The sequence below is a fragment of the Pelobates fuscus genome, chromosome 7 (assembly GCF_036172605.1).
Source record: "Pelobates fuscus isolate aPelFus1 chromosome 7, aPelFus1.pri, whole genome shotgun sequence".
Lineage (NCBI taxonomy): Eukaryota > Metazoa > Chordata > Amphibia > Anura > Pelobatidae > Pelobates > Pelobates fuscus.
Window position 1 is genome coordinate 107,218,583 of NC_086323.1, and position 72,089 is coordinate 107,290,671.

The window sequence follows — 72,089 nt, forward strand, 5'->3', positions numbered from 1 at the left end:
GTTTATAGATAATTCCTGTAAGTACAACCATAAATTGCAGAAATGCTGGACTATAAGAGTCTACAGACATTGTAAACAAGCACTAGACATGAGATAACAGTGTTATGAAATCTTTAGCTCACCCTTTCCCCCCTTACAGAACCTTGTTTTCAATATAGAATATAGCAGTGTCATAAAAATGGCAGTTATAAATAATGAAAAATACTTGGACACAGATTTTATTTTCTTCACTTTCTGATGTTTTTAAATGCAGATTCTCGCCAGATTTATCTCAACATACAATAAGTGGCTACATACAGTACATTTGTGTACATGTTTTATGTTATATCCTCCTCCAGCAGATGTACAGAGTGTGTGAGTTTTGTCCATGAAAGAAAGGCATGCTGTTTGGTGTTTTTGTGAAACCGTTCATATTTATGTGTTATGTAACAAGTACTCAAGGTACGCTCAGTCTGCTTTCGGTGTATTGTGATTGATAGGCAAATTAAATAATATAGAAAATATGACAGTTTTTGTTTGCAAAAGCTCAGAGAGAACACAAACCTGGGTTCTATTTATTCATTTTGAATGTTTTCTTAATGGAATAAAGTAAGGATTACAAACACAAAGGAGAACTGGTAGGAAAGGATGTTTGAAGTCAAACATCCTTATTTAGTTCAGTACATCCTCATGGTAGGGCTAGCAAGGAGTGCATTGTGGCAACTGCCTCTCCAGGCCACTATATCAGAATACAGTATGGTGCATGAGTGCCCTGGCACCCCTCATTGTAAGTAGTGAACCTGTTTTAAAATGGTTTGATTTTTTTTTACCTCCACTACATCAGACAAAGAGCTGAGAGCTCCTGCTAAGGAGCTTCTGCTAGCTCTCCACAGTTAAACCCTGCAGTGCTTCAAGGAATTTTAGATATTGATTCTGATTTCCACTTACAGATCCCCTTACAGCCTGTTGTACAGTGCTGTTTGCGTGGTGCTTTTAGGTGTGGAGAGCTTTGTGTACCAAATGAAGAGCAGGAGCACAGGAACTGGACTGCAAGACATCAGAAGACATTGGAACCTATTATATATATTTTTAAGATGCCATAGTTTTTTTCTTGGGTGTCACTGGTGCCCTCATCAGAGTGGTGACAACTACCGCCCCGTGCCCTTGCCTTGAGGAATTAGGTCGGACAAGAGGGAATGTAAAGATCACAATAGTGCCATATTTATTAAAAAAAAACTAATCTTGCACTGAACTGAGCTGTGTGGAGGGATGAGATATTGGTATCCACCAGCAACTACTAGTGCCCATCTGCCTCCATAAGTGCTAATTTCTGCTTGTGCATGTTAGCTTGAATAAGGTCAATCAGCATGCGTGAGTAATTCCTGTCTGATATTATATGCCTTTGCAACCCTAGACGCAAATAGACCATTTTTTTCAGGAGTTTTTTGGCTGTGGTGGTATTAATGTTGCTTACCTACATTGAGGGAGTGTCCAAGTTGTTCTCTGCATTGTTTTATAAGTCTTAGCTTGCATCTGAATAGAATTGTGGGATGCCACCACATTCCTTGTGGCCTGCACATGCAGCTGCCTGTGGATTATATAATTTGGTCTTGTTGGCCAGAAGTTTAGATGGAATATTATTCGCTTTAATAAAGTATCATGTAATTTTCTTTTTTTATGGCTGATGTATTTAAAAAAAAAAACCATGGAAACATTCCAATATAAAGTAGATTCATTTTGAAGTTGTCATTTTGTGTATGCATATATTTCATGCGAAAGCAAGCATTGATATGATTTATAATAGGGCAAGGCCCTCGTCACCTACTGTTCTAGTATGTCAGTCATGTTTTGTTAGAATTTAATTAAAGACACGGAGGCTCCTATTATGCTTCTCTTTCTTTAATTTTCCCTCAGCAGTGAAGAGAGAAATGAGTAAAAGAGAAATAGCATATCATTAATATATATACATATTCAACAGTGCTACATAAGGGAACCTCCCCCTTTCAGTATATAAGGTGTAGCACTCTCTTCCTCTTCCTCTTTCTTCGCTGCTTCCTCAGACCAGCTAAGCACCTTCATTACCTACTTGCCTATTATCTGTCATTTGTATTTTCATTGGCTATCCCTGTATCTTCAGGGCTTGTTTATGTTTTCTTTCTACCTGATATTCATTCCTACTATACTCTATTCCCTTACTGGGGTGGGTTTGGGACCTTCTCTTTCCCTTTGGGCTGACTGGCCCCTGTCCTTTATTTGACCGGGTCCCTGGGTCCTCCGGGTCCACCCCGCGTTCCCCCCACACCCCCCGGCCGTTTTTCGGCACCCATAGACCCCCGCCGGCGGCATACCCCGGCGGGTACTTCCAACTTCGGTTCCGCCGCGCGCACGCTCTGCGCATGCGCGGAACACGCGCGGCGGCCATTTTGTTGGTTTCTTGTCGCCGATCGTGCCGGCGGCCATTTTAAATCACCTTACTCAACGGTTTTTCGTTGCTCCGTGGAGGCTGCATGCTCCCTGCTCCCGCCATCCACACTATACCTGGGTATTTCTCTCTCCTGCTCTGTTCTGTGCTTGGGTTAAGCAATCCAGCACCTACCTCTCTGCTCTATACTTTTATATAGTTTTTCTCTGCCGTCATGCAGTCTGCCAGTGGTGATTTAGCTGACCACCCAATTCCCCCTAGGGGCACCACAGGCTCTGATTCCCAGGCTGACACCACTATGTCCAACTCCATTAGCAAGGCCATCTCCTCTGCCATGGGAGCTATGTCCTCCAGTATTTCTCAGTCCATCTCCCAGGCCCTTAGGCAGGCCCTCCCTGCCCAATCAATCTAATAGCCCGCTGTCTAGCGCACCTCCGACGCTTTAAGAGCTCGTTGGTCCTGATAACCCCATGCTGGAGATCCCAACCTTGGTTCCCACACCTATTGGAGATGGCGATAGACCACCCAAGGCTACTCCCGGACCACCCATCTCTGCTGACCAACCCGGACGAGGAGAGCCACTCCCTAGGTTTCGAGCACAACTATGCAACTCCTGGCAAACGCATGGGCACCTGGTACACGGCACGCATACACTGCGGAATGGAGACAGTGGGTCAATTGGTGCTTGGAACGATCGTTGGATCCGGTATCAGCCCCTGTGAAGTCGGTGTTGAACTTCCTAACGCACCTGTTCAAGTCAGGCAAAGCCTTCCGCACGGTCAACATATTCCGCTCAGCCATATCAGCTGGACATGACCAGGTGGACGGGCTCCCACGGGGACAGAGCCCTCTAATCTGTCGCCTGCTCAAGGGAGTCCGCTTCTCACGTCCCCCTACATCCAGATATGGATCCTTTGGGACGTCAACTGTGTGTTCAGACTCGTAGATGGCTGGCCCGCTAACATAGAGCTGTCCCTTAAACAAATATCGGCAAAACTACTTATGCTGCTCTGCCTATTATCCTGTAAATGGGTATCGGACGTAAGAGCCTTGGACTGGCGGGCCCGCACGTTCACTCCAGAGGGAGTGTCGTTCGATATCTCACGGAGAACTAAATCGGCTACTAAACAGGTTTTCTATCCAAGAATCACAAGTTTGCCAAACTTATGCCCAATAGCATGCCTGAAGGAGTACGAGTCTCGCACCTCTACGCTACGTCCGTCCAATGACGGACCCCTGTTCATCTCCCTGAAGAAACCTCATCTACCCGTATCTACCCCGACACTAGCGCGATGGATCAAATGGCTGCTAGCTACGGCCGGGATCGATGTCTCAGTTTTCTCATCCCACTCTGTTAGAGGCGCCATGACCTCAAAAGCATCGGCCGCGGGATGTCGCTTGGAAGACATTTTGAAGGCTGCGGATTGGTCTACGGAATCCACTTTCCGGAATTTTTACTTTAGACCTATACAACATTTTTCTGATAAGATTATAGCTCAGCTTTAAAATAGCATAATAGGAGCCTCCCTGTCTTTAATAAAATTCCTAGATTTTACTATTAAAATGACGTAAAGTCATGATTTTATTAATGACACAGAGGCGAGTATTATTCCCTACCTCCCTCCCTGGGTTGGAAGTGGTGGGATTTTCGCAGCCATTTAGGTCTAGACCGAGTCAGGACTTACCCTCATACTTTCAGGACGGGTCTTCCTGGCCCCATTTTTCTTACTATACGCCTAGCCTAGTTGACGTTTTCTGTAGGGCGTTGTGACACTGTATTTCTTTCAGATGTAGTTGACATTCGTTTGAATTATGGTTCTACCTGTTGCCTATCGAGTTTTATGTCAGAATGCTATGACGTTTATATTTTCTTTCAGACGTGGAGGATACTAGATATGCTGGAATATGTTACAACCAGTTATCAGTAGAGATTTTACCATATTTCTTCTCTTTTTTAGCCTGATTCCACACGCCAAAGAGACTAACAGGAGCTTCAAGGTTGACTCTGCATTTCCCTAGGAAGAGATGTTCAACTTCCCAAGATTACAGTTTCCAGTTCAGAGTTCTTGTTCGGTTTTGAATGGTCTTCGGATCGCTACGGAAAGAGGAAGAGGTAGAGAGTGCTACACCTTATATACTGAAAGGGGGAGGTTCTCTTATGTAGCACTGTTAAATATATATATATATGTTAATGATATGCTATTTCTCTTTTACTCATTTCTCTCTTCACTGCTGAGGGAAAATTAAAGAAAGAGAAAGCATAATACTCGCCTCCGTGTCATTAATAAAATCATGACTTTACGTCATTTTAATAGTAAAATCTAGGAATTTTGTATTTGTCTTGTTTACCTATTGTACAGTGCAGTGGAATATGTTAGATCTATATAAATAATTGTAATTGTAATAACAGCGATGTCTTGAGTTGTAGGTTTAATGGTGCAAAATAATTATCTTTAGAGAGCGAGATAGGAATTTAGAACATTTTAAAAAGCACCTTAAATATTTTATAGTTTCAACTGTAATATACATGTATCTAAATATAATTTTATTTTATTTTTTTACATTTTTTAGTGGTTCTGTAGATAAAGCTATACGATCCATGCTACTTTTTAATTTGTAATAACATTTATCACCATGAGTTATGTATGTATTTTCATGAGTGTTTAAAGTTTGTTGACGCACATGTTGTGAACATTACATTTATACATAAATTGAGAAAGAAAATTTGGGTCTGATTAATAAACGGGACCTTGTCCATGCGGTGTCCATGTGTATGAGTATACAGAATGATGTCAGCTTTGGAGAGCCTCTGACAGAGGAAGGGGGAGTGAGGAGGAGTTGGAAAGAGTTCACAAGATTGTCCACATTTCCAATGTGGAAAGCAGAGAATTTAAAGTCATGTGAAGGGCAGCACGACAGATATACTGCTGCTAACCAACAGGGGCAGATCTTCTCCTGGGGCAGCTCATTCTGGACCAAGGTAAACAACCTGTGAAAGATGCTTTCACAGATTTTTTTCCAACTGAGATTGCACTTAAATTATTAAATAACATATTGGTTGTAGTAGGTTTTTAGTATTGTGCATTAATGATTGTGGTGCAATTTAGTTATTAGTGTCAGAAGTAACCTACACTGGTTTACTACTACATATGAAAGGGTGGACTTGAGTGATGTTCATAAACTAAAGATAGAAGCATTTTGATCATATATGTAGATATTAAGCAAGGTGCATGACTTCTAATGTGCCCACAGTTAATAATTGTAGCACAAAGGTATCCAACCTCTTGGATAATGTGTCTGAATATCTTGCTCGATGCTAAAATACTAAACATAGGATACGCGTTGTGTATTAGATTTGTAGAAGATGTTGCAATGCAATCAATCTGTAAAAGAGAGAAGTCTTAAGAGAGTTAAAGGACGTAGTATTTGGATCTGTTCCTGGCAGACATGTTATATGGATTGGAATACATTGCAAACTCAAATATTATTTTAATAAGATCACTGTTCAATTAACCATAAACATTCTTGAGTTTGCACATTGAGGAGCAGAACAATTTTGACACTATGGCTTCCTCATATATTCTGTAATAAAGAGAATATAATAGGTTAAGTGAAGACTGCTAATTACTCTAAGAATATAAGAATCAGAATGCTATGGGAATTGTAGGGGTGCCAAGAAAAAAGAAAGAATTAAGACTATAAAATAATGTAAAATGTGACAATTTAAAATATGGATAAACTTCAACAATACATTTAGATGTAATTTCTGTTCCTAATAAAATATTGAACTATGTAACTCCTAATATGGTGGAATAGGTTACATTCTTCAAAAGACTTTAGTCATTTCAAATGATTCATTCTTATATAGATAATGAAAAAAAAAGCACACAAACAGCTTGCTCGGGGCTGTTGACTTGCAATTTATAGTATTCTTAGCCAGCATCGTAGATAAAAAAATAAAAGTAAAAATTATTAAAAGTATAATTTATACAGAATTATATATCTAGCTAGTACACCTCTAGTTTTAATCATAATTCACTTTAGTAAAGCAAAGGGTTGACACTGTGAAAGTGTCAGTCTCACAGACCTGACAATTTCATGCAAGATTATATTTACTTCACTAAATACTTATGTTAGAAATACAGTCAAATGAATATGATGTAAGTATGAAAAAATTAATGAGGGAACGTAGCTTGTGACTTAGTGAAATGACTGCTCAGTTCAGGAGCTCTCTTACGAACTGTCTTTATAATAGCATTTAGGAGCTGGACAAGTGAGTATTTTAACAATTTACTTTGATGGCACACAAGAGGTAAAAAAAGAATGACAAGCTCGGAGCTAAACCAAAACTTAAAGAAACTCTTTAAGCACCCAAACAACATTAGCTTAATGAAGTAGTTTTGGTGTATATATCATGCCCCTGCTGTCTAACTTCCCTGTGCGTACGGTCACTTCTTGAAAAGAGTTCAAGTTTTTTAGATTTGTTTATTGCACAGTAATGCATTTTATTTTGTTTATTTTGTATCTCCTGCTTTATGTTTTTTTTTAGTTCTTTATTTTTAGTTGTGCATAAAGGTAAAATAGATTAATCTGCATTGCTCCACCAACATAAACAGGCATTAGTTAATACATATGATAACTGTTGGTCAGCATTACGAGAGTTGACCACATTTTTATAGAAGGTATGATATTTAAACTAAGCATGCATATCAAATTGATTTACTAAGGTTAAACTTTTGAACGAAAGACTTACTAGACATGAAAAGTTGCATTAGAACATCCTAGAGGCTCCCAGTTATCTAACCTCAGGCACAGGAAACTGAGCCTTTCTTAATGATTGTGTTAGGCTAGGTACAGAGATTTATGTAAAAGAAAAAATATAATTGTGTTAGTTGGTTGCTTCAGAGATTGGTAACTATTTTAGGCAGTGTAAGTGAAGCCGGACCAGTCATTTTCCATTCAGCCTATGCCTATAGCAGGTAGGACAGAGTCACCCAAGAGGTTGCGGATCTGCCAGGCTTGGCTCTGAACTGCTGTCAACGTGGTGGTAATAAACACCTCTGATTCCTCATGTGGATTCCCAACCACATCCACTCGCCTGCAGGTCCTGGAGCTTGGCACAGCCCAGTAGACAACCCAAGGTATTGCAAATGGGGTATGTCAAGTCTTTTTAGTAGCCACTTGGTCACAAACACTGGCCAAAGTTAGTGTTAATATTTGTTTGTGTGAAAAATGCAAAAAACTAATTTGAACGCCAATTTTGGCCAGTGTTTGTGACTAAGTGGCTACTAAAAAAGACTGGACATACCCCATTTGCAATACCTTTGGTTGTCTACTATTGCAAATGGTGTGCCATCATGAGGGTAATTCTCATTCCTGGGCTACCATACGGTCTCAAAGGCAATGTAACCAATCATGCGAATTTCAATGTGAAAAAACTGAAACCCAAGCCTTATATTTGACTCTGTAACCTTTGAAAACACCATAAACCCTGTACATGGGGGGTACTGTTATACTCAGGAGACTTCGCTGAAAACAAATATTAGTGTTTCAAAACAGTAAAACGTATCACAACAATTATATAGCCCGTGTAAGTGCCATTTGTGTGTGAAAAATGCAAAAAATTGCACTTTCACTGATGATATCATCGTTGTAATACATTTTACTATTTTGAAACACTAATATTTGTGTTCAGTAAAGTCTTCCAGGTAAAACAGTACCCCCCATGTACAGGCTTTATTGTGTCTTGGGGGTTAAATATAGTGCTAGCAAATTAAATTTCCTGGACTTTCGGCCTGGGTTGTCAGGCAGGCCCCACAATTGTAATTCATAGATTGAGCTAATTATGTATAATTATTACATAAATATAGACATAGAATTATATATATATATATATACACATATATATATATAAATACATGTGTGTGCGTGTGCGTGTGTGTGTGTGTATATATATATTTGTGTATATTTATATGTTTATAATTTTTTTAAATTTTTTTATTTATGTATAGGTATATATATATATATATATATATATATATATATATATATACTGAGATATATGTATATACTTATGTATATAGATATATATATATTATTTTGTTCTACGTGTATTTTGATATCAATATATTTATATTAATTTTAAAATACAGTTAGAACAAAATTACTCATATATATATATATATATTTTTACGTATTTACATATATTTATTTTATATTATAAGGTATCCCTTATGCTCTTTCCCCTTTTGGCAGCAAATATGGGTGTGTTTTTTAAATATGTGTCCGGGTTGCTTATCACCCTGTAAAATATGCGAATTAGATCGAATCACATTCTGTATTTTAATGGTCAGTGGGGAGTAGATACTTAAAAATGGAACATGTAGACTGCTACTTTGAGAACTGATAGTTGGCTCTGGGTTCTCTATGTGATGATGTGTAGAGCGATATTTTAATATATACATTCCAAAAGGCATTACAGATCCAGTCTTGCTGTCCGTTCCACTAAAAACGAAAAAAAGCAGACCAGTATATTATAGAGTAAACAAATGCCATTACAATAACCACATCTCCATCTGTATGTAATGCGTCTTAACATAATGGTTTTTTTTGTGTATATAAGTGATCTAACTTTGCTGTTAACGCCTATGTTATTTTGTGGAAAAACAACATTTTGACTTACATCTGGGCTTAACTCAACATAACTTTCCAAAGTTGAAGTGCTTTTAAGATTTTAGTTAATCTCCTCCATTATGTCGTGATTATTTTACATTTCATAAGCTTTAGAAAATGATGATTTCCTCTAAAAGTAAAACAGATTGTCCATAAATAAATTGCATCTTCTTGATGATTATTAGTAACAGATCATCAACAGATCTATAGCATATTTAGCAGCAGATTAGTAACAGATCATCTATATCTTTGTTTGAAGAAAATACATTTGCAGTGATTTTCATATAGTGCACCCAATGAAAATATTAGTACAATTTTTCTTGTGAGCATTTGATAGCATGTATTGCAATAGAACACATATGTGAAATGTGCACCATTTTGAAGTTAAAACAATAAAATATACCATAACACAAGATATATAAGAATATGAAATTATGATAAATATATAAAATTACAAATTGCTTGTCTTTATGAATACTTTAGTACACCCTGATATGACAACCACAAACATGTCTAACATTTTTGGTATATGTAGAGAACTTTCTGTCTTTTATCCCAAGCATAGTCTCTTTTCATGAATAGACATTTCTATAATTATACTTTAGAGAGAGTTCAGAGAAGGGCTGCTAAACTGGTTCATGGATTGCAGGATAAAACTTACCAGGAAAGGTTAAAGGATCTTAACATGTATAGCTTGGAGGAAAGACGAGACAGGGGGGATATGATAGAAACATTTAAACATAAAGGGAATCAACACAGTAAAGGAGGAGACTATATTTAAAAGAAGAAAAACTACCACAACAAGAGGACATAGTCTTAAATTAGAGGGACAAATGTTTCAAAATAATATCAGGAAGTATTACTTTACTGAGAGGGTAGTGGATGCATGGAATAGCCTTCCAGCTGAAATTGTAGAGATTAACACAGTAAAGGAGTTTAAGCATGCGTGGAATAGGCATACGGCTATCCTAACTAAAAGATAAGGCCAGGGACTATTTAAAAGTATTTCGCAAATTGGGCAGACTAGATGGACCGAATGGTTCTTATCTGCCGTCTCATTCTATGTTTCCTTGTTTCATACTGGGCCCTCTATAGCATTTTTACAGCTCTGACGTCAGTTAATGAGTGAAACATTTGAGTTTATAGGAATAGTTTCCTTAAAGAACTAAATATTACGATGGAGTATAACGTCACTGCTCCTTTGGAGTTAAATCACTTTATAGTATGTACCTGGCTGTGCTGAAGATATTCCCAGTAATTACAGAAATAACTAAAAAGGTAAATTACAAGATGAAATCTTTGCACATGAAAACTGTAAAAGTTTAGTATCATATAAAAAGATAGTTAGACCTTTCTTGTATACAAACACCATGCAGAACAGTTTCCTGACCATATGGAGTAGAAGACTCGTTGAACCATGGGGGTGGGGGTGGTCGTTATTTATTTATAAAATATTTTACCAGGAAAGATCTATGGCGATTTCTCTCGTTTTCAAGTATGTCCTGGGTTAGCTGTTGTAAATCTTAGAAGACATTACTGGAAAACACCATACATTATTTGACACAATTTCGCTCAGTATTATTACATGCAGTGAGATGGAGTGTACTGGAGATGACCAATTCCTGATGGTTCCATGAATCCTCCACCGTCTGCCCTTTGGGTGGGAGAGATTGGAGTGTTGTGGCATTATTAGGAAAAAAGCAAGAGGTTCTATGATAATCCAGCAGTATTTTGCATATTTAATAATGATGTGTATAATTCTACAGTACTCACAGAGAGAGGGATGCCTCAAGCTGGTACATTAAGCCAGTGACCGCTGGTAAAGGTTTAAGATGGGATCTCCAGCCATCTCTGAGTCTCTAGCTCTTCTTTATCTGGTCTCATCTTCAGTAGTGCTAGTGCTATGAAATGGCTGACAACTTTGGTTTTCTAGTAAACATTGCTGCTGCTGCAATGAAACATGTCAGTACTATTGGGTCAATATTACCACTGCAGATTGATTGTATTGACTGCTACAGGGGCAAAATTGAGTCTTTTTTTCTTTTAAAAGACAGCGCTGAACAGCCTGCAGGGACATGCTGTAGACACCAGATCCACTACAATAATCTGTAGTTGTTCTGATGACTATAGTGTCCCTTTAAATAACTGCCTTTTGATCATAGAACGGTATAAGGATATTTGGAAACTGTAACACTTTTTAGTGGCAGGCAGCACCTGAAAACATACCTTTAAATTGGTTTCCATTATCAAGTCATGGGCAAGAAATTAATATTCAAGGGTTTTGTTAATATCACTGAGCAATCTGATCAGTTCATTATTTTATTTTACAGATATAGTTAGAGGTTAGTAAAGCATCCTTTATAATTAGTCATTATAAGAGGAAAGGTATGGGCATTTAAATGAGCTTACACTGGTCGATTAATTAATTTAGGGACAAAAATAAAGAATGTAAAAAAATAAAATAAATTTTAGCTGGGTATATTGAACTTAAACATTAAACACCCTGCCCATCCCTGAGAAGATGGCAGACAGATGCACTAAGGATTAAGGGGATAAGGTATTACAATAACAGACTGACACAGTGGTGGGACACAGTGACACAGGGCTAGTGGGACAGGGGATTAGGGGGAAACAGTGACACAACAAGGCTATAGAGATATGGGATTAGGCAGACAGAGCCAAACAAGAGGTCAGAGAGAAATGAGATTAAGCACACAGAGTGAACCAGGGCTAGGGGGACCAAGTGAAACAAGGCTTGTGGGACATTGTGGCAAAGGGTGAGAGGGACAGCAGGGCAAAGGGACAACATGCTAAGGATGCTTAGGGTAACAAAGTGACAAAGGACTGACATGGTGCCATGTTTAGGGGGACAGAGTGACAAGGGGTTGGAACCTCTAACCCCTTGTCACTTTACCCCCTTAATGTCCTGACAGCCAGGCACAGAGCTAGGGGGACAAAAGGTTTGAGGGTGTATTTAAATATTTTAAAACTTACCTGCTGCCAGGTGGCTGAGGAGGGTCTGCAGGGCAGTGGAGAGGCTTTCCAAAATGTAGGGATACTCTCCAAGTGACTGTCCAGCTCTCCAAAGCGTTGAGCGCAGAAAACTACATGTGTGGTCAGTGGCTAGCTTGATCCAATTCTGCAGAGGTGTCCACAGGACCCAATGAGTGTAGGGATGGGGCTGGTAGAAGTCATGCCCTCTGTTCATTTCAGAGAGTAGGAGGCTGATTCCACCGCCATGCTGGAGTCTACTGGAAATCTATGCCGGAGCTAGAGGAGGAGAAGAGTGGCAGAAGAAGGACTCTCCTGTAGCTTCTTCTAGAGTGGCCACGGACTCCGCTGCCATGCTAGAGCCTGGAAGCCGAGACAGAACCTCTGGGGAAAGACTGGTGGAAATCATGCCCCTATGACATTATCAGAACAGGTCAGCCGACTCCACCACCATTCTGGTGTGCACAGGCTGCTTCAGTGAAGCAGGGAGAGTGAGGTAGGCTGCCTGCCAGTATTTGAAAACTTAGAGGTCCCTGACCTAGTTCACCCATATATAATATAAATATTTTTTTAAGTAGAGATAGAGCTTTCTTTTGATACCCTATATGGGTGACTAGACAGACATTTAAATGTACTGGAGTCAGGAGGGGGATAAAAGAAAAAAATGGATCTGGTCATGACAGTGCCGCTTTAACAGTAGTCACAGAATCCAAAACTACATCCCGCAGGTTATGTAAGTAAGAGCATTTTGACACTTTTCTTTTAATCGTTTTATCACAAACCTAGATCAAATTAGTTAAATGTTTGTGTTTTTTCCCCCACACGTTATTTTGGGGAAATTCACCGAGTACAATGATACCCTACATGTATACCTTTTCCCCTTAATCCTGCTCCTAATCTATCCCTTAATGCAATTTTTAATCCATACCCATAATCCAACCCATGATCTAACCCCTTTTCTTATTCTAATCCTAAACACAATCCGACCCTAATCCTAAATATAATCTGACAGTAATCCAAACCATAATCTAACCCATAATCCTACCTATAATCCCAGTCCTAATCTTTCCTCTCAATGGATTCCCTCTGCTGATGTGAGTACTGACATCTATAAATAATATATATATATATATATATATATATATATATTATTATATATATATATATGTATATATATTTTTGTTTATATTCTATGTGCATATTTATGTAATATTTTTACATAATTAAGTAATTTTATTGATTTGCAATTTGAGGGACCTGCCTGACAACCCAGGCAAAATGTCCAGAGAATTTAATTCACTAGCACTTTATTTAACCCTGTAACTTTCCAAGACATCATAAAACCTGTATATAGGGGGTACTGTTTTGATCAGAAGACTTTGCTGAACACAAATATTAGTGTTTCAAAATAGTAAAACTTACCACAACTATGATATTGTTAGTGAAAGTGAAGTTTTTTGCATTTTTCACACAAAACGACACTTTTTTACTGATGATATCATTGTTGTGATACGTTGTACTGTTTTAAAACACTAATATTTGTGTTCAGCAAAGTATCCTGAGTAAAACAGTACCCCCCCCCCCCCCCCCATGTACAGGTTTTATAGTGTCTTGGAAAGTTACAGGGTCCAATATAAGGCTTGCCCATTTCATTTTTTTTATTTATTTAAATTTGCCAGATTGGTTATGTTGCATTTGAGACCACATGGTATCTCAGGAATGAGAATTACTCCCATGCTGGCATACCATTTGCAAATGTAGACAACCCAAGGTATTGCAAATGGGATATGTACAGTCATTGTTTAGTAGCCACTTAGTCACAAACACTGGCCAAAGTTAGCGTTTATATTTGTTTTTTTGCATTTTTCACACACAGACAAATATAAATGCTAACTTTGGTCAGTGTTTGTGACTAAGTGGTTACTTTAAAATACTGGTCATACCCCATATTGAATTCCCTGAATAATACATTAGATAGGCTATATAAATAAGATACAGTGTTTTTGTTCTAATTGCATTTTAGTTGTATCAATTATTAGTGAGTCCCCTAACATTTCTCAGAACAGCAACATCCCTATCCACACCCCCAATGATGCTCCAAGAATTAAAATGTCTTTGTCCATTTGAAATATTGGAAGGCATGAGTATGTATTGATGCTGCTCAGACAAATAAGCATGTTGCACTAAGACCAATAGTAAGAAATATTTAATCTGCTTACTTTTTATACACAATGGGAGAGGTTTACCTCTAGAATGTAAGCTCATTTGCACAGGACCCTCAACCCCATCTATTCCTGTATGTCCAACTCATCTGGCTACAAATACATGTCTGCTAATCCATCCATTGTAGAGTGCTGAAGAATTTGTTGGCGCTGTATAAATATTAATAAATGCAAAATTTGTACTTTGATAAGTAACACCACTTTGCTCATTGAGAAATCTCCCATGTACCTATCACTATTGTCTGTAAAAACTGTCCATGATATTGGGGTAAATATAATAAGTGTGTTTGCATGGCATTTATTATTCTTTTCCTTTCGTTTTTCATGTTGCAAAACAACTCTGGGAAAAAAACAGTCTGACCCTCTGGATCTCTGTGAGCTGCAGAGTGACCCAGTGCTAAACACTTTGAAAGCAGATGTTTTCAAAAGCAGATGAATGCAGATGAATAATAAATGTTGCTGGTTAGTTTTTTCTTCTGTAATAACAAAACTGCATTTTTAAGTCTGATAATTTGAGATGGAATGTAGCGTTAGTCATGTAAACAGGATTACTTCTGCAGGAAATCTTTAATAGCTCCAGTCGAGCAACAGTTCTGATCCATCTGCAGCAAAACAATTTAACAGCTTTATTCTCCCAAAGAATGCAAGGACCAGAGTGCATGAGTTGGCTACATTAAACATCAACCCCACTCATAGATTGTAAAGCTGGCATTTAAGATGTTAAGTAAAGCCCCATTGCATGTTTAATAATTTAACCCAGTTCTATACTATTCGATGATCCCTTAAATGGCTCTTCTAGTGGAGGTAACTCACTTTTCTTGTGTGCATCCATAATAACAAGAGTTAATGTTTGATAATATTGAATGACATTGTGACAGAACCTTATACCTTATATTTTTCATTAACACACTGGTACGCACCTCCTATTCCAATAATTGTGTTACCATGATGCAGTAAGTAGTAAGTAGGTAGGGTCCGTAGGGAAGCTGGGTGGACCCCAGGGGCGGCCCAAGACAGTGTGCTTCCTGGGTCCAATGATATAATGCTGCCCCCCACCACCACCACCACAAAACCACACCCACCAAAACAAACCCACATCCATTATGTTATGCAGTGTGTGTAGTGAGTGCAGCATCTCTGTAGTGGATGCAGTGTGTGTGTAGTGAATGCATTGTGTATGTGTGTGTGTGTATATGTGTGTATATAGTGGATGTAGCGTGTGTATTTGTGTAGTGGATGTCATGTGTGCAATGTGTATAATGTCTGTGTGTGTGTGTGTAGTGAATGCATTGCATATGTGTGTTTAGTGGATGCAGAGTGTGCATGTGTAGTGGATGCACTGTGTATACAGGGGATGCAGTGTGTGTATAGTGGATACAGTGTGTGTGTGTGTTTGTGTGTGTTTATAGTGGCTACAGTGTGTGTCTATAGTAGATGCAGTGTGTGTGTGTGTGTGTATAGTGGATGCCGTGTGTTTGCTTTTATAGTGGATGTTTGTATAAACTAGTGAATGGTGTGTGTGGGTATAGTGGATGCATAGTGTGTGTATGTGTGTGTATAGTGGATGCAGTTTGTGTGTGTATAGCGGATGCAGTGTGTGTGTCTGTGTGTGTATAGTGGACGCAGAGTGTGTGTGTATAGTGGATGCAGAGAAAGTGTGTATAGTGGATGCAGAGTGTGTGTTTGTGTGTGTATAGTGGATGCAGTTTGCCTGTGTATAGTGGATGCAGAGAGAGTGTGTATAGTGGATGCAGTTTGTGTGTGTAAAGTGGATGCAGTGTGCGTGTCTGTGTGTGTATAGTGGATGCAGAGTGTGTGTGCATAGTGGATGCAGAGAGAGTGTGTATAGTGGATGCAGAGTGTGTGTTTGTGTGTGTATAGTGGATGCAGTTTGTGTGAGTATAGTGGATGCAGAGAGTGTGTATAGTGGATGCATGGTGTGTGTTGTGTATGCAGTGTCTTTGGTAATGTAGTTTGTTTGTTTCTAGTGTTAAGTTTAATGTGAAGGTGAATTTTTAACTATGTTTATTCCCACCTCTCTGCCTTTTACCTACAGGCTGGGAAGGGGCATACAAGATTTCCTGGTGGTCTAGTGGAGCTAGAGGATAAATAAGAGGAGGCCCAGGAGTGTAATCTTACACCTCCAGCAGCAGCAGGTCTTCTCTTACGTAAGCCGTAAAAGCATTGCTGTGGATTACCTTGGCAAAGCTCTTGGCAATCCGTGGCAACACTCTTGCGAGTGTTGAGGACCTGCTGGATGTGTAAGATTACACTCCCTGGCCCCCATTTCACTGTACTCACCAGCAGGGGCCCGGAACTACCCATATATATATATATATATATATATATGTGTGTGCAAATAGGGCCCCGCACTCCAGATTTATTAAAGGTACAGGGACGGCCTGCCACAGTGCCACCTGGAGTCATGGCCACACTGGGGCTTGGGTGGACCTCTTGTGTCTATGATTGTGTGTGTATGTCTGTGATTATGTGTGAATGTATGTATGTGTGCGTGTGTTTTTATGTAGGTCTGTGGTTATGTGTGTCTGGGACTGTGTAAATGTCTGTGATTGTATGTAGGTCTGTGGTTATATGTGTCTGTGTGTGTATATCTGTGATTATGTGTGTGCATATAAATGTATGTGTTTAGTAGATAGCTCCCAAAAGCAGGGTTTTTCTTCATGTGATCTTTCAGCTGTTTTCAACAGTTTAGTAGATAACTCCCTAAACTGGTACCTTTTTGTGGGATTTGCATATTTAAGGATATCAAATTAGGGCACTCTCTAGCAGGTAGTTCCCTTATTTGGTGTGCTTAAATATGGCAATCACACATACATATAGCAGATACGGAAGGTATCTACTAAACAGTTGAAAGATCAAAATTAAGAGGTATTATTAGCCAGCCCAGAACAAGAATTCCAGTTGGCTAACAGAATTCAGTGCAAATGTGGTGCCACACAGTCAATGGTGGTACGTTACCTCAACCCCTAGTGGAAATTATTAGTGCCCCCATTTTTTGACTGTTTTACCTTATGTACCCTCCTCCCCCACCATCACCCACATATTTTTTGCTGGAGATGCAACTAGCATGTAGTGTCTCATTAAACTACTTATTGTTGCAACAATGTATTTATTTAACTGGTGCCCTTTGTACAAACCTATGGGAATAGCAATGAGCATGTGCATAATTATTATTTTATTATTTACAGTCAGGTCCATAAATATTGGGACATCGACACAATTCTATTTTTTTTGCTCTATACACCACCACAATGGATTTGAAATGAAATGAACAAGATGTGCTTTAACTGCAGACTTTCAGCTTTAATTTGAGGGTATTTACATCCAAATCAGGTGAACGGTGTAGGAATTACAACAGTTTGTATGTGTGCCTCCCACTATTCAAGGGACCAAAAGTAATGCGACAATTGGCTGCTCAGCTGTTCCATGGCCAGGTGTGTGTTATTCCCTCATTATCATATTTACAAGGAGCAGATAAAAGGTCCAGAGTTCATTTCAAGTGTGCTATTTGCATTTGGAATCTGTTGCTGTCAACTCTCAATATGAGATCCAAAGAGCTGTCACTATCAGTGAAGCAAGCCATCATTAGGCTGAAAAAACAAAACAAACCCATCAGAGAGATAGCAAAAACATTAGGTGTGGCCAAATCAACTGTTTGGAACATCCTTAAAAAGAAAGAACGCACCGGTGAGCTAAGCAACACCAAAAGACCCGGAAGACCACGGAAAACAACTGTGGTGGATGACCGAAGAATTCTTTCCCTGGTGAAGAAAACACCCTTCACAACAGTTGGCCAGATCAAGAACACTCTCCAGGAGGTAGGTGTCTGTGTGTCAAAGTCAACAATCAAGAGAAGACTTGATGTAAACCATTGGTGAGCCTCAAAAACAGGAAGGCCAGATTAGAGTTTGCCAAACAACTAAAAGAGCCTTCACAGTTCTGGAACAACATCCTATGGACAAATGAGACCAAGATCAACTTGTACCAGAGTGATGGGAAGAGAAGAGTATGGAGAAGGAAAGGAACTGCTCATGATCCAAAGCATACCACCTCATCAGTGAAGCATGGTGGTGGTAGTGTCATGGCGTGGGCATGTATGGCTGCCAATGGAACTGGTTCTCTTGTATTTATTAATGATGTGACTGCTGACAAAAGCAGCAGGATGAATTCTGAAGTGTTTCGGGCAATATTATCTGCTCATATTCAGCCAAATGCTTCAGAACTCATTGGACGGCGCTTCACAGTGCAGATGGACAATGACCTGAAGCATACTGCAAAAGCAACCAAAGAGTTTTTTTAAGGGAAAGAAGTGGAATGCTATGCAATGGCCAAGTCAATCACCTGACCTGAATCCGATTGAGCATGCATTTCACTTGATGAAGACAAAACTGAAGGGAAAATGCCCCAATAACAAGCAGGAACTGAAGACAGTTGCAGTAGAGGCCTGGCAGAGCATCACCAGGGATGAAACCCAGCGTCTGGTGATGTCTATGCATTCCAGACTTCAGGCTGTAATTGACTGCAAAGGATTTGCAACCATGTATTAAAAAGTGAAAGTTTGATTTACGACTGTTAATCTGTTCCATTACTTTTGGTCCCTTAAAACGTGGGAGGCACATATACAAACTTGTAATTCCTTGTAATTCCTACACCTTTCACCTGATTTGGATGTAAATAACCTCAAATTAAAGCTGAAAGTCTGCAGTTAAAGCACATGTTGTTTGTTTCATTTCAAACCCATTGTGTTGGTGTATAGAGCCAAAAAGATTAGAATTGTGTAAATTTCCCAATATTTATGGACCTGACTGTATAAAGCGCCATCAGATTCCGTAGCGCATGTGACACTTATACTGTTTATTAAACACAGCTTGTAAGATTATTTAGACAAGAATTCTACCGCTGCAACAATGTTTTTCCTGTCACTAAATTAAAATATAGATAGTTACAAAATATTTATTTGCACAAACTATTATTATTATCATTCCCAAATGTGTCAACTGTTCACTTTTTTTTTCTAATTATTTATTTTTAAGCACGTGCTCTTAACATGTTTTCCAGAATAGTTACATACAGTGTTGTTTTTCACATATGCATATTCTCTGTATTGGGTATGGTAAAGTAAAAAAAAAAACTAAACTGAAAGCTTAGTTAGTATTTCTTGAGCGATGCTTGTATAAAACAGATTTCTTGTGAACTGAGAGGTTGATTCTGCCAGAGCTAGTAATATTTTATTTCTCATATTACTTTTTGAAGTATCAAGCCAGTATATCTTGCAACCTTTGTATATTTCAAAATTGGAATACCTTTGTAAATTGAATATACAAAATGGAAATACAAATATGCTCAGCAGCAAAATAGCTGCCAATCTGACAACATTTAGTACTAACTATACTGTAACTTGTTTCCCTGTAACTGAGTAAACTTTCTTGTATTAATCTAAAACTGAAAATAAAGATTGTTAAAAAATGTATCCTTAGTTGACATTACATAGTCAGACACATTCTGATTAACGCTTGATGGGAAAAAATCCTCGAGATTTCCATTTTCAAAAACAACTATGCTATTCTAATAAATCACAAAGGGTTGTGCACTTGGTACTTAATGGTTTTAATTTTGTTGGAAATTGTAAGGTCAGAAAACAGATGATTATGGCAGAGAAATAGAAATTAAGACAGATTGTGGGAAAATTAAAGTCAAACACAGAAAATAAATGTAAACTACAAAAGCAGATAATTAGATTAAAAAAAACTTTATGGGGCGGAGCCTGACCACCGAGCCGTGCAGACGCATCTGACAAGAGCTCTGGCTCGACGGGTGGAAACAGGACCAAAAGCAGCGGCTATCATGCCCGAAATTGCTCGAGAGTGCGCCACCCATGTCGGGCGTGCCCCGATGAGCACAAAACCACTCCGGTGCATGCGAAAGCCGGGATCACAGAGATCCAAATGCAGCCTGCTGGGGCTGAAGCGGGGGGGAGACGGCCGCTTCCCTCGGCGCACGAGCCCACAAGCGATCTCATCACTGCCTACCTTCCCCCCCCCCTTGACCGGTGGGGGATATCCCGGTCCCCTCTGGTCACACAGACCAGCAAGGAAACGAGCAGCACAGCCACAAGACATGGCGGGGCAGCAGATCCACAAGGTACAACCAAGATGGCCGCCCAGCCTAGATCTATAAAGCGGAGCACCCGCTCTAAAGCACACATGTCCCCTATGGCAGTGTTTGACCAGCTATGCGAAGGCCTCAGGAAAGCCCTGCTAAGCCGAGGGGAAACCCACCGACAAGCTGACCTAAAGGTGGCCTCGTGGATAAGACTAGCGGCGAGACGCAAATATTATAAGCAGGTACCAGAGGGCCTTGAGAAATACACTCTCCCACCCGCACACAAGCAACAAAGGGACCTTAACGCAAGCGACTCATACTACTAGAGCGTCTGACCTCGAATCCAGCTACCGACGCAGCACAGAGCACCTCTTCCCGACCAACGCTGCAACAAGAGCGGCTGCGAGGCTACACCTCATGAAGAGGCTTTCCGGAGCTGACTCCTGCCACAGAAACACCAAGCCCTGCGGCCCTCATGGGTCCGCAACACTTCGCAGGCGAGCTACAACAACCGGCCCAGGGAGGTCCAGCGAGAGAGAGTTCTGGCAGAAAGATATCACCGAAGGCCTGCATGATGGCCACCACGCCAGCAATGCCCTCCACGCTTCAGGCGTTGGATGAACAATCAGGACTTACCTACAGTAATCGTGAGTTCCATGTTGCGCAGTGGATGGAACCATGAGATGCTATGCTTCACGCATGTCATAGCAGTTAAACCCTTACTGTTTGAATACACCCACTGGCTCATTTTTAATTTTGCCTTTACTTTTAATTTGGCCTCTACGTTACCCTGTTATAAATGCTGCCGTAATGACAGAAGGTGCACAGGGGCATCCACATCTTGTCCTCTAACGATGTATTATAACATAGGCAACCAACCATATGAAAGTCACGCTCACTAAGCTTTATGGCGTGGCCATTTTAGGTTCTGGTACGACACAAGCACGCTCGCATTGCAGCCAGTCTTGTCTACTAATTGATTGCTTGTAACCACAACCCTTGCTGTTGCAACTAGCATGTAGTTATATCTTGACCTAATCAGCATGCATACATTCATTTTGTTTTATTTAATTTCTATACCCCACCAGTTACTTAGCCTGACCAAATCTTAGGATTAATACTCCTGGTGAATACCATATCATTACTTGTATATAATGTTGTCACTAGACTGAACGTAATTGTAATAAGCTCATCTAAATACTCGTTTGACGCATGCCAATTCACCAAGTCATGTATAAATATAAAAACAGTGCACTCTTTCCTGTTATTGTATGTCACACCACTGCTTTATCTTGATGTATCCTTCACAATGTTTACTTAAAATTGTGTACATAATCCTGCACTGCAAAAATAAAGAATAAAAAAAAAAAACTTTATGGTGGAAAATATGTTTGATTAAATCAAGATAAAAACTCTAAGACAATAAGAAAAAAGTAATTTGAACCTTGTTAAAAAAAAGAATCCATGCTATTAAAAGGTCTTACTTGAGCAGTGTAAACAGGAAAAAGCTGGCATCCTTGTGTTTACACTTCCAAGAAGAGATCTTACACCACTGGACAGTATGCAATAGAATAAAGAGTTCTCTCTCCCATTGGGCTCAAACTTTACTCTGTCTTTGTGAAGTACTAAATAAACCACTTAAAACTTTAATTTCTCTGAAAATTACAACATTGTGTAAAATAATAAAAGTCACCTTTAACTTGTGTTAACCTTTTGCCATATGATACTTTAAAATCTGTATTAAAGGGACACTACAGTCACCAAAACAACTTTAGCTTAATGAAACCGTTTTAGTGTATAGATCATACCTCTAAAGTCTCACTGCTCAATTCTCTGCCATTTAAGAGTTTAAACACTTTGTTTATACAGTCCTAGTCACACCTCCCCGCATGTGACTTACACTTACAATGTAGGGGTGTACCTAAGTTGTTTTTTTTTTTTGTAAATCAATGTTTATTGAATTTTACATTTGTTTTTTTTGCGAGAAAATAAAACCAGAAGGAGAGTCCCACATTTTTTGGGTGTTCTGGCAGACGAAGTATAGAAGATAATGCTCAGTGGACATTATCCATCTGTACTGGATCCTCTGCAAGGCCAGGGCTCCGGTAAGCGGCTTAAGGGCTCTGCAAAATCTCAGTGTAGAAGGAGATAGGTCTGGGTATATGTGTAAGTTATGATGGTCACATACACCTTCTCTTGCATCTCTCACCACTCGTAAGATCTCCTCTTTGAGGCTATAACTTGCTATGCAGCAGGTTATATCTCTAGGTGAACTCTCAAGTGAGTCAGCTGTAGACAGATGCTCTGGTGCAGCTGGGTAGTTTGGCATTTCAGGGTATCAGAGGTTACCGCTTGGGGAGCTACAAGGATATCATGATTGGTCTCTATCTGGGACACATCTGACCGTACCTGGAGGTCGATGCACAGCAGCTGTCAGTCAAAACGTATGGATGTTTGGAGGGTGACATTTGGCTTCTTCAGGTCTTCTTCAGGTCTTCTTTTCGTAGACAGTACTTGAATTAGTGTTACCTAATCTGGCATTGGTAAGGAGTGCTCCCTGTTCTGACCCAGTGAAGGTGGTGCAGATCCAGAGGCCAGAGGTAGGCCTGAAATGGCGGCTGGGTGGCCAGGTCCACTGGGGTTTAGAGGAACCTATAAAATTATACAATTGTGGGTCGGTACCAACATACATATACCCACCCTGGGTGCATTCTCCACTGCAAAGTTGTTAGGGGAGCTATAAATAGAGTGCACTGTGAATGGCACATAGTCTGGATATGATGTTACTCTGCATGCAGCTTGGAGCTTCCTAACAGATTAGGAACTCATTGTAACTATCAACTAGCGACCGATCAGTCACTGTTGCCCAGTCGCTCCAAAAGTCCATCCCATGGGTATTGGGCTTGTAAATTAACAGGGGTAATCTGGAACACATACCATTGGCACCCTAGTCCCACCTCCCTGCATGTGACTTACTCAGCATTCTTACGCACTTCCTGTAAAGAGTTATCTAATGTTTATACTTCCTTTATTGTAAATTATGTTAAATGTAGAATTTCTTGCTTTTCCTGCTTTCATTATAGCTTGTTAAACCCTGCACAAGCCTGCTTTGTGTGATTAAAGCTCACGATTCAGAGCAGGAAATACAAACTAAAGTCAGTTACATCTGGTTGAAAGGGACGTCAATTTTTTCCTTGAGGTTGAGTCAATACCAGCCAGGGGAGGTGTGGCTAGGGCTGCATAAACAGAAACAAAGTCATTTAACTCCTACATGGCAGTGAATTGAGCATTGAAACTTCAGAGGCATGATCTATAAACTAAAACTGCTTCATTAAGCTAAAGTTGTTTTGGTGACTGTAGTGCCCCCTTAATTCTTATTCTACTTAAAGAAAATAAAACAAATAGTAGTACACCCATGGGGATACAGATTGACAGCACAACTTCGTTTGTCTCAAGCATTTTTAACTATATTTCCTTAACCATAGATTGCACCAACAGCTAAAGCAGGACTGTCACTACTGAGATTTTGTACAATCCAAGTAAATACAAGTGAATATTTTTAATTTTACTAAAATTCTTATTTTATTTACATGGCATAGGAATATATTTCAAGTCAGTTTTCAACTCAGTGAATAGTAATGAAGGCTAATGCTCCAGGGATAACACTCCAGACATAACTATGAATGGGTATATGTCCAAATAACCCCCCCAAAAACTGTGACACATATACGCGTATAACAGGTTCTGCCACTGTGATATTTCTGGTGGAACCGTCTCATGACCATGTTCCCTCAGGGTTCCACTTGTGTTTCATCCACACCTATTGGTGACGTTTACTCTTCTTAATCCTTTTTCAAGTAAAATTAAGGCTATAACCTGGTACGGTCTTAGACAGGGGGTGTGGTAAGAGGCAGGGCTCTTTTGAGTGACTTGCTAATATCTATTTATACAACTAAAATGTCATTTAAAACAAGAACAATGTAAGTTATTTACACAGACTGATTTCTAAACACATTCATTGTAGTTTAAAGACACCTTACTGTGAGTATCATTGCCGTGGAGCTCTGTTATACACTCAGACACATTAACAATATAGAGCTCTTAGAAAAGAGCTATAAAAGACCCAAACACCTACTGTCCCTCATAAATAGAGACCCATGGGAGGTATTCTTATTTCAGCCATTGTCCTTCATTTGTAACACTGCAGTAAAATCTATCGTATATTACCACATAATGGTCACAGATTTTATGCCTAATTCCTTTTCTTTAAAATGGGGGTGCGACCATTACGCGGTGTGCTACCGTTATGCAAAGCTTTATTTTTTTGCCATAATATATGTGACCATTATACAAAGCTTTTTTTTTAAAACAGATTTTTAACAGTTGCTGATAACATTATAGTTGCTGATAACATTACAGTTGCTGATAACATTACAGTTGTTGATAACATAACATAGCATACTTTATAATGCATTACGTAAACTCTGATCCTGATTCTTGTCCTCCTGTCATTTCTTAATGCATTACATAGATAAAATGTACTAAAACACATCAAACGGATAGGTAAAAAACCCTACTTGCAGTATAAGATCAGTAGGATGTTGGCCATCAGTTTTCAAGAATAAGAACGTCTCGCAACAAAAACAACAATGGTCAATTATGCGACTATTACGTGATGAATTGAATTTGAACCAATTTTTGGACTGAAAAAAACAGGGTGTTGCTATTATCTGTACAGACACTCCTCACTTACCGACTGGGTTCCTTTCTTTCGAACCGGTCGTAAAAATAATTGGTCGGTAAGGGAGGATGCACTAGCAAGCATGCGCAAGACAGCAGGTCTACGTTCGGGGGAAATTCCCCGAACATAGACCAGTTCACTAGCGCAGGGAATCCCACGAATATATGTTCGGGAAAAATTCCCCGAGCATAGATTAGCTCAATAGCGCACGGAATCGCTGAAACCTATACTGAAATATAGTGTGCATGTTTTTGTGTGTGTGTGTGTGTGTTTTTAGCTTTGTAACTGTTATCATTTCTGGTTCATTGTTTTTATATCCACAGAGATGACAACAATGAAGGTTAGTCCTGAAGCACTGCTTTCAATGATGATCTTCTTTACACTTGCGTCTTCTCCACACGGCAAAAGAGATTTAATTGACCACCTTGAGAAGTGGAATTATAGAGAAGATGGTAAATGTGTTCAATATTGTATGTTTGTCAGCGCTAATAGTGACTGAAAAAGAAGTAAAGATCTTTATACCACTGCAACATCATATACTAGAACATGGCTTGTCTGAGAGTTCCAAAATATACAAGGTTTTTCACTAAAATCAAATTGGCCCTGTACTGAATGGGGCTAGATCATTTCTGCATGGGGCAATTCTGATAGCAAAATCCAGACATTGTTCACACTATTTAACAATGTCTGGATATAGCAGCGTAGGTTCGGAACAAGTCTGAATTTGGTCCAGATTTCAGCTGGATCAGCTGGATCGAAATCTGCCAGAAGGCTGAAATCCAGATCAGGATGCTTTAAAATGGAAAAAATAAAAAATAAAGCCTGTGGGGTTAATATTACCCTCATATTAATAAAAGGTATGTTTTAAATGTCACTTATGCCTCCACTGCCTGGGCATGGGTGGGGGGCATATATATTAAACAGTGGGAAGCCAGTGACTGCTTATTGTAACTGTAAATTAGCAACTGGATAGTCATTGTTGCCCAGTCGCAACAAAGGCTGCAATTTCATGGGGACTGAGCTTAAAATATACAAGCGGGGTGGAAATATCATTATCCACTCCCACAAAAAAATGTTGTCCATTATCAGACATGTTATACCAGAAAATATGAGCCCTACACCATTGTCCACAAACCATTTCTCTGGGCTGGCTATGTGTTCCCTAGCTAACTCTCTAATAAAAAATCCTGCCTGCCCTGCTCACTCAATAATAGTGAGGGGGAGGCAAAAAAATCTGATACCTTAAAAAAAAATTATATTTACTATCAGGCACCTCCTTCTTTCTTACAACATCTTTTATTCAGACCCACAACAGTCCAAAACACCCCTATTAATTCTAGATGTTACTATAAAAAAATGAAAAAAATGAAAACATTAAATTGCGCGGCAACAAAAATAATCCATGTGAACCCACCAATGGCTCAGCGCATGTGTTTTCAAGCCAGGAAAAGCTCCTATAAAGGCTTTTCCACACTTTGTAAGCTCAGAAAAGATTTCTAATTGGTTGGCTTACAAAAGAGCTCTGATACACATGGGTGGGGCTGCAGCAGATATAGGCTACTAATAAACTATAGAAGGGTGGGGATATTAAATTTATAGCCCCACCTGCAGCCTATGGGTGGGGCCAAGTGGAGGCAAAAAAAGTTTGTCTTGTCTCAGACAAAACTAGGTTAAGCTCAGGCCACAGTTGTTTCACTTAAATTTTAATATTTTTTATGATTTCGTTATGAGTATGTTTTTAAATTTGCACATATAGTGTGGGTTTCTTTCAATGAATCTTTTATTTTTCAGCAAACAAAGTAAATATCTTGGGAATTCGCAGTGTTACAGGAACACTTGAAAAATGGGGGAACGAAATCTTCAGTGAGGTCAAAGACATCCTCATGTACAAGCCCCAAATCCTGCTTCCGGAATATACTGGGTATGCATGTACTTTTACTGTAATTCGATTTTTTCACCATTTAAAGGAGCACTATAGTCAACATATAAAAGCAAGAAAGACAGGTCCCCTAGCCTTCATTTTTGCTTTTATATTAGTTTGCCAATAAAAAAAAACCATATATCTCTCTTTTAAGTTCTTTTTATCATAAAAACTTACCTCTGTTCCAGCGCCGAGCTCCTTGGCAGGCCACGCCCCCTTTTTTTGGTCAAAATTACTAAATAGAATTGCTCAATCAGATGCTTCTCTTTGAGAAGTGTCATCGCTCTCTGGTGCTCATGCGCGGCTTCGCGCTGCACCAATAGCGTTTTTTAATGAACTGAGCGCTCTACCACGCATGTGCGCGGTATGCGCATTCGAGAGCTGAGCTGACTGACAGCTAAGCTCGCTGTTTATGCCTGCCCCCCTCCTCAGCCTAAAGTTTGTGTGTTTTCATAGAAACACTACATATAGAAATATCTCTCTCTATATAGTGTTTGTATAAAAATACACACACACACTCTACCTACCCATCTATATCTATATCTCTCATTTTTAAAATAAGTTTACTTACGGTTTGAAGTCAGTAGATCCTCCTGTTCGGTCTCCTGCCTTCTGTCTATCCTTATCTCCCACACTGTCGGCTCTGATTGCTGACAGGCTCCGGTTACTACAGGACAAAGGAGTCGCGTTCGCAGTGCCACCTGTGTCCTGATGGCACGTTTGATGTCTTCAGCTAAGCATGAAGATGTCAAACTGCGCATCAGTCAGGACTTGACTCGGAAGTCCCTCTGGTGGCCGTCTGAATGACTGCCACTGGAGGTGTTCCTAGGTTCTAATGTAAACACTATATTTTCTCTGAAAATACTGTATTTACATGAAAAAGCCTGCAGGGAGCTATTGTACTCACCTGAACAACCCGATTAAGCTGAAGTTGTTCAGGTGACTATAGTGTCCCTTTTAAGTTGCATATGAATTCTGTACGTTATCTTTAGACAGGTTGTAGAGAAAGCAAATCCATATTTTCCATTTCAAAAATATTTTAGTTTTAATAAGTTTAATCAACTTTGGTCATTTCAAATTCACAAAGTATGCCCAAATGTTGTTGTTTTTTTTTTTTATGAAGCCATCACTCAAATATTTCTCATGAACAAGGGTGCAGAGTTCGAGGTCCCTGTCTCAGACCCACTTGTCAATGCAGGAAAATATAATAATGAACTTTGGAATGCAGAGACTTTAACATGACTTGTGTTTATTTATTATCTTTTTCTTTAATGGCTTCTTCTACCAAATATTAAGCAGTCATGTTTTAGTGACCACCATCTTGCCAAAGAGGAGTTATTAACACCTTAATTTCACCATCTTTCATTTAGCGATATCTACAAAAAACAGGGCCTTTCTGACAATTAACCAATAACCCAATATATTTCAGAGTCCTCGAACAGAAGAAAGAGTGCAAACATCTCCCTTAACTTGATTGTGTTCACAAGCAAAGTTAACTAATATCTCTAAATTATGTTTTACCCACAGGTACTCCAAAATCTCAAAAAATATATAGTGGATTAAACTCTCAGAAATCTGTTTGTTGTCAGAGCTGGATTAAGATTGTTCAGAGCCCTAGACATGCCAGATTGAGACCCTGTCCTAGCGCACTGTTTCTGTAACTGTTTTGTGTGTCTGGTGTTATATATGTGGGGGAGATTAAGTGTTGTGTGTGTAGTGTTGTGATTGTGTGGGAGACTGAGTGTTCCTGTGTGTGCTGGTTGATTCTAGTGTGTGTTCTGGCGGAATTCTGTAGATTGTGGAGTCTGCATGTTGTGTTTGTATGTGTAGGGGAGTCTGAGTGTGACTGAGTGTTGTGTGTTTTAATTTGATTACCTTTTAGCAGGAGGGTGTGCCGTCTCTAGTGGTTCAGTAGAGCTGTAGAGGCATGCTGAGGAGCTGGATCCCTAGTGGTCTGAGGGGGGAAAATTGTGGATTGCAGATAACTTTAAGAGCTCCCTGAAGGTTATGGACCACAAAGGAGCACTTACAATGATCTGCACCTGATAAAAAGATAGACAATGCTCCCTCAAGCAGGTTAGGGGGCAGATGGCAGGGCAGGGTGATATTTTGTTCTACCTGCCAGCTGAGGGATGGACCCATCACACCCAGAGCTACAAGCCTAAACAGGGTAGACACCTAATTAGTAGTTTAGCTGTTTATTTTGGCAACTTTTTAGACATTCTTTGGGCAAAATCCTACAAAACACATTACTAGGTCTTGTTATTTATTTATCGGTTTATGATTTCTGTCTTAAATAATATGTAATAACTTACAGTATTGTTTAGAAAACCACAATAGAATTGCAACTTAAGTGTTTGTAATATGGGGAATTGATTTAAAATATTTACAGGATACGAGCTTTCTCTGAAGCTATTGATGACCTTGTAAAGGATGTGAATGGCCTAAAGAAACGTCTGGGAGAATTAAACGATCGTCTTGATGGAATCAATAGGGCATTTATCAGAAAGAGGTTACGCATTGCTCATCACAACCCTGCTCTTTCGCCAAGACGCATCAGCAGTTACAGACATGTGAAAGAGAAAATCACCCAGCCACCTCACCGTCCATATCCTGTGAAGAGAAGAGTGTACATTAGAAGACGAAAAGTTAAACAATAGGTCTATTTCCAATGCCTTTTATCTGGCTCATCTCATGAAAAACATTTCAAAGGAAGCACAACCAGATTGATATTTAGCCCATAGTCACTGTTTTGTTTTTGTATTTTTAAAGTGACCTATCTAGTCGTCAACATTTTTTTAAAGCAAATATATATATATATACATATATATATATACAGTCATAATAATTAGTTCTTTTTTCTATTCTAAGCTTTTAGTATATTCTTGTTTTTTTGTTTGGTATATGATTTGTATAGAAAGACTATAACCATCAAACCTGCTTTAAAATCATATTTTTGCAAAAAGTGTCATTTGATCCTTATTTCTCAATCCTCCTGGACTTCTATCACTACCAGGTCTATTACAAAATTGCATTAGTTCACAGACACAGAATGGTAAGGCACAGATCATTAAATACACCTTTCAATCGCTTTTGTGTGTTAGTTTGAGATTTTATAGAATCAAAGCCATGCAATACTTTCATTACTATTATTATTACTACATAGTTTTAATGTATCAATACCCACTTTTGAATTAGATAATCTTTTGGTACCCCATCAGAGATACACTTCACCTAGATAATGTCTATGAATATTCCCATTATGACCTTTCAAATATTTTAGGACTTAAATTCAGAGGGTTTTGGACTAGGTAAGCTCTCAATTTGTTTTTGTTTTTTTTAATTCTTTATTTTTGTGGATAAAGCTTGGTGGTTACATTATCACATGTTAGAATAACTTTGAACGAATAACATTAGTCTGAGTTACAATTATAACATGTTTGCGGGGGCTATCCAATTTTTAAATGTTTGATAGCCTTTTTTGCCCTCTCTCGCCCGTTCCAGGGGGGGATCGGTGTTGTGCCGGGGGGGAGCATGTTTATTGCGGTGGGTGCCCATTAGCTCATAGGTAAGAGGTTACGCACGGCATTAATAAAAGGCACACCTGGGGGGGGGTAAGGTGCTGTAAGGCGCTCGCTTAACACTGTAAGTGCCCATATGCTTTAATGGGTATATATTAATGTGCCTTTTGGCAAAGGGCACGTCTGGGTGGGTAAGTATCTGGCTTGGGTCCTTCTGGACCTGGGCGAAGCATACACTTAATAGCCTTGTAATGTGGCCTAGCTCGCTAGCCGAGTGTGTGAGTAGCTGGTTTTCACACTCATAGTACGTGGGGGGGGGGGGGGGGAGGAGGAATTAACTTGACCAGGGTAAATTAGACAGTAGCTGGGGGGAGGTTATATAAAAATTAACATCTTTGGGAACTATTAGTGCACCTGTTGTTGTAACAGGTAAAAGTACATGGAACCTGCGCAGCTGTGCCCGTATCAGGTAGGTAGGGCAGCCATTTGCAGAACCTCTCCACTGGGCATGAAGGGGGTAATATCTGCAACAGTCCAGGATGGTTGGGCTATTTCTTGTCGTCTGCGCCTGTATGCCTAGAGATCGTAGGAAGGTCGGTATTTCAGACGTATGTGTTAGCTTATGTATCGTGCCAGCCTGTAGAAGTTGCGTGACCTGGCGAAAAGATTTCCTCCATTGTATGGTGTGTCTGGAATAGTCTCTGTAAAAGGCTAGTTGCTCTTCTTCGAACTGCACTGTGGGAGAGCCTCTTGTGGCCCCCATTAGGATTCCCCGGTCTGAGTCTCTCCCAAATCTTATCAGTACATCACAGGCTCCTACACGCGGCATGGAAGGTGCCCTGGAGAGTCTGAAGTAGGAATCTATGGTTACTTGCTTAGCTTGCCATGGTGTCAGCAGCGTGGCTATGAGCCTGCGGCAGTAATGAGGCAGTTCGGTGCCAGAAATTGTCTCCGGTACTCCCTGGACTCTTAGATTCCGTGCCTTGGTCGGCATATTGCTTGCGCAGGGAGTTTAATGCAGCATCCGTGGCATTTTGCGCTAGGGTAGTACCCCTTATGCCTTCCTCCGCTGCCGCCACCCTGTTGGTGAGTGTAGCAACGTCTTCCCTCACAAGCGCCATGTCCGCTTGGAACATGGTCTTTATTTCCTTCACCAGGGCTTTTATATCAGCTTTGGTGGAGGGTGCTCCTAATCCTGGAGTCCCTGGGGTGGTCGTCGCACTCGGTTCAGGGTGGAGGGCTCTGTGTAGGTGCTATCCTCATCCGAGGATGGTGAGGCATAGGCCTCGGGTGCCATCTTGGGAGCAGTGGCGTACATACCAGGTATGTATGTCACTGGGCCAGCCTCTTCTCCTGGGGGGCCCAGGAGCCAGCCACCTTCGGGCCCCCCGAGGCTGGCCCTGCTTACACCCGGCGGGCTGGCTGGCTGGTCTTACGGGCGCGCGAGGGAGCACTCTCCCCTGAGTGCTTCCTCTTCAGCTCCCTCGCGCACCGCAATGTTACCGGAGCCGGAAGATGACGTCATCTTCCGGTGCCGGTATCATTACGCGGCGCGCGAGGGAGCTGAAGAGGAAGCACTCAGGGGAGAGTGCTGCCTTGCGCGCCCGCAAGACCAGCCAGCTAGCCTGCCCGCCGGGTGACCGCCCTCCCAGGAGCCCAGCAGCACCACTGGACCCCAGGGAATCCCCTCAGCACTCCAAAAGGTAAGGAGGCTGGGGGGATTAAATTGGAAAAAAAAAATGTGTTAGTGTGTGTGTGTGTGTGTGTTACTGTGAGTGTTAGTGTGTGTGTTACTGTGACTGTGTGTGTTAGTGTGTGTGTTACTGTGACAGTGTGTGTGTGTGTGTGTGTTATTGTGTGTGTTAGTGTTAGTGTGTGTGTTACTGTGAGTGTTAGTGTTACTGTGAGTGTTACTGTGAGTGTTAGTGAGTGTGTCTGTTGAGTGTGTGTCTGCTAGTGAGTGTCAGTGAGTGTGTTACTGTGTGTGTCTGTTACTGTGAGTGTTAGTGTTACTGTGAGTGTTAGTGAGTGTGTCTGTTGAGTGTGTGTCTGCTAGTGAGTGTCAGTGAGTGTGTTACTGTGTGTGTCTGTTACTGAGTGTGTTTGTGTTAGTGAGTCTGTTTGATGTCTGTTAGTGAGTGTGTGTTTGTCAGTGAGAGTGTATGTTTTGTAAGTGAGTGTGTATGTATGTCTGTCTGTCGCTGAGTGTGTCTCTGTCAGTAAATGTGTGTGTCTGTTAGCTAGTGTGTATGCGTCTGTTCGTGAGAGTGTGTGTGTGTCTTCAGCACTTACCTTTCTCCAGCGCCGGACTCCCTTGGCGCTGGGGATCCCTCCGCCTCTCAGCTCCGAATGCGCATGCACAGCAAGAGCCGTGCGCGCATTCAAACCGCCCATAGGAAAGCATTACTCAATGCTTTTCTATGGACGTTCAGTGTCTTAGAATCGCGGAAGCTCCTCTAGCGGCTGTCAGTGAGACAGCCACTAGAGGCTGGATTAACCCTCAGTGAAACATAGCAGTTTCTCTGAAACTGCTATGCTTTCAGCTGCAGGGTTAAAACTAGAGGGACCTGACACCCAGACCACTTCATTGAGCTGAAGTGATCTGGGTGTCTGTAGTGGTCCTTTAAGTGTGTGTGCATCTGCATGCACTGGTGTACATACAGGGGTCGCAGCCCTGCAACCCCTGCGACCAGGTGCCCGCCGCCATGTGTTGCGGCCCCGGCCCGCGCAGATTAAGTGTGCGGGGGTCGGGGGGGGGGCCCACAGATCAATTTTCGCACCGGGGCCCCATAGGTCATGTGTACGCCACTGCTTGGGAGGTACCTTCTGCGAGGCTGCACGGAGAAAAGCCCTGATAGCTCCGGATCCCGCGCTTGGATCTGCCCGTTGTTTTTTGCTCTTTTTCCCCATATTGTGGGGAGCCCGTGTGCCGTCTGTAACGCTCAGTGAGTCGGTTTATTGCATCTCCAGGCGGCCGGTTTCGATCCAGTGCACGGAGCTACAGTGATGAGCGACTATCCCGCTTGGGCGCTGGCTTCGCCCCCCAATTTGTTTTTTTAATGTCTTAATTTTTCTTTGTTTTTTTTTTTTAATATCCACATAAATACAGTAAATACAAAAAAAAGTTAATGGGGATACAGAAAAAAAGAGAAGGGAAAGGAATAAATAAATAAATTTGCTCTGTGGAGCTACATCAAATGAAGTTTAACATTATTACATTGGAAAATATTTCAAGACATACATTTAGTATTTTTACATATTTCTGAGGTATGCAATATAGAGTATACACCAAAGCTTAAAGAATTTTCAATTCTTTCCCCCTTTTACTTATAACGACTATAGCTATAAATCTTTACTTTTCTGTTTATTAACCTATTAGATTGAATTTAGATTTTAGCCGAGGGTGTCTTAACACATTGATTAATACATTTTTTGATCACTCAACTCTACGTTAATTTTCATTTGGCTTATTGATCCTACCTTATAGTCATAATATCATCCTAATATCGCTCTCTATCTACCTATCTCTTGTAGCTCTCCAACTCAAAGCAAATAAACAAAGATAATTTTTTTTTTAAATAATGGGAAGGGAAATCCTAGACCTGTAGCTCACTTCTCGATTTCTATACAATAGTCATATAGTAAGTTAAATTGCTATATTCTCAGCCAGCAAACTCTTGAAAAAGGCTTTTTAGAGAGCAAAAAAAATAAAATAAAAAAAAGAACAGAATCGGGCCTACAAATATTATCATATCTAATTAGTATATTTACAATTACATTTTTATATATTTAATGATGTAGTTGTTGAGTCTGTACTATATATAATGATCTCTAATCTGAATCCATCTTTGCAGCTTTTATTGTATATGCCCTCTATACTTTGAAGTCGACTAACCATTTGTTCGTATTTACTTGTGGATTCAATTCGCAATATAATCTCTAACAAGGTGGGACATTGAGGTTGTTTCCATTTATATGCAATTGCTGTTTTTGCTGCTATAAGACAATGAGTAATTACGTATAATTCGTCTTCCTTGAGTGGATTTGGAAACATATGTAAGAGGAAGCATTCTGGCGTCCTTGGAATTTGAACTTCTAATGCTTTTATAAAGAATTGTTCTAGTAATTCCCAGAATTTAATATTTTTTGGACAAGTCCAAAACATATGTAATAGTGTGCCCACCTGATCTTAACACCTCCAACATGTAGCTGATGTACCTGGAAACATATGTGCCAGTCTTGCTGGTACTAAGTACCACCTCATTGTCAATTTACAAAAGGTCTTCTTATGTGCTAAACTGTTAGTGGCTTTTTTAACCCTATCTAATGCTAATTGCCAACTATTTTGCTGAAAATTAGTATTTAAATCTCTTTTCCAAAGTTGCATGTATGGGGCTAATACTTCTTCCTCTAAATTCACAAGAAGAGTGTAAGAAAGAGACCAAAGCTTTTAGATTATTTAATTTCCCTAAACATTTTTGGGCAAAAGATAATAAAGGTAACTTCTTTCTGTTTTCTATTTTCATGTTGTGTAAAATATTCTTAATGCGTAAAAATTTAAATAGTTCCTTATTTGGCAGGGAATAGAGTTGTTGTAATACTGGGAAGGGCATAATACTCGTATCATCATATAAGGCACTTATATTGTTAATACCCTGTTGCATCCAGAGATCCAGAGACAAGTCTGTTGTATAAGAAGCTATAACTTGTAATGGTGCTACATATAATAACTCTTTATCAATGCCGAGTTTCGAAGTGAGTTGTCTCCAATTTTGGAGCATTAATTTTGTTGGAGGTTGAGTTTTATGGTCTTTTGTACGGTAGGCTCTCAATTTGGTTTTATCTGTTATGTCCTCTATGTTCCCTTCTGATGATGCATAAGTGGTTCAGAAGGCACCATTTTAGGCCAAGACGATTAGATGACTAATAACGTAATGACTCTGCTTTCCACAGACTGAAGTCACTGCTATGAGGTTTCTTGCCCATGTTGCCCATGGTGTGTTGTGACTGGTAAGGTAAGGTATGCAGATTGTAGATAAGGAAGTGTCAGGAAAGGGAGAATCCTCAGTAGCAATAGTATCATGATCATAGAAGATAGGTCCAGCAGGAGAGAGCACACTCACTTCTGTTGCTTGACACAGGCACCATTTCTGTGCTTTTGCCCATATTTTGATGCGTGTTGTTCATATGGAAATGTTAGTTATATTCATGAATGTATTGTAGAAGAGAGTTCAGTGTTAACTTCACCTCTGCGTAATGTTTTCTTTATGAAAAGTGATACAGAATTGGACAAGGCACGAGTTGAGGATTGCAGGGGAATGTAAGTAGGGCTTGCTCGCTAGTTTTAAAGTAATATATTTAAAATATACATCAAAGTTCCAGCAATTCTCACTTTAGTGAAGAACTCTGATAGTTTATCATTGATCCAAATGAAGCATACTAATAGAGATCAGTCAGTTCACACATGGATTCATACACTAACACAGTAATTGTATTCCTCTATATCTGACATAGAAATGAAAAGCTAAGAAATATAACTTGTAAAGGTTGAGTTTTGCTCAAAAAGTTACAGGTTATTATTTTTTAAAAAAGGATTTGTCTAAAAATTATAGTCTCATTTCTCACATTGTTTACATACAACCTCCTAACAAACTATCTATCTGTCTTGCTCCTGGATGCATTTTAAGATTTTTTGTAGAACTGAAAACACTGATATAGAATTGATATATCAATCGCATATTTTTACATTAAAAACCATGGAGCAGACTCATAGGGGCTTATTCAATAAATGTAATGATAAGTGGACAGCCTGCAAAATGTAGGCCATAATTGCCCAGTTTGAGGAAAAAAACAAAACATCACAATTCATATTCATAGGTTCTAAAGTTTAGGGATCTCCCAATGATATAGATGGAACCCAAGTATGGAGAAGTGAAACCCCTTGCATTACACTGGTTCCAGAGACTGTCTGATGCTTCCTGTGTGCATGAGATCAAGGCAGGTGACAAGTTAGAATAAACCAGAGAATAGGCAGTGACCAGACCACTGGAGAAATCAGGAATCATGACCAGGAAAAGTTCATCCTTCAGTCACAGGGCCATCAAAATATGCTAGCACTTTGTGAAGCTCACCTGGGTAAGTTATATGATGGACCACCTGCAGGGTTCAAGGATGACGTTACCCAGTTACTGACACAGCATTGATGCTTCTGCCACTGTGCAAATATTCTGCATCGGTGTGATGACCACTACAAGCAATCCCTAGGATACCAGGTAAGCAAACTGTGCTATTCAATTTCCCTAACAAAGCGTATCTGTTGAGAGGTCTGTTATTCAGAGGACTGCACGTTACGTGGTCATTCAAAATTGCTGTACTGATGGCACACAGAGCAGTCTGCACATACTCTGAGAGTAGCCTAGTACTGCAGCATTATAAATATATTTGCAGTTTTACAACACTTTCTCACATCTGTCTATCAGGGCATCTCAGGCAGTGGTCCCCAACTCAGTCCTGATGGACTGACAACAGTCCAGGTTTTGTCAGTATATCCATTTGAATAAAAAATGTAAATACATAAATCCTGGACTGTTGATGGGCCATGAGGACTGAGTTGGAGTGAAGGGTTGTCTGTGTTCATTGTGTCTGCACATAACTTAGGCCTCCTCCTCTTTGTACTAATACCACCCATCTGCAGACCGCAGCTTTGCCAAGTTTGGCTCACTAAACAACCAGGGAAGGCTATGCAAACCAAACCAAATAGGGCACTCTATTCCTTCATGGTCCAAAGTTTTCATTACCTGGTCCAGCCAGATGTAAGGCTGGGATACCAGGCAGGTGCAGATCACTTGTATTGCTCGCACAAGCTCTGGTCAGAGTTGAAGGAGCAATACAAGTGGTTTGCATATGGCAGAGGTGCAGAACACATGCTTGGCCAGGGAATGGGGATCACCATGGCCTACTTCTTGGGCAAATATAGGAGGCAGATAAAGCAGAATGAAAGTTTTCTAACACTGTTTAACAAAAAAAAAACATACTCGCAAAAGCTCCATATACACACACACACGCACACACACCAACCAGCCCACTCCACAAACACACATGCTCAAGCAGTCTCCCCACACACAAACAACATCCTGTCCTGGCCTTGTGTTCCACATATGGAGATATCAGAGACAGGTAATCAGCAAACTCAAAAGCATGTCTTCAAATGCTCTTGTGCTGCACTAAGCAAACACAGGGCATTTTCAGCATATGGGCTGCTCTGAAAGCCACCAGACTGACAGGCCCACAACCCACAGCCCACAGCCCACAACCCACAGCCCACAGCCCACAGCCCACTTTGGAATGATAACATGTTTTCTCTTTCTGGCTCTACCTGCTCCTCCTGGGCTGCTTCATTTTGCAGCTTTTTAATGCATTATATGTATAAAAACAAGTAATTTGTAACCTATATTTTTTTCTGAAAAGTTATTTTCTATATATCAGAAATGTGCATGACAAATGTAGCATTTTTTGGAATTACTGTGAAAAAACAAAAAAATTAACATAACAATTAGCACGCCGACCACAAGGTGGCGCTACATAATGGCAAAGCGGTAAAACGCAATCGGAATTTAGTTGCACATAGAGTTAAGGTTTCGCATCCTTTGAATGCCGGGAGTTGTAGTTTGTTGGTGTTGTTGTGTAATATTCAGGACATGGCTTCTGGGAAGTAACTAAATCCAGTTACCTTCATCTTGTACAGTAAGTATTGTTATGTGCTCTTTCTTGGCATGAAACTGGACTACAAGCTATATATTTATGTTCCTAAACGTCGAGCTATCAGTAGTTGGTGATAAATAACATTTCAGAGTTAGGGGGGAGGGGAGGGTTAGCATGTCAGCTGAGTCAGTATGTCATTAGGTTAAGTCTATTTGGTTGAATTCTAAATGCTTTATTAGTCAATAAATATAGAATCCCACCAAACTGCAATTTAACCTATTCTTCCCCTTAGTAACACACATTTGACATTGAACAGAACTGAAAACAGAATTGTACAATTCAGGCTAAAGTAGATGATAGGGACAAAAAAAAGTAATCCAGCCAGCTATACACAGCTCTGCAATTTTAGCCATAAAAAAATCTATTTTCAGTTCAGTGAATAAGCTTATCAGGGCTTTTATCAAAATGTGGATTGTTCTCTTCAAAACGAGTTTTAGATTAAAAGCTGCAATAGCCAAACTGAAAACGTTGTTGACTTGGGGGAGAATTTACAGCATAGGAAGGAGGCTGCACCCACGATCTGGGATTTTTAATTAAGGAGTGTTACCTTTGGAGAATTCCTATTTCAGATAGGTTTGCTTAAAATGTCAAATTTACTCTTTAATGAAAATTGCTTTTTGAGTCATTATTATGAGTTGTGAGAATGGAGATGGACAAAAATAGAACTTTCGTTTCTTTGATACATCACAATGGGAGTTATAGTTTTACAATAGCCAAATGTCTACCATTTAACATCCATGGTATAGTGTTCAGTAAAATGTGTTATTGAGTGTCTGTAAGTACTGTACTTATCTTTTTACTTGCCAACCATGCTTTATGTAAAGCCTATAAATCATGGTGTTTTAAATGAGACCAGATGGTATCAACACCCAGTCATTAGAGGCATAGAGGGATTACTAATAATGTGTGATATATATATATATATATATATTGCCAGTCAAAAAAATACATTTATCTGCAGTAATTAATAGTGTACAAATACATTTGTAGAACAACCAAAGCTTCACTAATTATGGAATAGCCTTCCTGCTGAAGTTGTAGAGGTTAACCCCTTAAGGACACATGGCATGTGTGACATGTCATGATTCCCTTTTATTCCAGAAGTTTGGTCCTTAACCCCTTAATGACCATACTTCTGGAATAAAAGGGAATCATGACGTGTCACACACGTCATGTGTCCTTAAGGGGTTAAGGGGTTAACAGTGAGGGAGTTTAAGCATGCATGGGATATGCATAAGGCTATTCTAGATATAAGAGACTTATGGAAGTATTTAGAAAATTGGGCAGATAGGCCGAATTATTATTATTTTTATAAAGCGCCAACAAGTTCCGTAGTGCTGAACAATGGGTGGACTAACAGACTCGTATTTGTAACCAGACAAGATGGACACACAGGAGCAGAGAGATTGAGGGCCCTGCTCAATGAGCTTACATGTTAGAGGGAGTGGGGTATAGTGACAAAAAAGGTAAGGGTAGGGTAGAAAAGTAGGTTGCGAGTATAGTGTTCATTGAGGGCTTAGTGTTTTGTTTTGATGGCAGATGCAGGAGAGGAATCAGGGTGCGGGGAGGGAAAGCTGTTCACAGTTTAATTGATATGCTTTCAAATATTTTTTTGAAGGAGTGGAGATTGGGTGAAAGTCTAACAGAGAGGGGAATGGCTCTTATCTGCTGTCACATTCTATGTTTCTATGAATGACCCTATTTTGTCATAATATTTATATAGCAGATGCCCCAACCTTTCATCAATATTGCAACCTAAATAAATAAAAAGTGTAAGCAGAGGGCTTAGTCAGCTAAGTTAACTTGATACTTGCTATCAAAAGCAAATAGCACATAAGGTGAAAGTGTGTGGGGGAAGATCTTGCTGTATATATCAGACTTTATCCAACAGCTATATATATTTACAAAGCCATCATTCAAAAAGAAAAAGTATCCATGTAAGGCACTTGAAAACAAAAATGGAATAGAGACAGGTGATGCAATTCCTTGTCCCATGTAAGAGGCAGCTCCGTCCTCTGCAAAGTGCCCTTGGCACAAACGTGGTCATTTTCTCCACTGTCCATAATGTGATTTTATGGTTGCATCTTGCTTGGGAGATAGAAACCAATGTTTTATCATTCCTTTGGCTTCTTTAAAATATTGTTTGCTTTGGAAGCATGAACATTACCTTCCATTAATACCTACTATAATACTCCTATGGTAAGTGTAGGCAACCTTTGGCATTCTAGATGTTGTGGACTACATTCTCCTCTGCTTTGCCAGCATTATGGCTGTAAGAGCGTAATGGGAGATGTGGTCCACAACATCTGGAGTGTCAAAGATTGTCTACCCTTATCCTGTGGTACCGAGTAGCATTGGAGAAATAGCACGATTTGATGACATGGTGGGAGCACGAATGAATCCTTGAATACCATAACAGTCTAATTATGCCATGTTTGCTACTCACCGCTTAAAAAACAAAAAAAACTACTAATGGTGGCTAGAGGAAAACTGTCAGAATATTGTGGGTTATTTTGAGAGAGATGCTGGTAGAGTAATGTGGTTATTTGGTGACAAGGCCACTGGACAAATAATGTGATGAAGGCATTGGCAGAGTAGCATACAAAATCATAGAGAGACTGAAAGAACAGCATGCTTGGTGGTCACAAATACACTAGCAGGATAGTGTGGTTAGTGTTTAGATGGGTACTGCAAGTACAGTGTATTTAGAGGTAGGGATATACTGACAGAATAGTGTTGTTAGTGTTGAGAGGGGCACTAGCAGTACCGTGTATTTAGAGAAGGGATATACTGACAGAATAGTGTAGTTAGTGTTGAGAGGGGCACTAGCAGTATAGTGTATTTAGAGGTAGGGATATACTGACATAATAGTGTTGTTAGTGTTTAGAGGGGTACTGCAAGTACAGTGTATTTAGAGGTAAGGGATATACTGACATAATAGTGTAGTTAGTGTTGAGAGGGACACTAGCAGTACAGTGTATTTAGAGGTAAGGGATATACTGACAGAATAGTGTGGTTAGTGTTTAAAGGTAGGGATATACTGACAGAATAGTGTTGTTAGTGTTGAGAGGGGCACTAGCAGTATAGTGTATTTAGAGGTGAGGGATATACTGACAGAATAGTGTGGTTAGTGTTTAGAGGGACACTAGCAGTCCAGTGTATTTAGTGGTAAGAGATATACTGACAGAATAGTGTAGTTAGTGTTTAGAGGGACACTAGCAGTACAGTGTATTTAGAGGTAAGGGATATACTGACATAATAGTGTGGTTAGTGTTTAGAGGGACACTAGCCATATAGTGTATTTAGAGGTAGGGATATACTGACATAATAGTGTGGTTAGTGTTTAGAGGGACACTAGCCATATAGTGTATTTAGAGGTAGGGATATACTGACATAATAGTGTGGTTAGTGTTTAGAGGGACACTAGCCATATAGTGTATTTAGAGGTAGGGATATACTGACATAATAGTGTGGTAAGTGTTTAGAGGGACACTGGTAGAATAATCTAGTTATTGAGGAGAATACACTAACAGAATAGTACCATTGCAATGCACACAAAAAATCAGTCACAGGTAACTTGGTTTTATAGTCCCAGCCTCTGGGAACATAAAATACAATTGTGAAATCTTCTAATTTACCTTTTTTTTCAATTTTATTTTATTTAACATGCAATGCTCCTTATATTTTTCTCCCATTTTTTTAAATGATATATGAACTTGTGAAGATCATCATCTTGTCTCATGACTAATCACAGCACAATTTCTACGTAAGAGAATGTATTCTGTGTGGTGTTCCGCCCTCTCTTGTAACTTCCTGAATTCTTTTCTTCCAGCTTGATAAACACAGGGTTCAGTCCTGTGACCAGCTACAGCATGGCATTAAATAGGAATCACTCACAGAATGGTGGAATTATTGTAAATGGCAACGAGAGGTCAGTGTCACATGATTCTGATAAGAATAATACAATATCTACAAACACTGAAAACTGTTATCCATGTTCCGGTGATTGCAGTGTAATATTCAATGCACGGTTTAAGAATATATATATTTATTTTTATGAATATATTTTACAATATAAAGTTGCACTATATTTCAATACTTATTAATTACACACATGTGCTTATGTTTGTGTGCGTGCGCAAATGACACAGGGAAATGGCTAACACACAAATATTCACAATATAACAATTTGCATGTTCTCTCTCAGTATTATTAGGGTCTGCAAAGATGTGGAGCTTACTTTCAGTGACATGGCACACAAAACAGAAGCCTTCAAAGGCACCAAAAAAGGCTCATTGTATCTCACTGCCTACAGGGTAAGCCCATTATATTATCGACTTGTATTTATTTGTTATTGGGGGGGATTCTGATGTACAGTTATCATAGCCACTTGTTCTTTCCTAGTCTTCTTAACCCCTTAAGGACCAAACTTCTGGAATAGAAGGGAATCATGACATGTCACACATGTCATGTGTCCTTAAGGGGTTAAAGGGACAGGTCATTGCCCAAATACAAGAAATAAAATCACTATTTAGTATATATAGTCCTAATAAAAACTTGCATGCGTTTAATTACACATTTTTTGAAAAATATTTTGTTTGGGGGTGTTTCTTAAATAAACCTACCTCTTGAGTTTAGCTAAACAACTAGGAAGTGACAGGACCAAGTGTGTGATTGACAACCAGATATGTGTAACAAAATTAATTTTATAAAAGTGCCAGTGATATCTGCACTTTTAGTAAAAATAGAAAAGGGAAAAAAAAGAGGGCACACTTAAAGCACTTCAGCAAGCTAATGTACTTTAAGTCACAGTAATTATTTAGTCACTTAACTTTGCTTTAATTGTTTTCCCTGTTTGAGCGTAGCAAAGGTTAATCCTGCTTTGTTAGGGAAAACACTGTACTTTATAAGTTAAAGGAAACTGTAAAGCTTAAAGGAACATTCCTACTTTATTAGAATCTTATACAGGCCATTTAGATTATTGTCCCTCTACAGAAGTAAGAAAATAAAATTTTTTATTCAATTTATAGGCCCAGATGTGCCATTCTTGCCATGACTGCCCTTTCTCCGCTGGCTGAGGTCATAATTACGGATGATCAACCAGTCCAATGCTTCAACATAGTGAAGCATTTGGACGCCTAGTGTGCATATATGTCAAACCTGCACAACATACTGCAGCCTGACAAAAGATTTTAGGCGGCACACGAGGAACTACGAGGAATTTTAGGAGGCCCATCGGGTGGCCCATGCACTTAAGGCCACCCGGTGGGCATGTGTCAGGAGAGGCCTAGTCGGATGCTCTGGGGCTTTAACAGCGCAACCAGTCCCCTCACTTTTTGGCAGCCTGGAAGGAAGTGAGTTTTGTGAGTCACTTCCTCCCAGAGACTGAAGCCGCGAGGGGAAGAGGCTGTGAGGAGGGGGCTGGGCCAGAAGAGACTAGAACCGCATGGGGGAGAAGGTAGGAGAGGATGGTGTGCAGACTGCAATAGCCAGCCCCTAACTTCCAACATCCTCAGTCTGCAGACTAAACACAAGGGAATCCACTCTCCAGCACCCAAAAGGTAGGAAATTGGAGAGTGGCCATAAGTGTATATTTTGACTTGCATATGTGCATCTGTATGTCTGTCAGTGTTTGTGTGTTTGTCAGCTTGTGTGTGTATCTGTGTCTGTATGTATGTATGTTAGTGTGTGTATCTGTCTGTGTGTTTATCTTCGTCTGTATGTCTGTCAGTGTGTGTGTGTATATGTATGTATGCCTGTCTGCCAATGTATCTGTGTGTCTGAAAGTGTGCATGTGATAGGCGCTAAAAACCCATCTTCGGCCCGAAGAAGCTTTGCCTATATAACTTTGGCCCCTACCTGCTGCCAAGTTGTGCAGGTCTGATATATGGCAATCACTGTACTACGCCATGCAGCTCTTCCTATAGATGCATTGACTCCGTGTATCTCTATGGGGAGTGTTTGGCGTATCCTTGCAGAGCGTGCAGGATCACAACCAGGAAGCCCCTCTAATGGCTGTTCGAGTGACAGCCTCTATTGGTGGCATTAAGTAGCAAAGTAAAAGCTGAACACACAGTGGAGCAAATTAAGAATGAAATCCATGAGCAAATATGGTTTAGTTAGTCACTCAAATTGTTCTCCAGAGGCGTATCTAAATTCTGGTTTCTCACACTGAGGAACATATACTCATGGAATATCTTATAAGACCATGGTAACATTCCTGCCTGTTGAATTTTGGGTATAGATGGTATTTACTGAGCACCCATAATAATAGATACTTGTTTACTAAAATAAAATTGGGTTCACTTTGCCAGAATACTGTTACTTGTTGGGATAAAAAAAAGATTGAGACGAGTGTTCTGTATCCCAGTAATAGTTTAGAATTTACACATGGTTTAGAAGTTACAGTTCTCATCTTGCTTTTGCATCACATTCCTTGATTTTAGCATACCTCTTCCACGCTGGTGTTGCTCATCTTGTAGAGTGACTTCAGTTTTACAATTATTTGAATTTAGACAGATTTGCCAAACCCAAGTTGAAGACTTGGATTTAAACAAAATGAATATTAAAAAAAAAAAAAAAAAAATCACATAAAAATACATTCTGAGCCTCTGATGAGGAAAACCAAGACTAAAACACGCTCTTCTCTTTGCATGCTTGTTCATACAGCTTTCATTGATGGAAATATAAATCTGTGGGAATAACTACAATGATTTCTGATAATGATAATCTAAAGTTTAAGATCGTTCTTTTTATTTTTTTTCACACCGTGTGTTCTGAGCTGCATAAGCTTTATAAATAACTTTCTGTATTGTTTTTTGTGCAGATAATCTTTGTGAGCAAGGGAAAGGATCCCATGATGTCATTTATGATGCCATTCTACCTTGTGAAGGGATGCTCTATAGAACAGCCTGTGTTTTCTGCAAACTACATCAAGGGAACCATCAATGCAGAGGCCGGTGGTGCGTGAGTCCACTTTATGTAGCTTACTAGTACTAAGATCTGGATACTGGTGGTTAACACTTAGTACTTTGAGAATAGGAAACTGTTGAAGCAAGCTAATTAATTTTACAGGCTTATTTTATAATAGTGCAGAAATTGACACATTTATAAATCCCCTTCGTAACATATTTTGACTGTCAAGCTGGGAGGGTTTCCTGCCTGTATAGTTTGAACTGTATAGTTTGAATAAGAAGTGTGTGCCTCTTGTAGAAAAGCATGTTTGGTGTGTCTCCACAATGGATTGTTCTTTTAAAGCCAAAGATCATTTGTTTTCCGATTAAGGCACACTTATCCAACCTTGATACATGTTCCTAACACATTTTATTTAAACACCTTCCAAAAATGTATTAAAAAAAAATGTATTCATACAAACAATTACAGTGCTTTGTTTATGATGGTCAACAAGTATTGACATTTGAAAGGACCCCTAAAGTCACTCGGACCATTTCATATCAATAAAAGCGTTTGGGTGCAACGATCCTGTCATTTTAACACTGCAATCTATAACATTGCAGTATTTTTTTTTTTCTTTTTTTTTTTTAACTGAAATGTTTACATTGCGGGGTTAAATATACCTCTAGTGACTGTCTACCAAAACGAGCAAAACTGAGCCACATGACCCAGCACCTCCTAGAAAATCATTGACTTCACTGATATCTTGTGAGAAGCATTGCATGCAACTGCATGCACATCAGGTTCCCAATGCTCCTCTATGAGGAGTATTACATTGGACCATCACTAGAGGAGGCCATCCTGGCCTTTTGGATGATGTCACGGGAGGCAAAGTAAAAAGCTTCTTCGTTTTTTATATATTTTTAGTGAAAACTGGCGTGACAAATCTAACCTGGGACAGTGGCACCATACCTTTAGGAATACAGTTTTGTAATTTTATTCATTTAATTAACTTCTATATAATTTTTTAAAGGTCAATAAGGCTGTGAGTAATGTCTATTTCTTTCTTTTTTTAATTTTTTTTTTCATTAGGACATTTTAGTTTGTAGTAAAAAAACAAAAAACACAGATACTAAGAATTTATATTTTGTTTTTGCAACGTTCTGGTGGTTTTAACTAATTTACTTTTATTCTTGTGCTTTCATCGTTTATTTATGTACTACGGATCTTTCCTTTTTCTTCCCAAGGACACTATAAGAAGTGTTCAGTTTGTGTAGTTAAGTACTTTACAACATTTTAGAATAACTTTGCAAACCTACATTATATACAAATTGTTTGACTTGCTTGATGCCAGCTAATTGTAATATCAATCAGTTTTCTTGTACCATTGATTAAAACATTCAGTATTATCTGTAACTTGTGTTAACCTTTTGTTGTGTGATGATTTGTTTTCTTTTAAATATAAATTACATTATTCAGACATTTACATTACAATCCAGCTCAGTCCAGGCACAGCCAGGGCACAATAGGAGGAGAAACAGAAACCCTGTTTCTCCTCTTTCCTTCTATCCTGAATTACTGGTCCAAAGGTGAAAGGTCAAAGTATATGGTTCACAGGGAGCTAAGGTGTTCTAATTAATATAGTCAATGTGTTCCTTCTTTATTTTTTTCCCTTTGGTTTTTCAATAAAATTATTTAAAAATGCCCTTAAACATACTTCCAAACCAAAGATCCTGGAAGTGTTTAGGAAGGCTGTGTAAGTCGTATGCAGGGAGGTGAGCCTAGGGCTGCATAAACAACGTGATTGAACTCCTAAATGTCAGATAATTGAGCAGTGAGATTGCAGGGGCACGATCTATACACCAAAACTGCTTCAGTAAGCCAAAGTTGTTTTGGTGATTATAGTATCCCTTTAAAGGTCAAACCGCTGGCTGCTTTGTGTCTGAGTATGTCACAGAGTACAGATAAATGTTTTAACATGTAAGTTCCATACCTGCAATATAGTTACATATACATAATTTTCCTTTGTTTTTTACAGGAGGTTGGGAAGGGAAGGCTTCATTCAAACTTACATTTAATAGTGGAGGAGCCATTGAATTTGGACAGCTCATGTTTAAAATGGCAACGAACGGTATGGTTTTAAAAAGCTTGTCTTTTTTCCATGTATTTCTGGTATTTATAACCGCTAAAAAAGGAACGTTCCAAACCCCAATACCAGTAAAGCTTGTTGCAGCAATTATGATTTAAGGACTTTGTGGATGTGTGTAGATAGTCTGAAACTGGTTAATTGTTCCTGATTTGTGTCTTTTTCTTTTATATACAGCATCCAGGGTGCCACATAATCCTAACCCAGGATATGGATACACACCGGAACCTGTCCCCACTGCTTATGGGCCTGGGCCATACCCTCCTGCCCCTGGAGGATACGCTCCAGCCCCTCCAGCTGGTCCATATCCATATGTCCCCCCAGCAATGAATGGATATGGTCCAGCCCCTCAACCTATGGGCTACCCTTATGCTCCACCTCCAGGTATTAAAAGTGCTTTAAATTCAAATTAAGTTGTGTATTTAAAAATAAACTGGTGTGGTTTAGGGGCACATAGAAAGAGAGCACTCCTTGCTTAAATTATTTAGAGGCTTACTCAGCCAATAGCAGTAATTTTTTAAGGACAATTGGCCTGTAGTCATGACATTCATTTTGGAAATGTTCCTTGGCTTCCAGATGCCAGGCAGAAGATGAAACTTTTGTAATTAATTTCAAACTTGTGTTTTGTACTGAGTTTTCTTGTATTTCACCAGATTTCTCAACTACACAAAAAAGTGCGGAGAAAAAGGCCAATAAAGCAAAAAGCTTCTTACTGTTTGGCATAGATATACTTAATTAATCAGACTGTCCTTTGCTAATAATACACTTTGATTCTAAGGAAACTTTGTCTCCCTGGAAGATGATGGAAGTTCCCTTTGGGTTGTATTTTATATTATGTACATCTCTATTGTCTGTTATCCTTAACAATAATTATATTTATTGATGGGCCCATCTTTTCTAAAAGGGCATTCTTCAGTATTAGTTAGAACCTATGGCTACGAATATATTAACATACTATCAGGCAGATTTTTATTTCTCTAAATAGACTGATAAGTCTTCTGTTTTACCATTTGATAAAAGGACCTGGCATGTATCCACCCCCAGAGATGAACCCTATGTACATGGCACCTCCTCCCCCTTACCCTGGGCCACCGTACAATGGAGCTCCGGCACCAACTGCCCCCTCTGGATGGATGGAACCTGGTATGCCAGGTAAGCAGTTTTTGCAGTCAAGGAAAGGGCAAAATAAATATGTCTGCAACTTCTGATGGCTCTGTGGAAATCTGCATTTTTATAAACTTGCGTACATGTGACAGACTCCAGTAAGCTGAAGTGATTTATGTTTGTGGAGTGTCTCTTTAAAGTGGCTTACTAAGTTACGTAATGACTACAGCTCACTTTCCAATCGTATCATTGTGCCATACCATGGTTTAATACCAAAACAATAAGGAAAGGCTTTATATACAGACCTCAAGTTGACATTGATAAGTTGACATTGATAATAAAGAAGTGTTAATGTTACATTATCAGTATGACCGGATAGTATGGCCCCTGGGTGCTGAGAAATGCCCCAGTTTATATAAAACCATCCCAGTGTGATATTAACCCCTTAAGGACCAAACTTCTGGAATGAAAGGGAATTATGACATGTCACACATGTCATGTGTCCTTAAGGGGTTAAAGGAATACTACAGCTTGGAGAATATGAACACGTGTTCCTAACGCTATAGTGTTTAGGTGCCCAGCACTGTGCTCCATTGGTCTAGTCATCTGCCTAACCTCCCATACTGTCCTCCAGGGTGGTGTTACTTCTTCATCTTCTCATCCAATCCAATGCTCCTCATAGACGAGCACTGGGAAGACAATCGCATGTACGTCAAGTGTCACACTCTTCCAATTAAATGCTCTATATGAGAAGCATTCAGAGGAGAGGATGTGTGAGATCTAAGTCTATCTCGAAAGGCAGCCACTACAGTTGTGTTTAGCCCAGCAATGGAAACATTGATGCATCTATAGTTAAAATTATTTATATAGTGCCAACATATTTTGTAGCACTGTGCAATAAGTAAACAAGACAAGCATTTAATTCTAACAAAACATGTATTACATACAGTGAACAGTAGCTGAAGGCCCTGCCCAAACAAGCTTACAATCTAAAATCTACTGAGCGACAATGTTTCCATTGCAGAGCTAAAACTAGAGGACCACTGCTCCCAGACCACCTGTAAACTGGCTGATGGTGTATGGCAGCATACGCATAACCATAAGCTGTAGTTGTTATATTCAATAGAATGCCTTTTAACTACTTTTGTTTACTGTTTGATTAATCTGTCACACCAAATATAAATAAATAAGTATATATCCGAAAAGTGAGTGTAGAGATCCTACAGTGTTGCTCAGGCACACGCTACCGCTCTATAGTAAAGCTATATTTTGCTAATTAATTCTCGTACCAGGTGTTTTTACATTGTTGTATTATCAATGCGTACCTCTAACACTTGTGTGTTCATATATTGCTGTATTCTTTAAGGAGGAGGCAAGGCTGCCGAAGCTGCGTCTAGCGCATACTATAACCCAGCCAATCCTCACAATGTCTACATGCCTATGGTGAGTTAATTGGTGATAACTGTTGATTTAAAAAAAAAAAGTAAATTTTCTTTTTTTGTTTGTGTTTTTACTTTTCTGTACTAAATACACTTTTTTAGACATTTTAGACATGTATCAACATTCTGTATGTCCATCTCTGATCAGGTGCACAGTTTGGCAACTTGGCAACTAAAAATTGTAATAGATTTGTGTGTGTGTGTGTATGTATGTATGTGTATATATATATATATATATATATATATATATATATATATATATAGTGTGTTAGTGATCCTGGGACCGCACAGGGTTCCATGTCCTCACTTATAGCACGGCCCTCAAAGATATTGAATAGGCACAGTCTTGTGGAACCAGTGAAAAATCCTGACTATTTATTTAACATTCCACTTTAGAAGGCAGCATTAGAAACAATAAAACACAAACAAAATCCTAGCTCATCTGAGCTCTTACTAACATAGATTTCCCTTACTATCAGGGTTTAAACTAAATAAAACACGTTTCACCGACCTTAAAGAAAGTCAGGGTTTGCTGCACCACGATCCTAGCTTGCAGCCTCGCATGCTGATTCCAGCCCTCAAGGAAAACTTAAGTCTCTCTTGCCTGTCTGCCAGGGAGGGATTTATTTACTTATTGCTGCTAATTATTTGGAGCTGAACAGTGTGTTGGATGGAGTCGGTGTGAACTCCTGGCCTGGACTTTTTCTCCCAGTTTACTGTAAACTTTGGAGTGGAGAACTGACCCACGCTACTCTCTCTGAATGCTCCACCCCAGGGCTCCACATCTAACCATATATTTCAATATGTTGCATACAACTCATACTTCCCCTGGGGTTAAACATCACATGACTCTCTAAAAAATCTTGAGGAAATAATATAGACTTTATCACTATATGTATATATATTCCAATAGCAAGTTTGGCACTCTGCCTATTTACATATAAAGTATATACTCTGCCAGGGTGCAAACCCACGGTGTATATATACAATAATCAATAAGGGTGCACTCCTGGACTTGAAAAAAGTGTAACTGGTTTATTGTGCAAAAAGTATGAGGATCAACGTTTCGACCTATGCAGGTCTTTCTCAAGATCAGGCCATAATGAAATCAAGAAGGACTTTTTTTTCCCCTTTTTGTGGTGTAATTGGGTATTGCTTTAAATTGTTGGGGAGGGTTTTCGTTCTTTTGGATCACACACATAAAAAGATGGGTTTTAAAGGTTGAAACGTGATGGACTTGTGTCTTTTTTTTTTTTTTCTTTTTTTTTTTAAAGCTAGATTGCTACATAATAAATGGGGGAGGATTGGATGGAATTATCTATTCTATATCAACGTGAGGGCTGGGAGCATACAGAGTTAAAATGTTTTTTTTAACCTAAGTTACCCTGAAATGAGCTTCAAATCTCCTGCATTACAGATGCTGATTTCTTCTCTGTTTTGAAACACAATATATTCTCTATTGTACTTTTTTGTATTTTTTATTGTACATTTTCTGTTTGATTTTTAGGAGCGACCTCCTCCATATGCTCCCACCGATGACAAGAAAACAAATTAAGAATTCTGTTCCTGAGTCAATTCCTGTACTTCCCTGTGCTTCCTACATCTAATTAAAATCCTCCACAATCACCCATGTATAATAGCGTTTTTTGCTCAGACGATCCAGGCATGTATCATTTACTCGATAAACTCATGGATCTAACCCAAAAAAGTAACTAAAGTATAGTGTTTGAAATAATTAATGGTAGGAGAATTTCCTAAATACCTCCTATATCAGGTCAGTCTGCTTGTGCCTCTACAATTTTAAGTCAAGTCTTTGGTAGAGAGGCGCTATGTAGTCTTTGTAGTATATTTTTGTTTGTGGTTTGTTTTTGTTTTGCTCCATAGATAAAGGTATGATTGAGGCAAAAGTCTGCCAGTTAAAGTGCTGATATTGTCTAATATGTTATACCAGGCATCACTGAGGTTAGAGTTGCGTCACTGCCCAGAGATATTAACTTAGAAGCGTTTCACAGAGGAACACTTAATTCACCCATGCTTCTTCAGTGATGTCACCAGTCCACCAAATGTCCCCAGTGCCCATGGCCAATCATGCACTGGGAACTTGCATAGAGTCTTATGATGCTCTCATGTTTCATACATGAGCCCATATTAAGGTCCTTTCTATTTGGAGACATGCTGTAGGTGGCATCTCGTTCCTATAATGGTATTCGTAACAGAAGCTTAATTTGCTATCTGTATGAATCAAATAGATGGATGCATCCATGTAGCCTCATTAAAAAATAATAAGGTTTACTGTTCGTATGAAGCTTTATAGGCCAAAGTCTTTTCTTCTCCTACTGTATAATGTTATCTCAATCCTTATTTGTGTCCTGCACATTCCAGCTTTTGCAAGGGTAAAGAGAAGAAAGACAAGTTTTTTTTCTCTCTGTATGACTGTTTTTAGTTTGTGTGTCCATTTGTATATTTAAGTTATAAAAGGATACAACTACAGAACATTGCTTTTAGATTTATGATGTAGAGCATATTAAATAATAAATCATTCAGTTAAGAGTTAAAAGCAAAACTTTACATCCTGCTTGTTTGTTTGCGTTTTTTTTTTTTTTTTTTTGGTGGGGGGGTATTTTTCTTTTCAGTCTTATTTAACTATTTGCGAGCTGATCCAAAATTTGAAATACAGAATACTTTCACATTATTAGATTTATATTTGAAGGACATTGTAATGGAGTTGTTAAGTATAGTGATGCTGATATATCAGGTTGATGTGATTCCTGGAAGTAATTATTATAACTTTTATTCCAAGGGCTGAATTAAAACTGTGATATTAAACGTTTTATATAAATGATGCTGTGTCCTGAATTTAAATGATATAAGTATTAATATGTACATTACTACTCCAAAACACTTACACATTGCATTTGTTATCCTATTAATTACTAACGGTTAACAAATTCACGGAGAGAGATCTATATTTTGGATATCTGATTTCTACGTTACTTTCTTTCTGATCTTAAAAATGTTCTCCTACAAATGTTGATGCTTGAAACCACAGGCAAAAGAAGTGTTATCTTTTTTGTTTGTTTATAGGTTTAAAAGAGGTTGATCCTTGGGACTGTTTAGATCACTTTAATAAAACCGTGTTGAAAATCATTAACGTTTGGTGGTTTGTTTGGTTTTTTTTTTCTAAATTTTTTTTCACATGTATAATAATCTTGAGTTACATCTTATAATGTTAGTATCTCTTCTATAGCAGTAACACTTAATGCAACAAATATTATATACATAGTCCATAGCCCCCTCATGTGAGGTTTTCTGAGATTCTGACATTCACTCCCTATTCCAAGTTGACCTGTTGATTGTTAAAGAGGACAGAATAAAAGCGACGGAGGAGGATGTAATTGAGCTTAAGACCAAGCAGACCGCAATGCAAGAATTCCACAATACAGTATTACGTGCCCGTGAATGCACAACGGCAACATTGGTGGGAAAGGAGACGACACAACAATGTGAAAATATGGGGGATTCCTTTAGAGGTGGTTCTGGCCAAACACCCTCATTACTTACACTGCCTGTTTCTCAACCTGCTACTGCCTTAAAGAGACAAGGCTGCTATTATGGGCAGCTGTTATCACATACTGAAGACAATGAGAGTTCTGAATTCATCTACAATAGATGATTCATTGTACAATTTGTGTCACCACTAGACAAAATGGTTCTCTCTTTGGGCTGGGACTCCTCTGCCTGTGAATTTGAATCACACAATCTTACTTTTTACTCCAATTTGAGCTTCTACTCCAATTTGTCCCGGGCTACTCTGCAGTGGAGACGCTCTCTGTGTCTGGTCACTGGCACCCTTCAGGAGAATGGTGATCATTACAGATGGGGTAGCCCCAATTCACTAGAACAGGGGTCCTCAAACTCTGGCCCCCCAGATGTTGCTGAACTACAACTCCCATGATTCTTTGAATAGCCAGAGAATCATGGGAGTTGTAGTTCAGAAACATCTGGGGGGCTGGAGTTTGAGGACCCCTGCACTAGAAGTTACCAGGATGACTCTTCCCACAAGCTCCTAGATATGAGTCTCAGGCCTTTCTTCAAGCTCTGGTACTTACCATGGCTGACCCTCAACATTGCTGCGAAATGAATAGGGTGCAAACCTTCATCCAACCACTGTCGACTAAGACCGTTCCAGATTGATGAAATTGTACATACTGTCTTTGACTTTGTTGTTATTTCTGCATTTCCCACTTCCTTGGGCTACTTTGTCCATACCGTCATATTATTGGGTCTCACAATTTCTCAGCATCCTTTCCTGAGCTGATTGCAAAGTGTGTCAACAGCTTTGAACGCGTTTTTTTATTTTCTAAGCTAATATATTGCACACCTTCGCCTTCTCTAATTTAAGAGCGAATGTGGTACAGATATTGCGCCCAGTATGTTCACTTTATTGCCTCCTCACCTGTCATCACATGTCTATGTTCGAGTAATACTGCACTAGAATGACTGCTTGTACAATCTTATATGCCTAGGGTACCTGGGGTTTTTGAATAGATAAGGCTAGTTATCTACAATCTTGCTATCAAAATCTCACTAAGTGCAATCCTAATCATGATCTGTGAAAGTGACATAGTCACTGTTTGGGGACTTTGCAGAATTTACAGAGTCCCTGATGGTGACATCGTGCGGCAGGCCGGTAAAGATGAGTTTGCTAACCTGAACCTGTCCCTTGTAGGTGCCGCCATCTTGGCCTGGCCTGGCGTGGTCTTTCTTAGCGCTGATGTCACTGCTGTACTCTCGCACATGCGCAAGAGTACAGCATTGAGGTCTATGGGGATTCCCACAAGACCGTGGGATCCTCCATAGACACAGCCAATTCCCGCAGCCGTCACTGATGGTAGTTGCAGAAATTGACACTTGGGCTCCACCTTGTGTCAACAAAAGTCAGGCTGAGGGGAAATACAGAGACAAAGTAGTCCCTACTTTGTCTCTGTACATCTCTTGACTGGGTTGGAATTTCAGGTGGTCTCATTGACGTGGTCTGGGTACAGTGACTCTATTGCCCTTATTCTTGCAATGTTTACAGTACTAAGACTGCCTCTAGTGGCTCTCTACCAGCGCTTCCTGCTTGCTAGATAACTTTTGGTCTCGCTCTGCATGAGGACATTCGGCATCAGTTAAATCCTCATAGGAAAACATTGATTCAGTACTTTACAATGGGGAGTACCTAGTGCGCTCGCCACGCATGCGCATTAGCCCACCCTCTGTTGGGAAGGGTGTTAACCTATTATTTGCCAGCGGGGCCACGAGGGAGGGGGAGGCAGATATCCCTATCACTTTAGGAATACAGCTTTGTTACAAAACTTGTTATGACATAATACAGAAAATGTTATCATACTTACCGTAATTTTCTTTTCCTGGCTAATCATGGCAGCATCACTTATGGGTAATACCCAAGCTTCACCATAGGGTGGGAAAATCATAACAAATACTCCAAACCAGATAATGCTGAAAAAGTTTAATTTAGTTAGATTCCACAGAGTATAGAACACCTCTACCAAAGGCTGTAGAGGAAGATGCCAAATCCAGTTTGTAGTGTTTGATGAAAGTTAGAGGAGAAGACCACGTAGCTGCCTTACAGATGTCGTCAGATGGAACTTCTGCCCAATTTGCCCATGATGTTGCTAAAGCCCTTGTAGAGTGTGATTTGATCTTACTAGGAGGAGCAAGGTCTTTTAACTGATAAGCCTTGATTATAGTATTGGAGATCCAACGTCTTAAAGTGGAAGAAGAGGCTGCCTCCCCTCTTCTGGGACCTATCGGAAGAACAAACAGCTGTTGAGACTTCCGAAATTGATGAGAAACATCTACGTACTTGAGTAGGCACTGTCTGACATCCAATTGATGAAGTTTCACTTCCTCTGGAGTAGAAGGAGATGGATAAAAGGAAGGAATAACAATTTCCTGTAAGATGTGGAAATTCGAGACTACTTTCGGCAGAAACTCTTGTCTAGGTCTCAAGATCACCCTGTCGTGGAACACCTGAAAGTGATTTTCGTCGCAATGCATGAATTTCAGACATGCGTTTTGCAGTAGTTATAGCCACCAGAAACAAGGTCTTATATGTTAGTAAGACAATACCCAGCTCATTTAATGGAGCAAAGGGGTTTTCAGACAATACCTCCAGTACCATCGGTAAATTCCACGGAGGAGAGTAATTCCTATTTGGAGGTCTTATACGGATGGTTGCTTTAAAGAATCAAATTAGAGGATCTGATGCCCATGACTTGTTGCAGAGAGCAGATAAAGCCGATGATTGGACTTTCAGAGTACTAAGACTCAGCCCCTTCTCCAGACCTGTATGAAGAAAATTTTGAAACATAGAAACATAGAATGTGACGGCAGATAAGAACCATTCGGCCCATCTAGTCTGCCCAGTTTTCTAAATACTTTCATTAGTCCCTGGCCTTATCTTATAGTTAGGATAGCCTTATGCCCATCCCACGCATGCTTAAACTCCTTTACTGTGTTAACCTCTACCACTTCAGCTGGAAGGCTATTCCATGCATCCACTACCCTCTCAGTAAAGTAATACTTCCTGATATTATTTTTAAACCTTTGTCCCTCTAATTTAAGACTATGTCCTCTTGTCCTCTTGTTGTGGTAGTTTTTCTTCTTTTAAATATAGTCTCCTCCTTTACTGTGTTGATTCCCTTTATGTATTTAAATGTTTGTTGACGTTAGATGGCTGAAGAAAATCTACATTATTATCTTGAGACCGGAATGAAAAACTTCCCATATTTTATGGTAGCAAGATGAAGTTGATACTTTTCTGGATTTAAGGAGAGTATTCACAACAGCTTCTGAGATCCCTTGAGCTAGTAGTCTCTACTTTTCAAGAGCCATGCCCCCAATTTCAGCTGGCTGGGGTTGGGATGAACAGCCGGTCCCTGAGTCAAGATGTCTGGTCTGTGAGGAAGAGGCCAAGGAGGTTCCAGGCTCATTTTGTTCAGGAGGGGAACCAAGGTCTGTGAGGCCAATTTGGGATGATGGCAATTACCTTGAGACCTTCCTTCCATATCTTTCTCAGCTGTTGGTAAATAATTGGTAGGGGAGGGAATGCGTACCCCAGATCGAATTTCCATGGAAGAGACAGGGCATCCTGTCCTTCTGCTCGATGATCCGCATGTAGAGAGTAAAACCTTTTTACCTGAGTATTGTTGTATGATGCCATCAGATCGATCTGAGGTACTCCCCACCGTAGGGTGATCAAGTTAAATAAATCTGGGTGCAGGTTCCATTCTCCTTGGAGAATCCTTGTTCTGCTGAGATAGTCTGCCAATACATTTTCTGGCCCTGGAAGATAAACCGCTTTCAAGCCTTGTAAATGGAGTTGCGCAAACCTCATTATCGGAGACAATTCCATCAGAAGAGAATAGCTTTGAGTGCCTCCCTGATAATTTATGTAAGAAGCCACTGCTCTGTTGTCTGTATGTATTTTCACCCAGGCATCCCTCAAGAGAGGACGGAACCTCTTTAATGCCCTGAGAACCGTTCACATTTCTCTCAAGTTTGAATGAAGTATTGACTCCTTCCATGACCATGTTCCTTGAATCCATGAGTTGTTCAAGTGTGCTCCCCATCCCAGGAGGCTGGCATCTGTTGTTATAGTCATCCAAGCCGGTTCTTCCAGGAGAAAGCCACGAAAGAGGTTTTCTTCTTTTGTCCACCAATACAGATCTTTTGAAATCCTCGGGAGTAAACAAATCTTCTGATCCCAATTGCCGTTTTTTGCCTTGAACTGTAAGAGAAACTGCCTCTGAATAGGTCGCATCCTCCACTGGGCCTATTTCACTAGGCCTATCGTGGAAGTAAGAGACCCCAATAGGCTCATAGAGTCTCTTGCTGAGATGTAGGATTTCTGATGCAGGCTTCTGATTTTCTTCACAATTTGTTCTTTCCTTTCTGTAGACAGCGATACCAGGCCATTCACTGAGTCTATATTTGCTCCCAGGAATATCATCCTCAGGGAAGGCACCAATGAACTCTTTTTGGGATTTATCAGCCAACCATGTTCTTTTTTTTTTTTAATTCTTTATTTATTACAAGGTTTCAACACCATATATAACAGTAGTAATAGTATATATACAAAGAACTGAACACTTTCAGGCATCAGCGAAGAAAGGAATATGGCATAAGAGAACAACAAAAAAAAAACAGTCAGTAATGGTGGATATGGTGAGCGTACATCGGCCATGAAGGTTCATATATAGATATGGTGTCCCACCTAATTTTGATATACATATAAAACAAAGAAAGAAAAAAGAAAAAAACATTTGACTGGCAACATCACGTGAGTCATGTTAATCAGATGAATACTGACACAGTTTCATTAGATTCAAGGTATATTCAGGTATATTCCCCACCTCCAGCCTTGAGCATGTGTTTGCCTTTATAAATGCTACTTCAAATCAACGGCAAACCCTAGGCGTTCATAGTTCCCTGTAAGCAGGTCTAAGAAGGTATCAGCACGTGAAGAGGAAAAGGCGGGCCAGTCAGATTTAAGGGAGGGAAAGAGAAAAAAGGGATGAAAAAGAGAAAAATCTAGAGATAGGAACAAGAGAAGACAGGAAAGAGAAATCGAGTGGGTAGGGAAGGGATGGTAAGGGGGAGACGTTGGAACCTATTTATGTAATTGATAATCGGCATGCATAAGTGAAATAGTATATAGGATTTTGACGGCAACGAGATGCCCGACACCGAAAGGGCCAATAGCGCACCGTATGCCCCCCAGCGGGATCCTGAAAATCCCACGAAGGGGTATAATATAATATGGAGCAGGTTAACAGGAAACATAAGGTCCCATAGAGATAGGGGTATGGGGGAACGAGCCCACACCTCCTGCCTCTTAATCGCCCACTCCACTGTCTATCCATGGAGCCCAGACCCTGTCAAACTTCGTGATTGTGCCTCTGACCTTCGCCGTCAATTTATCCATAAGAAAGGAATCTTTAATTTTTTGCAGAACAACATTCAGTGGGGGAGTAACACTCTGTAGCCACCCTTGTGCTAGGCTCTCCTAGCAGCTAAATTCACTTTATTTATCAACTTCTGTTCTGTTTTGGACCAGTCCTCCATAGGTCTGGCCAGAAGGAACACCCAAGGGTCCAATTTTATCTCTCTATTAAAAATATCTTTTAGTAGCTCCGCAACCTGCTTCCAGAACTTTTGGACCTCCGTGCAGTCCCACCACATGTGTAAATAGGTTCCCTTTTGGCCACAACCTCTCCAGCACAAATCAGCAGAAATTCTGTGCATTCTACAAAGTTTTACCGGAGTGGTATACCACCGGAACATGGTCTTATACGCTTGTTCCTGCATGGAGACACATATAGACGAAGCTGCCGCAGCTTCCCATATTTCCTGCCACTCCACCCCCTCCAGCTCCTCACCAAGGTCAGCCTCCCATTGGGATGTGTAGGTGAGCGTCCCCCATTCCAACGTGGTAGTACTTAAATGTGAATACATAGCAGCAATCAGACCTTTCGGGAAATGCTTTTTAAGGCACATGTTTTCAAAAAAGGTAGGCGACGTTAACGCAACAGTTCTTACTGCCGGTGTCTGGGCATAATCTCTAAGTTGCAGATACCTAAAGAAATCAGAAGGGCGCATAGTAGCTCTAGCCTTCAAGTCCTCGAACTGAAGAAGCGATCCGCCTTCGTATAAATGGCAGAGACGTTGGACACCAGCGCTCTCTATGCCCTTGAAATCCCTAGCATTCAAACCCGGGCTAAAGGCTGTGTTTCTTAGGTATGGAGTCAATGGGGAATTCTGTGGGGATAGCCCATATTTTAGTGACGTGGCATCCCAAAGTTTCAAGGAGTTCGCTATTGCCGGGCATTGAACGTGCCGTGACGGCCTGTTGGCTTTAGGAATCCACATGAAAAACTGGGGAATGTCAGGCCCCATGAGGGAAGACTCTAAATCTACCCACCTCCTCTCGTCCGGAGGAGAGTGCCATAACGCTATTTGCGCTAGTTGGGCCGCTAAGTAATAAAAATATAGATTCGGCAAACCTAAACCACCCCTCGTTTTGGCTCGATATAAGATATTTCGTGAGACTCTATGTTTCCTGTTCTGCCAAATAAATTTTCCAATAGCCTGTTGAAGTGTGCCCAGATCAGACTTAGTTAGCCTAACCGGAAGAGCTTGAAACAGAAACAGGATTCTAGGGAGCACATTCATTTTCACAGCATGGATCCTGCCGATCCAAGAGATCGGCTTATCCTGCCATTTTTCCATATCCCAAATTAAAGTGCGAAGTAAGGGCACATAATTTTGCTGGTAGAGCCGGGCCGGATCCGCCGTCAGTCGAACCCCAAGGTATTTGAAATGGTCTCTAGCAATATTAATTGTATAAGTCTCCTTTATATGAATCACATCGGAGTCAAGCATATTGAGAGGGAGAGCACTCGATTTGGACAGGTTCACCCTATATCCGGCCAGACCACTATAAGCGTCCAATACAGCCATCAATGCTGCCATCGATGTTCTCGGGTCCGTCAAGGTCAACAGCACGTCATCGGCAAAACCGGATACAACGTATCGCTGTCCCCCGATCTGAATCCCTCGAATCTCCTGAGTATTACGCACTTTTTGCAAAAGGGGTTCCAGTGATAAAGCAAACAGTAAAGGTGACAAAGGACAGCCCTGCCTCGTACCGTTGCCCAACCTGAAGGGCAGAACTTTCGATCCCGCGATCCGGACCTGCGCCTGAATATCAGTATACATTGCCCTAATCGCGGATATATAAGTGTCCGGGAGGCCAAAATGTCGGAGAACCTCGAAGAGATAAGGCCACTTGACTCTGTCAAAGACCTTCTACGCATCGAGTGATAAAAGCAATGTCGGGATCCCTTTGTCGGTCTGCCTCCATATGAGATCGATGTTACGCCTAGTGTTCTCAAACAGTTGTCTACTAGGGATAAACCCCACCTGGTCTGGGTGAATTAAATGCGTTAAGAAAGGGTTCAGGCGAGTAGCCAGGATCTTTGCTAATATCTTTGAATCGTGATTTATTAATGAAATCGGGCGAAAGTTTTCCGGGATCGAATCGTCCCTGCCAGGTTTTGGTAAAAGGACCACGTCAGCCAGTGACATGTCTCTATCCGGTACACCTCCCTCCATGAGGTTGTTGAACAAGGTTTCCAAGTGGGGCGTAAGTACCTCGCGAAAGATTTTATAATAGCTACCTTCAAAGCCAACCGGGCCCGGAGCTTTATTGCCTTTCAGGGAGGAAATCGCTGCGTCAATCTCCTCGTGTTCCGAGGGCAGCGGAATCTTCCCCCCTCAACGTCGGCAAGGATAGATGCGACAAAAAAGTCCTGGTATCATCAATATCACGCTGACGTGTTGCATCGTCATCCTTGGAATGATTGTATAAATTGGAGAAGTAATCCGTGAAAACCTTGGCTATATCGGTGGGATCTGTACAATACTTACCCGCGTTATCCTTTACCCTCAATATATGCGACTGGCCCTGCCTCGGACGGAGAGATCTGGCTAAAAGCGTATCCATTTTGTTGGACTTTTCATAGTAAGTCCTCTTGGACCACACTATGGCTCTAGCTGTATCGTCTAGGAGTGCCTCGCGAACCGAGTCCCGTGCGTCCCTTACGCTCGCTAACGTAGTGGGTGTCGAGGCAGTCTTATGTTTCTCCTCAGCTTTTCCCAAAGCCGCTAGGAGAGATGACAGCAATTGCGATTTGTGTTTCTTCCTCAGTGAGGCTTCGCGAATCAAAACACCACGAATAACCGCTTTATGGGCGGCCCATACCGTAGCCGGGCGAAGATCAGACCCTGTTTCCCTATTGAAATAGTCTATCAATTCCTTCCGAACTATCTCTACCACGGTCGGATCCTGCAGCAAAGAAGTATTTAACTTCCAGGACCATGGGGATGCTACACATAAGTTATCTAAGGTCAGAGTGACCTCAGCATGATCCGACCAAGTGATAGAGCCTATCGTAGATCCCGAGACCTTTGATGCTGAATGTGAGTTTACCAAAAACATATCGATTCTGGAGTAAGTATCGTGGGGGGCAGAATAGTAAGTATAATCGTGGTCAGTCGGATGATGCGCCCTCCAGATATTTAATAGGCCTGTTTGGAGAATAAAGGAACGGAGCATTTTGTCCTGTCCCCCTCTCCTATGAGACCTCGGTAGGCCACCGCTCTGGCTCCGATCTACAGCTGGACATGGGGTAGCATTAAGATCCCCTCCCACTACTACCATGCCATGTGGTAAATCATTTACCAATTGGGCCATATCATCCCAGAATTCAGCAGAGGGGTCATTGGGGGCATAGATGTTAAGAAAGTGAATCGCATGGGAGTACAAACTCCCCGACACGAGAATAAAGCGCCCTGATGGGTCCGCTATCACCTTTCCCAGTCTAAATGGGCATCTATGGTGTATAAGCACAGCAACACCATTCCGTTTGTTCAAAGCCCTAGCCTTGTGCACGGTTCGAAATACATGATCTTTCAGAGCGAACTTCGCCGGTGCCGGTATATGTGTCTCCTGCAAGAATGCTATATCCGGGTTCGAGCGCTTAAGATCCCTAAACATAAGGCGACGTTTGCTCGGTGCGTTAAGGCCCTTGACGTTCAGGGACAGTAACTTTAATGGCATTGCGTCAGATAAAGAGTCCTGCTTATCTCACGTGTCTGACCCACCCGGAGCCGACGTGCATTTTGTAGCGTAGAGAGTAAGTACCGCGAGCAGTAGCTCGATCCATGCCAATCAGTTCCGGACTTTGCAATATATCTAAGTACGCCAACGTCTCCCTTCCAAGGATGTGGGAGAGGGATGATGGGAAAGGGGGAAAAGGGAAGGGAAAGAATAGAGGAAGGAAAGGGAATAGATAAGGAGAAGAAGAAGAAGAATAACAATTGTGAAAACTTTCGCCTGGGCTTATCTATAGCCAGGTCAATATGGGGTATGTGTTGAAGCGACTCCAGAGCACATAAAATGCTCCGGGGTAGCATGAACACAGACCAACTGTGATAGGCACTCCTAGGTGCCTACCTAAATCATAATGAGGACAAACATACAAAGCTAAACGGCTAGAACGAAACCGACCCCCCCCCCCCCACCCAAGCTGGGCGCTACCGGAGAAACTGTCATCTCCCCCACTACCGCATCGCTCGGGCAGATTCCCCCTCAGGGGCAGAAAACCCCTCCCTCTCGATAGTGGACCTAGTCGTGGTATAAACTCGGGCGCTGGGGGGAAGCCCCCAGTTACGATCCCCCCCGTAAAGCGGAGCCTGCCCATCTGGGAGAAAGAGAGTCAAACGAAGGGCATATCTCCATTAAGCGGAATCCTCTCCCTAATGAACGGAAAAAAAGGAAGCCAGCACCGGGGCACTCCCTCAGGACCATGATGGTATAATCATATATTAGTTCCTCCAAGCGAGAAGCATGCGTGTAAGAGCCCCGGTCAGGGCATAAACATAAAGTTTGCAGAAATAGCTTGGATAAACATGAAACAAATCCTAAACCCCCACGCCCCGGAGAGGGCTCCGGCCCCCCATGCATCCGATCCCAGTATACACCTACATACATAGTCAGCATGCAGGCTAGGGGGGGGATATAAACAAGAACATCCCCCACCCCATCAGGCCAGCCGAGGAAGAATAGCAGAGAGCATACACCCCAACTCCCGTTCAGTGCAATCCCTTTGAGTGGATCGAGAGAGAAAGGGCACTACACCCCCCCACCCCCCTCTGAACGCCCCTAAGCATATAACCCTTAGCGGAGAAAATACACAATAAATCACATTGTATGGTGGAACCAAAACCCCAAACATATTTCCGGGGCTACCGCCCACCGCCCGCCGCCCGCCACCCGCCACCCGGTACAGTTGCAAGAATCCAATAGTCATTCGAGGGGGCCGAGACGTGATGGGTCACTGCTGCAAGTCCTGTTGGGTCCACAAAGAGGAGAGGAAAAGCCTGCCCAGACCCATAATGATGGCCCGTCGCCAGGTCGGGGAAGACTTACAGAGAAAGCGACAGTGTGGGGGCCCAGTCAGCGGACTCGTACGGGAAGGCAGAGATCGGGGACATCGTACAGCCCTAGCCCCCCCAATCGAAAGATCCCACCCGCGAAGGGAACCCTGGTACCCTCGAGGGATCCCCATGAATAAAACCCCAAACTAGGACCAAAAAAGGGAAGGGGAATCGGGACCACCCTCCCAAACAATTTTAACCCGCCCGGAGGACCTCACCGCCAGGAACCACCGACATCCGACCGCAGACCGCCATCGGAGAGCTGACCTCATCATTCGCCGGCCGACATCCACTCGCGGGGAAGAGCTGCAAGGACCTCCGTCGGTGCCGTCGGTACCGCAAGACCCTCAGGAACCTGGATCCCCAGGTCACTGAGAAAGGTTGCCGGGTCGCCATCCGGAAACAGAACTTTAGTGCGGCCGTCTTTGAACGCCAGCAGGCGAAAGGGGTGACCCCAGGCGTAACGAACCGAGTGTTTCTGTAATAGCTCGGTTATTGGGCGCCACTCACGCCGTCGTTGTAAAGTTTGCGGGGTGAGATCTTGGTATAGGGCTATTTCCGCCCCGTTATAGGTTATCGGGCGATCCCTACCACATCTCATAACGGCTTCTTTTGTTTGGAAGGAGAGAAATTTCACAATTACATCTCGAGGTCTTCTGTCTTCCGCTCTCTTGGCCCGGAGGGCTCTATGTGCCCGCTCGATATGCCACAGATGGTCCGGTATATCAGGGAGAAGTGGATGGAAAATATCCAAGACAACCTCGGCGAGGGAGCCTTCCCCTTCCTGTTCCGGTAGGCCGCGGAGGCGAACGTTGTTTCGCCACGATCTGTTCCCCAGGTCATCGATCGCCGATGTAGCAGTGAGGAGCTGGGCCGTCAGGAAGTTAATCTGTGCGGCGGCTGCATTGTGGGCTACAACAGTAGATTCCACCCGTTGTTCCAACGCCGCCGTCCGGACGCCCAAGGCCTGGATTTCCGCTTTCACCTCTGCAGTGTTGCGAACCATCTCGGTGGCCAGGTAAGATCGCACTTCGGCTAATTTAGCCAGTATCTGTCCGGTATCGGAGTCCGGTCCCCCCGCGGCCACGCCACTACTCGGGCTCGAGGGTGATCGTGGTGTTCCCAGGCCTTCCCGTCCGCCATCTTGTGAGTTCAATCGCATGGCGCGAGAAGCCGCAAATAACTCGGACACCGTTGTAGTCGATTCAGTCACCTTTTTAGTCTGTTTCCTCGGTGCCCTCTTATCCATCTTAGTTCCCCCACAGGATTATGCGATTTTTATAGTTTGTCGCTGCAAATGTATGCCGTTGGCACCGTGGCTGCAGCGGAGCGCTACTCGAACACGTCCAGCTCGCCCGGCTGCTAGCCACGCCCCCCAGCCAACCATGTTCTTGAAGGTATTAGATGGTTATAGATGTGTGGAGATTCACTATCTGACTGGATGGACCTATGATCAGAAAATCGTCCAGATAATGAAAAAACTTGATGTTCTTTGCCCTTATAAAGGCCACAAGTGAAATTAGAATCTTTGAGAACGTTCTGGGGGCCAAACTTAAGCCGAAGGGAAGTCCCTTGAACTGGTAGTGATTCCCCGAAATCCAAAACCTCAGAAACCGGCGATGACTGATGTGAATAGGTATCTGATAGTAGGCGTCTTTGAGATTGATAGAAGTCATCCAGTTCCCTGTCTTTATATTGGGCAGGATTGTGGTAATAGACTCCTTCTTGAACGTTCTTGGAATCAAATATGTATTCAGACCTTTTAGGTCCAGAATTAGACGCTATTTCCCCTGAGGTTCTGGGGCCAAAAATATCGTAGAATAGTGGCCTCTGTAACGTTCTCCGTAAGGTACTTTCTCTATGACCTGGTTCTGCAGAAGTTGAGAAATAATGTCATTCAGAGCAACTTCTTTTCTTCCTTTTGCAACTCTTGAACGAATAAAGGTGTTTTGAAAAGGGAATTCTTTGAATTCTATCTTGTATCCTTGCATAAGGATAGAAAAAACCCAAGTATCTTGAATACTTTTGGCCCAAAACCGGATAAAAGAAGCAAAGTCTGCCTCCTATAACATCTGGCTGGGCCAGCAAACGTTCAGAAGTTTTTATTTGCTGGTCTAGATCCTCTTCCTCTAACCGGTTTTGATGTAGTAGACTGATAGCTTCTCCAGTTAGAATTCCTGGAATATTCTCTTCCGGGTCTGTATGCTCTGCTATCTCAAAAGGATCGATCTCGGAATTTTTTATCCTTCCAGTAAGAAGCACTAAATCTTCTTTTCCCTTGTGGAAGAAAAGCCTTCTGCTGCTTTATGGATTGCATCTTCCAGGATTTTGCCAAACAGCAGGTCACCTTGAAAAGGGAGCGCACATAGAGAGGCCTTAGAGGCGTAATCTGCACCCCAAGAGTGAAGCCATAATGCTCTCCTAGAGGCTACAGACAGTGCCATACTTTTTGCTACCATCTTGGTAACATCCAGGGAAGCTTCAGAACAGAATTCTGTGGCTAGTTTTAAATCTTTAAGGCCCTCCATCAGGTGTTCTCTACGGACTCCTCTAGTAATATCCTCTTCTAGATTATCAATCCATATTTTAAGAGCTCTGGACAAGGTGGTTAGGGCAATGGCTAGATGTAATGCTGATCCCAGGGCCAGGTATGCCTTGATAAGGTTAGCGTCCAATCGCTTTTCCATTGGCTCTCTTAAATATGCCATTGAGTCTATGGGAAGAGTCGTTCTTTTCGCCATATGAATGACTGCTGCATCAATTTTAGGAACAGAAATCCATGATTTGCAGTCCTCAGGTGCATACGGATACTGCTTATACTTTTTAAAGTAACCTTTCTCTCAGGTCTATTCCATTCTTCATGTATAACCTCCTTGATAGCCGAATGAACTGGAAAAGTGGGTCTGTTAGACTTCAGATCTTCAAAATATCTGTCAGACTCCTTTCTTTCCCTGCTCTCTTCAGGAATTCTTAAGGTTTCTCTGATAAGATAAACCAATTTATCCACAGACCTGGAATCCAGGGATTTTGAGTCACTCATCATCTTCTTCCTCTGAATATTCTTCGATCATATCAGATTCTTCCTCCGATTCTACATAACTTTCCACTCTGGTACGCTTAGAAGTAGTCATCTTACTTGAGGATTTGAAGCCTTCTGCAATTGCTTCTGATATCCATTTCTTTAAGTCAGCCTGTGGGGAACTTTTCTTATCCCATTCATTCGCTGCTTCCGCCAGGCAAGCTCTGCACAAATTATTTCCAGGAGGAGCCACTTGGTTGCAGTTTGCACATCTATTAGATTTCTCTCTATATTTTCTGGGCGAATTCTCTTGAGATTTCTCTGGGCTGAAATAGAGGCCAATATACAATATATTATGGGCCTGTCATGGCACTCTTTTTCCCCCTTATAATAAATTACAAATATTTAATGCGGCTCACCTATGTCTTCTAGAGCGAGATCTTGAGGCAGAGGGAGAGGCCATCTAGAATAATAAAATTTACTTAATACTGAAAGATTTAAGAAAAAGAAAGAAGAGAGAAAAAAACAAACAAACATTTTTTACAAGATTGAATAGGAAATTTACCTTTAAAACAGAATCTGGAAGTAAAAGGCAGCTTTCCTTATCACCAGATGACCAGGTAAGAAGATAGAATCAATTCCGAATGAAATTTAGAATTTTGAATTTTTGGCGCGATATACCTTTAAGCGCGAAACTAATTTGCGCATGCGCAGATTGCCCGCCGGACGCCGCCGTTACTGCGCATGCGCCGGAATTCCGAACACAGAAGAGCCAGGATCGGAAGAAACTCTGCCTCTGCACGCCAGAATGACACAGAAGAAGAAGACTGACACAGGTAAGGACTACCACAGAGAGCTGGCAGGCAAATTAATAGAAAGATAACCCACATAAATAAAGATTGACTTCACAATTCGTCTGTAACAATATTAAGACACAGACTTATCCTAGCTTCTCCAAAATCTCTGCCCTTAGATCAGGGGGGTTTGATGCCATAATTGGAATTTTTAAGGCAACAGCCGACCCCACATCATAATATAGAACTTTATGTATAATTTCTCTCATAATAGTACAGATGCTAATCTGTACTAAACTCAGTTAGTCCTGCCTGTGCAGGCTGTTTACTGAGTTCTTCAGATGAAGAGAGACTGAACTTCATCTGGAGGCCCATGGTACACATGGGAAGGTGGCCCAAAATAAAATATCCTGTTTGTCCTGAAAGGACAGGAAAAAAGACTGTGGGATGGAAGGAGGAGGGACCTTTTATACCCCAATCTGGTCCAGATTAATTGATTTTATCCTGTCCTGTTCCTGATTGGGGCGGAGCTACCCATAAGTGATGCTGCCATGATTAGCCAGGAAAGAGAGTTTATAAAAGGTCCACCATAAAACTGAGTGGTTAAGCCCTCCATTTTTATTGGAGAAAATAAAAAAGTGGTGAAAATGTGAGTATTAAAATGTAACCTTTATTTATTTTAGTTAGAAAGAATATTCAAGGCTGCCATTGGGGAATTCCATTTTTGTTAATTTAACTAATAATAATATTAATTAGAACAAACAAGATAACCAAATAATTTGAATACAATTAAAAATATTTGATCAGCTTTGCTAGTAGAATCCAAACCACTTGGATAATTATAAATAATTGAATTAGATTCCTATGTAACAAATGTAAAGCAATTCACCAAATTAATTTGCCTGTATTTATAAGTAATATATTAAATGGTAACCTCCCTGAGTTTCTCTAATTATTACAGTAGGAATAGTAAAAGGCAGTATTTTTAAGGGTTGAAACAAATGATGGAAGTTTGATACACTGTGTATTATTATTCAAGAATTGCAACAATGAGTATCAATCTTTTAGTCAGTCATATATTCTGTTGCAAAGGAAGCCTGACAATGAATTAAAACATCCACCAGATGTCGCTATTCTCCCAAACAAAAATTCACTAAGTAAGACAGGAACCATTCCTAATTACAAAGAATGGAGAAAACAAAAAACAATAATACAAAACTAATGAACTGCAAAGGTAAATATCAAAATCACTAAATCGACAGGAACTCCCTAAAGGTGGTGCGTAGAGGTCAGATGTTCCTTATAATAAAAATTGTGGTGACTAGTCCCTACACATTTATCAGCTGAACAATGTTTCCCTTAGTCCAAATAATGAAAATGCAAAGTGAAAAATAAGGAAAAACAAAAAAATTATTTGCTTTAGGTATTGATAAAAAAGATAATATACAAGACAAAACAGAAGAAGGTTGCACCAAAGCTGACTAAAGTGCAGCTGGAGAATGAACAAAGTCCAAAGTGTAGGTGGTGCCAAAACAAAGTCTTTAGTAGGGCCTGGTGGGGCACCGGCGGCCTATGTGGAGGGGCTTAGAGGGAACCCTATTTTAGGTTGCTGCCTCCTACTTTACCTATTTATAGGATTGGTCTAATTTAGCGCTGTTTCCTTCTTTTGTATATTTCTAATTGATAGAGAAGAGGCTACCAAGGCAAGTGATCAAAGCACTCGACAGTGCTAAAGGCAGTACTGCAACACCTGGGATTTAATTATGTTGACGTGATAGGTTACTGTTTGGTGACCAATTCAATGCTTGCCTTGCACTTAGAGTTAAGAAATCTAAATATTTAAAGGTGTAAGGCACAACTATGCTTGTGACTGATTGGCAGCCATAAGATCATTTGATAAATAAACAGATCGCTGATATCTGGCATCAGATCTGCAGACATATTGCTTTGCATGTTCCTTCTATCCGAGTGATGCATTCTGAAAAAGGTTGCCATGGAGATGATATAACACCATACCTATGATATACTCCATGCCAATCCACTACTGAAGCCAAACAAAGGTTTAAAGTAACAGTGTCCTAAATACATAGAGAGACACTAAATAGATTTGAGGAGGTGAAGAGAAGTACAAATAAGTTTGAGGCTATATACAAGAACATCAAAGTTAAAATATACCTATACCCAATATTCATAACATATCTGAAATACATGTATGATAAGAAATATAGTCACCTGATAAGTATAAGCATCGTAAGTGAAAATATATCCAGAAATACTCTATATTATTTAATAAACGTCGTAAAGTTAAATTCCTCATTAAGTCCAGAGGGTGAAAACGTCCTGAATACATAGTTACATAGCTGAAAAGAGACTTGCGTCCATCAAGTTCAGCCTTCCTCACATGTGTTTTTGCTGTTGATCCAAAAGAAGGCAAAAAACCTAGTCTGAAGCGCTTCAAATTTTCCAACAAACTAGGAAATAAAATTCAATTTTGACCCCAAAATGATATCCCTGTATGTTATGTTTTTGCAAGTATTTATCCAATTGCAGTTTAAACATCTGTATAGACTCTGACAAAACCACCTCTTCAGGCAGAAAATTCCATATCCTTATTACTCTTACTGTAAAAAAAAACTTTTCTTTGCCTTAGATGAAATCTCATTTCTTCCAGCCTAAATGTGTGACCTCGTGTACAATGTATAGCCCTGTTTATGAATAGATTTCCAGATAAAGGTTTGTACTGGCCCCGAATATATTTGTATAATGTTATCATATCCCCTCTCAGGCGCCGTTTTTCCAAACTAAACAGATTTAAATTTTTTAACCTATCTTCGTAACTAAAATGCTCAATTCCTTTTATCAATTTTGTAGCTCGTCTCTGCACTCTTTCTAGTGCCATGATGAACAGGTGCCCAAAATTGCACAGCATATTCAAGGTGTGGTCTTACCAGCGATTTATAAAGAGGCAAAATGATATTTTCATCCTGAGAATTTATGCCCCTATTTATACATGACAAAACCTTACTGGCCTTAGCAACTGCGGATTGACATTGCATATTGCTGTTTAATTTGTTGTCTAAAACAATTCCCAAATCCTTCTCATGTGTAGTTATTCCTAATTCACTACCATTTAGGGTGTAAATTGCTTGTGCATTCTTAACCCCGAAGTGCATAACTTTGCATTTCTCTACATTAAATTTAATCTGCCATTTTAGTGCCCAATACCCCAATCTATCCAAATCCCTCTGCAGCAAAGCAATATCCTGCTCACATTTTATCACTTTACAAAGTTTTGTGTCATCTGCAAACACTGATACATGGCTTTCAATGCCTATTTCAAGATCATTTATACGTATGTTAAATAAAAGCAGTCCTAAAACAGAACCCTGAGGGACCCCACTTACCACTTTTGTCCAGCCTGAAAATGTACCATTAATGACAACTCATTGTACTCTATCCTTAAGCCAATGTTCTACCCAACAACATATTCATCTAGACCAATTTCTTTTAGTTTGAAGGCTAACCTATTGTGAGGAACCGTATCAAATGCCTTGGCAAAATCCAAGTAGTTCACACCCACTGCAACACCCTGATCTATACTTCTACTTACTTCTTCGTAGAATGCAATTAGGTTAGTTTGACATGACCTCTGTTTCATAAAACCATGCTGATTATTGCTTATAACAAAGTTCTTCCCAATGAATTCCTGAATATTATCCCTTAATAGCCCTTCAAATATTTTCACATAGATCCACCTAGGCTCCTTTTACAATAATTTAAGGCTAGCGTCACATCACCTGGGGGGTGTATTAACAATTTCTTTTGCCTGATAAGTTGTGAATGTGGCGTGAGATTGATGTGTTAAGGTGGCCCTTTATTGAATGTACATGTTGCAAAATCCTTCTGCGGAACTGTTGAGAGATATAGGCCTTTATATTGGATGCCATAAGAGCAGCTTGCCAGATAAATAACATTAGTAAAAGAACAATTTATAAAAAAATTTGAGTTTTATTTACTTGTTAGCATTCAAAATATTGAACTTCTTTGGCCGGTACAATAAAGTTGCAGGCCTTGCAATGGCCGCAACGATAAACACGGTGAGTGGGTTTTAGCCAGATTGCAGACTGATGTAACAGAGCAAGATGGCTGTGTACGAACATGTCACAAATATTACGAGCTCTTCTGGCTGTCATAGATGATAATGTAACAGGGCCAGACTGGGAATTAAAAGCAGCCCTGGAAAAAAATTCTATATCAGCCCAATAATGCGTGA

At 40.5% G+C, this 72,089-nt stretch overlaps 1 protein-coding gene across 2 annotated transcripts; it reads left to right on the top strand.

Annotated features, from left to right (window-relative positions):
- The first annotated feature begins 38,252 nt into the window (after positions 1 to 38,252).
- On the top strand, positions 38,253 to 53,083 carry WBP2NL (WBP2 N-terminal like). Of its 2 annotated transcripts, none has more exons than XM_063426358.1 (9): positions 38,253 to 38,335; positions 42,186 to 42,284; positions 42,561 to 42,669; positions 45,180 to 45,315; positions 47,286 to 47,378; positions 47,571 to 47,777; positions 48,414 to 48,545; positions 49,864 to 49,940; positions 51,444 to 53,083. In XM_063426358.1, the coding sequence occupies exons 2-9, from the start codon at positions 42,226 to 42,228 to the stop codon at positions 51,489 to 51,491; spliced, it is 861 nt and encodes a 286-aa protein (XP_063282428.1). In that variant the 5' UTR covers positions 38,253 to 38,335; positions 42,186 to 42,225; the 3' UTR covers positions 51,492 to 53,083. The 2 variants fall into 2 exon arrangements, with proteins under 2 accessions (XP_063282428.1, XP_063282429.1); XM_063426359.1 differs by lacking the exon at positions 38,253 to 38,335 and adding an exon at positions 39,114 to 39,128.
- Positions 53,084 to 72,089: the final 19,006 nt, after the last annotated feature.

Coding starts and splice junctions, on each gene's coding strand:
- WBP2NL (XM_063426358.1), top strand. CDS start 42,226: ATGGCATTAAATAGGAATCACTCACAGAATGGTGGAATTATTGTAAAT. Junction 47,778..48,413: donor CCCTTATGCTCCACCTCCAG/GTATTAAAAGTG, acceptor ATTTGATAAAAG/GACCTGGCATGTATCCACCC. Junction 49,941..51,443: donor ACAATGTCTACATGCCTATG/GTGAGTTAATTG, acceptor TTTGATTTTTAG/GAGCGACCTCCTCCATATGC.